This window comes from Berghia stephanieae, chromosome 1, assembly GCF_034508935.2.
Source record: "Berghia stephanieae isolate SIO BIC M18660-M18661 chromosome 1, UCSD_Bste_1.3, whole genome shotgun sequence".
Lineage (NCBI taxonomy): Eukaryota > Metazoa > Mollusca > Gastropoda > Nudibranchia > Aeolidiidae > Berghia > Berghia stephanieae.
In genome coordinates, this window is record NC_088360.1 from 103,091,980 (window position 1) to 103,164,068 (window position 72,089).

The 72,089-nt window shown below is 35.7% G+C and overlaps 3 protein-coding genes and 3 long non-coding RNA genes across 6 annotated transcripts in view; 4 read left to right on the plus strand and 2 right to left on the minus strand.

Moving 5' to 3' along the window:
* LOC144962603 (N-acetyltaurine hydrolase-like) overlaps nucleotides 1–4,963 on the minus strand; it is an 8,253-nt gene extending 3,290 nt beyond the window's left edge. The window contains exons 1-4 of the mRNA XM_078895691.1: nucleotides 4,841–4,963; nucleotides 1,685–1,847; nucleotides 1,341–1,413; nucleotides 493–613 (exon numbers count right to left, since the gene is read on the minus strand). Of these exons, the coding sequence (XP_078751817.1) occupies nucleotides 493–613; nucleotides 1,341–1,413; nucleotides 1,685–1,847; nucleotides 4,841–4,868 (385 nt within the window). The 5' untranslated portion in view covers nucleotides 4,869–4,963. The remainder of the gene's footprint in view (nucleotides 1–492; nucleotides 614–1,340; nucleotides 1,414–1,684; nucleotides 1,848–4,840) is intronic.
* Nucleotides 4,964–12,392: 7,429 nt separating this feature from the next.
* LOC144962605 (uncharacterized) lies at nucleotides 12,393–15,169 on the plus strand. The gene is made up of 3 exons (XR_013643497.1): nucleotides 12,393–12,533; nucleotides 14,357–14,446; nucleotides 15,039–15,169. It is a non-coding gene; the product is annotated as an uncharacterized LOC144962605 (long non-coding RNA).
* Nucleotides 12,664–13,951, plus strand: LOC144962604 (uncharacterized). Its single transcript, XM_078895692.1, has one exon. The coding sequence runs from the start codon at nucleotides 12,805–12,807 to the stop codon at nucleotides 13,948–13,950; it is 1,146 nt and encodes a 381-aa protein (XP_078751818.1). The 5' UTR covers nucleotides 12,664–12,804; the 3' UTR covers nucleotide 13,951.
* Nucleotides 15,170–21,589: 6,420 nt separating the features above from the next.
* LOC144962606 (uncharacterized) lies at nucleotides 21,590–27,975 on the plus strand. The gene is made up of 3 exons (XR_013643498.1): nucleotides 21,590–24,187; nucleotides 24,265–24,376; nucleotides 24,715–27,975. It is a non-coding gene; the product is annotated as an uncharacterized LOC144962606 (long non-coding RNA).
* An 8,460-nt stretch (nucleotides 27,976–36,435) lies between these two features.
* LOC144962607 (uncharacterized) lies at nucleotides 36,436–57,569 on the plus strand. The gene is made up of 14 exons (XM_078895693.1): nucleotides 36,436–36,527; nucleotides 41,029–43,035; nucleotides 44,286–44,397; nucleotides 44,946–45,051; nucleotides 45,616–45,791; nucleotides 47,243–47,294; nucleotides 47,830–47,914; nucleotides 49,142–49,210; nucleotides 49,555–49,611; nucleotides 50,023–50,070; nucleotides 50,871–50,990; nucleotides 51,542–51,643; nucleotides 52,965–53,059; nucleotides 54,796–57,569. The coding sequence occupies exons 2-14, from the start codon at nucleotides 41,047–41,049 to the stop codon at nucleotides 54,989–54,991; spliced, it is 3,207 nt and encodes a 1,068-aa protein (XP_078751819.1). The 5' UTR covers nucleotides 36,436–36,527; nucleotides 41,029–41,046; the 3' UTR covers nucleotides 54,992–57,569.
* A 4,084-nt stretch (nucleotides 57,570–61,653) lies between these two features.
* LOC144962609 (uncharacterized) overlaps nucleotides 61,654–72,089 on the minus strand; it is a 12,534-nt gene continuing 2,098 nt past the window's right edge. Inside the window, exons 1-3 of the long non-coding RNA XR_013643499.1 lie at nucleotides 71,300–72,089; nucleotides 62,552–66,179; nucleotides 61,654–62,408 (exon numbers count right to left, since the gene is read on the minus strand). The exon at nucleotides 71,300–72,089 is cut by the window's right edge and continues 2,098 nt beyond it. This is a non-coding gene — a long non-coding RNA (uncharacterized LOC144962609). The remainder of the gene's footprint in view (nucleotides 62,409–62,551; nucleotides 66,180–71,299) is intronic.

A 72,089-nucleotide genomic window follows, 5' to 3' on the forward strand; every position in this document is an offset into this window, starting at 1 on the left:
AAGATGATGCTTAAAAACGAACTGAAGCTCGGAGTTATACTGCCACTCTGGATAAAAATAAAATTATGACAATATAGATAATGAGAAAAACTACGTTTTGGAAGAATTACAGTCTTCTGTTGAAAAGTTTATGCTGACAATGTCAATACACAGGCTAATCATAGCAATGGTACAAAATACCAACAATATCAAGAAAGCCATTTTAATTCTTATTTTTCCAACTGTGATCTGTTATTATTTTTTTCAATGTCCAACTAACTGAATGTCTTTATAGAATATCAATTATTTGTAAAATCCAACCCCTCCTCTTTCTAAAAATGTCTTGCGTTGCAATATAAATTCAAGTTGAACAGTAAAAACAGCGCCATTCTTTGGAAGAAACAATTGTGCATAAGAAAAGTATAAAATATTACCAATATCTAACCTCAGTATATAAGCATGTCAAAAAGTATCAGTTGTTTTCCTAAGGTAATAAATTGTTCTCAAACTTGCCTGTTCCAGTAATAATATTGATTCCTGTTCTCTCTGACAACGACTTTAGGAATTTTGCAAATGATGCATCTCTTCCAATCCCATAGGTTGTGTTCTCAACTATACTCTGGCCACCATTGATCTAAAGAAGAAAAAATAAAAGGTTGACCTCTAATAGAAAGAGTTATTTTACTTTATTCAAAACAGCAACTCAATACAAGTCAGATAAATGAATGTATTGTCATAACAATTCAGAAACATCAGAACAGTTTTTCGTGCTCTTTTGGAGATGGTAACGCATTGAACATTTACTGACTGCTCAATCCCTCATCTTTGCATATCAACTGTATGTTAATAAAATATAATAACTATTTATCATCTACAGCAACACTTTGCTTTACTGAAAAACAACCCTGCTTACTACCAACTAAATGACGAACACAGACTGAAATTAAATTAACAAGAAAAAAGTTTGTCATATCATAAACTTGCTTTATTGACAAAATGTTGCAATATTTTTGCGAATATGCATTAAATACTACATCTTTGAAAATGAGTTGGATTATGTCCATAATGTACCCAGAGGTTAATTTTGCAGTTGTTCTTGTTTAGTGACAAAATCTTTCAAAGCCATCATTTTTTTTAAATAAGTAAATTAGTATTTTCTCGCCCTAGGAGAAATGTCATAGTAATGTAATGTGAAAAAAACGGGTCTTATTGTCTTCACTTTGGGTAATCCAGATAATCAGCACTTGCTTAACATTCACATTTTGTAACAATATAATGGAGGGTTGTTTATTGGCACCCAAATTAATCATTCAATGTTAATTCTTATGTTTACACAAAAAATGATAATCACAATTTCTTACTTTATACAATTGTAGCTCTTCTTCTATTGCTTTATTTTCCTCATAGAGAAGTAAATTTGGCCTGTGACTATTTCTGGAGATTAAAAAAAAATGAGCAGACAATCAAAACAAAATAAAAATGTCAAAATATCTTTAACGTGCAAACAACTGTATATTTTTTTAATTTCTTATAAGTGATCATAATACGTTTAGCCACTTAATGATGTGAAAATCATTTGACAGTAAACACAAACATTCAAGATTATTCAACCTACTTGAACAAAATTCATTTTCCTAAAAATTAATTCCTTGAGATATTAAGCTGGTCTGTCTAAAAATAAGAAACAGTTAAGGAATAAACATACGGAAATTGGCGTATCCAACCCAAATTTTTCATTTCAAAGTCAACATCACACATCTTTGAATCTTCAGTTCGTCTTGGTGGCACATAGAACTGTTTGACATCACAAGATAAATGTTCATGTGTTAAAGTAACACCAAGGGCCTTAGGAGAAATGTTTCCCTCAACTGAAAATGGTTAAGGAAAGAAATTTTTGTAGTTTTAATAGACATCATCAAGAAATAGTGATAAAATTGACAGAGTAAGTCAACAATAACAAAATAACAATAATAATATTAATAATAATGATAATGATATTAATAATAATAATAATAATAATAATAATAATAATAATAATAATAATAATAATATAATAATAATAATAATAATAATAATAATAATAATAATAATAATAATAACAATAATAATGATAATAATAATAACTATGATAAAGAAGATAAAAAGGAGGTACCCAAAGCAATTGAGTACAACAAGGTTATGATTTTTAATTTGTTTTACTAAGTTAATGTAGTCTAACTGTGACATGAGATTTTAATTTATCTCTTATACTCATCAGATGCATATTCTACTAACAAAGACAATAATACGATGCATTAATTTTCAGCACTTATTTACGTGGTTCATTACTTTCTCTTGGATGAGAATTAGAACAGGCTTAATCAAAAGTACTGGTAATAATGAAAAAAAATAAATTCTTTTTGAATTTTTACTTTTTGAAAAGGTCTAACTTCTAATATTATGGTGCATCAATAGATAATGTAGCAATAAGCTACTGTATACCAACTGTTAATATCTGACTATAACCCTGGACTCGGACTGGTACCGTAAGCATATACAGTGCAACCTCTGGATAACGACACCCCTGAATAATGACAACCCCTGGATAGCGACATTGTCTTCTAGTCCCGACTTTTTTTTTTCTCTATATGTTAATAGTCATAAAAAACTCAAAACAGCGACACACATATGTAAAACCCCTGTTTAGCGACATCGTTATAACAATAATCGGCAGTTGATACCAATGCTTGATACCAGACCATTGTCGTCTCGTACTCTAATCCAATAAAAAACGCGGTTTTTTCTTCTTCCCAATGAAATCGCTTTGTTACTGAACAATCAGAACACTTGTTAACTACAGTGCGTGGAATCAGTAGTTCACATGTCTGAAGTTTCACTTTATGATTGTCATTTGAAAAATCATTTGTTTTTCTAAACGACAGTCTAAATTTTATTTGTGGTGAGTAACCAGGTTTTGTTTGTTTTATGAGGTTTTTAATTGTTTGTTTGTTTTTTAATATCACAAGATGTGGATCTACTAACTCAATGTGCTTGTAAATTTTTGAGCTCTTAAATAAAAACTTCAATATTCAAAACTCATCAACAGTATCACATGGATTTTAATAAAAATCAAAACAAGATGTGTTCATCAGTGTTCTTGTGTGTATCATATCATTGGCACTTGAATTTCTTGATTTATTCTTAGTTTTGTAAAATGGCATTCGAGCACAGTTTACAATCAAAGCAATGATAATAAACATTGGACAGTGAACGCGTAACTGGTATAGCCTTTGTAAATAGGAGAAATACACATTCTAACATTGTTGGGACATGTCTTCTCTCAGGCACTGGTCTGCGAATTTCACTGTTATCTATTCACGGGTCTCACAACGCCCCCTTTTCCTGTCATCTTGAAAACCTGGGAACAACTACACCCCTGGAAAATGACATAATTTTCCGGTCCCATACAATGTCATTATCAAGGAGTTGCACTGTATTTGGACTTTGAAAAAAAACTGTTAAAAGTCATCAGAGTAAAACAGTTGATGTAGCTACATCCCAAAAATTCCAGTATGTTTGTATCTTGACTTCACTGAGGACCATTACTTTTTTATTTGAGAGTGAGGCGAGTGCTCTACTAACTGAGCTATCAGAACCACCTAAGTAAAGTTTATTATGAAAAAGCAAAATCTCATGCATGTTATGCTGGCGTGGATAAAATATAACATTTTTGATTCTACCGATGTTTATCATGCCGAAGAGTGTTTATGGGAGAATAAAAAACAAAGACTATTCTTTTGTGATTAAAAACAAACATAAAGAGCTTATAAATTTAGTTAAATTATTTTATGTGACATACATGGCTCAGCTGTGTGCTATCCTGTTTGTTGCGAAAAAAAAAAAATTATGGTTGCTCTAGTATTGTGACAAAATATTGCATAAATGCGTTGTAAAATGTTATACCCCCCCCCCCCTTCTCTCTCTCTCTCTCTCTTCGAACAATGAGATGGATATCATGTTACACAGTAAGTCTGTATAAATGCACCATATAAATGTTCTCATTCATTTATTCATATTACTCTATTATCTATCTATCGATTGACCAAATGTGTCTATCTAGATGTCCTCTTTTTTAAGGGGGGGGGGGGGGGGGGGGGGGGGGATGATTGTTTTCTGGTTCATAACCTTTGCTTGTGAGCATTCGGGCAATCGCATTAAGCTGCGAGTTGTGCCTTTGGATGCAGGGATATGTGCGCCTGTACTGGGATTGATGACAGCCTTCAGATGATGATAATGGGTTGGTTGATTGTTGTAGACATTGATTTTGATATGGATGTATGACCTAGACTCTTACTCTTAATTAAAGAAGCATTCTAGTTCAATATGTGGTAAAATACATAAAATTATGTAAAAGTCTCTCTGGCCCCCTCCCTTTCTTTTTTTTTTTTTTTTTTTTTTTTTGTAAACAGGGGAGGGAGGGGGTCAATAATACTATAGCCGTCTAAAATTTTTTAATGACATCTCTCTACTCCCACTCCCTCCTCCCTCCCTCCCCCTGTCTTATGCTTGATTTATATAGTTTCGATATTGGTTTACATTTCATCTCATTGTCGCTCTCTCTCTCTCTCCGCCCCCGCCCCCTTCATTTAAACGCACGCGCGCACACACACACACACACACGCGCGCGCGCGCACGTGCATTAAAAAAACAACCTATAACTATGCTTAAACTATAATTCCGATGTAATATAACATATTTCCGTTTCTAGTTTACCCGAAGAAAGCCAAAGGCCGAAATGTAGATATCTTTTACTTTTATTATTCGGGTCAATTTTACTCCCTATAGATTTTGCTTTTATTAAATAGTTCAATAAATGACAAACCTGTTACTATTTTCCCTTTACTGTCCATATTTTTCAGGATTTAATGCATGAAAATGATTCAATGACAGATCATGAAACAAATCTAACACTTGTGTTGGGTTATTTAATCGCTTTTACCCGATCGACGATCGAGTCAGCGTCAGCGAGTCAGCGTCCGATCTCAATGCCGGAAGAGCGAGTCAGTAAAACGATCGAGTTACTAAAACGATCAGGCGGGTTGTGAGTTTGAGACGAGCTTGAGACGATCTTTATACGTGAGACGAGCTTGAGACGATCAGGATCCGAGCGAGCGGAGGGGTAACGAGTGTTTCGAATCATTTCAAATTCAAACGATCACAGTTTGCCATCCGATACCAATCGCCAACGTTTGCACACGGTAGTCTGTGGTTCTTTCACAGCCCTCACTCCTTGTCAGATGTTAGTGTGTCTGGGTGGCAGGGAAATTCGTATAGGTGTATCACGCGTGTGTGACAAGTCTTCATTAAACCTACTCAAGTTTGACTATCACACACACACACACACACACACACACACACACACACACACACACACACACACACACACTAAGGCTATTTCTATGACAGACACGCATCCATCTATCAATGAACACTCCTACAGTAGTGCGGCTATGTGGTCTAGTCATGACGTACCTATAGTACTCTTGTCGGCCATGGGTCTAGTGCATGGCGTACTAAAAGAGTATTATAGTAGGGCTATGGTCTAGTGCATTATAATGGTCTAGTGGTATGACACCCGCGTTCGGATCGGAAAGTCCTGGGTTCGAGCCTCGCACTCGGTGCATAGTTGAGTCTTTGGACAAGGCTCTTTACTCACATTCTCTCACCGTACTCAGGTGTAAAATGAGTACCTGGCCGTTAACAGCGTTGTCTTTGTCTGAAAAATTGTAATATCGCCTAACAGGCGGCATGTCCCGTCCTACATATTAAATGTTGCTGTTGACCAGGGACCCCTTTACAAAGCGCTTTGATCACATTTAGTGGATATTGTAAAGCTCAATTTTTTAAAGTAAAACATTAGCTTTGAATATGGAATGTTTCAATTTTAGATGCCTGTGTATTCTTTGTTAGTTCCCATCATCATCATCATCATCATCATCATCATCATCATCATCATCATCATCATCATCAGGGGCAGCGGTACGGTCTTTGGTTGGCACCCGAAAGGTACCGAGTTCGATCACCCGCCGCTGAGTGGTCTTGAGCAAGTCACCTTGCCCTAACTAAATTTGCGGCGCTGCACTGCGGCTGTCGCTTGGGTTATTCCAGTCTTCCCTTAGAATAGACCCGAAAGACGAATCTCCCCTATGGGATGAATAAAGGGAATTAGATATGTTTAATTTATTTATCATCACCATCATATCAGCGGGATCATCATCATCACCACCACCACCACCACCACCCTAATAATAATGAATAAAATAAATATCAACACATTTCAATGTAATAATCAATCTAAAATCAATCAGTGCTCCTAAAAGACCCCTTTGACTTTGATTTCTTTGTCTAATTCGTTCCATACTTTTGGAGTCCCGACAAAGAAAGATTTTCAGCTAACAATAGTTTATATATGGGAACATTAATCAGTCGTTTATATTGGAATCGGAGTTGTCTAGCAGGTGTATTAGTTCAAAGCGCATTTCCAAGGATTTACCATGCTCAATGAATTTCACAATATTTAATTTAATTTATTCCTCCGGCACGCCATATCGACCATACATCCATTTCGTACAGTAGGTACCGATCGCTGTTTGGAGTCTTTTTGTATTAAAGCTCTTTACAATACCCGCCATTGCTTATAAGATAAGAATACATTCACACCTGAGTCAAGTGCCTTTCACACGGACTTAACGTCTGGATCACAATTTTCAACAATCACTGTCACTCATTCGGTCATTGACAAGGCTTGATTTTGTGACAAGAGACACCGTACCACTGAGCGACCGAACAAATAATCACCATCTGCGCCATCGTCATCATCATCATCATCATCATCATCATCATCATCATTATCATCATCCTCATCACAGCCGTAAAGCCCCCCATAGACGCCGACATCCGCTGATAGCGGGACGGATGACCTATCGCTGTGACCCGATCCCTGCGTTTATCGCAGATGATTTTTGCCCACATACGGGGAGATATTTTTTGAGGCGATCGGCGATCGGGGGCGTGGCAGTATAAAAAAGTGGACAATTTTTTTCGGATTTTCGCTGTTTTCACGTCGGATTCGTGATCAGCGTCAAATTTACAATAGGTTTGATACTAAGAACTGTGTGTTTACTCCAAAAATTGGTGAAATTAGAAATAAATTTTAATTAATAGTGAGGCTACGATCCCAGTTATTGTCTGTTATTCTATCTTTCGTCTTGCGCACAATAGTGATTACTTCTCACTAAATTATATCAATTAGACTGTTGAAGGAACGAAATTGACATCATTCCACTCTTTGTTATTATATTAAGGCAGTCATTTTGGTAATTAGTTCTCACTAAATTATATCAATCAGACTTTTAACGTTCAAGGTTACTTGCAGTTTTGTGTGACGGTACGTTATTTCCGACTGGTGGATGTTGTGAGCATTTTACCTAAACTCATAGCATCAATAACCGTCCAAGATATTCCCATCATATGTAGCAATAGCTATAAGAGAGAGAGAGAGAGAGAGAGAGAGAGAGAGAGAGAGAGAGAGAGAGAGAGAGAGAGAGAGAGAGAAAGAGAAAGAGAGAAAAATTTACGTGCGATATATATACCGCTATATTCAATAAAGGTGCACAAATCACTTTATAAGGGTCTTTGGCCAACATAAAAACATGTTAGACGAGACATGACTGTTAAGCGATATTGCAATTGTTTCCCGACACAGACGACGCTGTAAACAGCGAGGTACTCATTTTAACAGTGAACAAGGTGAGAGAATGCGAGTAAAGAGCCTTTTCCAAGGACTCAATTATGCGCCACTCAGAGCGGGACTCGAATCCAGTACCGTCCGATCCAAAGGCGAGTGTCATTTCACAAGATCACATGCATAGCCGCACAAAAAAAGTGATGAGAGAATAGATTCATATGTATTGAAGGAGGAGAGAGCGGATGGAGTGAGTAAAGTTCTTGGATATTTATAGAAGGAACCAAATTGACGTCACTCATCTCATTGTTATTGTTTTTAGACACCCATTTTTATGATTAGTTCTCATTAAAATATATCAGACTATAACGTTCAAGATTCCATGTAGATCTTTGGGCTGGAGTGATATTTCTGGCTGGCGGACTTTGTGAGTATTTTAATTTAACACAGAGCATCTATAGAAGGAATGAATTGGACGTTAGTCAACCCGTTGTTATTGCTTTTAGACAGCATTTTATAATTAACTTATCACTAAGTTATATCAATCAGACAATGAACGTTCGCGTTTGCAGTTTTGTGTGTTAATATGTTATACCCCGATGGAGATGTCGTGAGTATTTTTCCAATACGCATAACATCCATACATTTGCAATCCGATTTAAGTTTAAAAGCAACGTAGACCACGGAAATTTTTCAATTTTGTGGACAATAAAGATTTGTTATTTATCGTCATTATTATTATTATTATTATTATTATTATTATTATTATTATTATTATTATTATTATTATTATTATTATTATTATTATTATTATTATTTATTATTATCATCATCATCATCATCATCATCATCATTATTATTATTATTATTAATTATTATTATTATTATTATTATTATTATTATTATTATTATTATTATTATTATTATTATTATTATTATTATTATTTATAAAACAAATCGACAGTGTTCCCGTGGCAGGTGAAACGGGTACTCCTCGGGACTACTCGCATTCGCACCCCCCCCCCCCCCCCCCCAACCACCACCGCCACCACACACAGCTCTTTTTTTTTATATTTTTTTTTGGGGGCGGTGCGTTGTTTGTAGAGTATAATTCAGGGTTACAATGCCCACCCCTGTCATCACGTAGTCAAGGCTTTTTGGCATCTGCCAATCCCAAATGTCTGTGTCAAGGTCGACCGTCATGTCGCGTCAACGGGTGAGGAGGAAAAAAAAAAAAGAACTGGCATATTATTATATCATTACATTGAAAATTATGAAAACTATTTTTTATTTTGTATGAAATCCTTTATAAATTTTACGATGATCAAGAACGAAACTTTTGCCATCTACCTCTTCCTGGCGCAACATTTATAAAAATATTATTTAAAAAAAATAATAACACAGCATTTATTTGGCGCAATATCCACGTGCTCAAAGCGCTTTACAAGGGGTCCCAAGGCAACAGCAATATTAAACTTGAAAGACGAGACATGACGCCTGTCAGGCGATGTGACATTTTTTCCTAACAAATTCAACGAACGGCCATGTACTCATTTTACACCTGAGTACGGTGAGAAAATGTGAGTAAAGAGCATTTTCCAAGGACTCAACTCTGCGCAACGCAGAGCGGGTCTCGAAACCTGAACCTTCCGATCTGGAAGCGAGAGTCATACCACAAAACAGGTAGGAGCACTGTTCTGTCGGCCACATAACCTCAATATTAATTAAATTTTATTTCTAATTTCATCAATTTTTGGAGTAAAAACATAGTTCTTGGTATCAAACCTATTGTAAATTCGACGCTAATAGTGCTGGGTCGAGTTTGAAACGATCAAATCGAGCGGGTTTTCGATCGAGTCCTCTAAAATCGAGTCGGTTTCGGGCGGGTTTCGAGTCAGTGACGTCATCGAGCAGTGATTCGTTTGAAAAAAAAAAAACGAGCAACTCGTTTGCCACAGGAAACTTCACATACCCCTCCCTCTCTTATGTCTGTGGCTGGCTTGACTGCAGCTGGTTATGATGGGGGCTGCCAGATGGCCAAGTTCAAAATTGGTTACTAAGAAACGCTTTTCTATTATGATTCATTTAAAAAAAAAAATCTTTTATTTAAAAAAAATGAAAAGATAAGTTTATCCAACTGTAGTCGATTGTTTTGTTAATCAAAACAAATGAGTTTTTCAAGGGAGTCAGAATGCTTGTGGTGTTGGGCTATTTGGGGTCTATTTGACTACTTGGGCAAGAAGAAATCTGGCTGTCTGGCAGCCTTGATTATGATCGTTCGTCGCATCACACACACATACACACACACACACACACACACACACACACACACACACACACGCCATCAAACAGTTGTTGATGGTGAAGGGTTGAGACCCCCCCCCCCCCCCCCTCCCACCACCATCATCCCGCTGTCACCTTAACATTTCATATTTATGTCGCGCCAAAAGTTGTAGGCCGCCCCCACCTCCCATAATTTGTCACTGGTCGTCATCGCCTCTTGTGTGTGCGGGAAAGGTCGTGCCTTTCATTTCATTATTTGAAAAATAAATGAACAAGAATGGTGTGTTTTTATTAGGTAGGTAGATAATAATAATATTTAGCAGGTTCCACACCCAGACACACACGGATTGCCCGGACACGATGATAACGATGCCGACGACAATGGATGACGATGATGATGATGATGATGATTATCGTGTTTCTGTTTAAAAAATGAAATACTTTAGCAGGTTCCACCCCCACCCCCCACACGGATAGACCGGACCCGAAGATGATGATTGTGGTTTTGCTGGCTGTTACGGCTGTGATGAGGATGATGATAATGATGATGATGATGATGATGACGATGGCGCAGATGGTGATTATTTGTTCGGTCGCTCAGGGTACGGTGTCTCTTGTCACAAAATCAAGCCTTGTCAATGGCCGGATGAGTGACAGTGATTGTTGAAAATTGTGATCCAGACGTTAAGTCCGTGTGTCAGGCACTTGACTCAGGTGTGAATGTATTCTTATCTTATAAGCAATGACGGGTATTGTAAAGAGCTTTAATACAAAAAGACTCCAAACAGCGATCGGTACCTACTGTACGAAATGGATGTATGGTCGATATGGCGTGCCGGAGGAATAAATTAAATAAAATATTGTGAAGTTCATTGAGCATGGTAAATCCTTGGAAATGCGCTTTGAACTAATACACCTGCTAGAGAACTCCGATTCCAATATAAACGACTGATTAATATTCCCATATATAAACTATAGTTAGCTGAAAATCTTTCTTTGTCGGGACTCCAAAAGTATGGAACGAATTAGACAAAGAAATCAAAGGGTCTTTTAGGAGCACTGATTGATTTTAGATTGATTATTACATTGAAATGTGTTGATATTTATTTTATCCATTATTATTAGGGTGGTGGTGGTGGTGGTGATGATGATGATCCCGCTGATATGATGGTGATGATAAATAAATTAAACATAATTCCCTTTATTCATCCCATAGGGGAGATTCGTCTTTCGGGTCTATTCTAAGGGAAGACTGGAATAACCCAAGCGATAGCCGCAGTGCAGCGCCGCAAATTTAGTTAGGGCAAGGTGACTTGCTCAAGACCACTCAGCGGCGGGTGATCGAACTCGGTACCTTTCGGGTGCCAACCAAAGACCGTACCGCTGCCCCTGATGATGATGATGATGATGATGATGATGATGATGATGATGATGATGATGATGATGATGATGGGAACTAACAAAGAATACACAGGCATCTAAAATTGAAACATTCCATATTCAAAGCTAATGTTTTACTTTAAAAAATTGAGCTTTACAATATCCACTAAATGTGATCAAAGCGCTTTGTAAAGGGGTCCCCGGTCAACAGCAACATTTAATATGTAGGACGGGACATGCCGCCTGTTAGGCGATATTACAATTTTTCAGACAAAGACAACGCTGTTAACGGCCAGGTACTCATTTTACACCTGAGTACGGTGAGAGAATGTGAGTAAAGAGCCTTGTCCAAAGACTCAACTATGCACCGAGCGCGAGGCTCGAACCCAGGACTTTCCGATCCCAAAGCGGGTGTCATACCACTAGACCATTATAATGCACGAGAGCCATGGTCGACTAGAGTACTACCTATAGTTACGTCATGACTAGACCACATAGCCGCACTACTGTAGGAGTGTTCATTGATAGAGGGATGCGTGTGTGTCATAGAAATAGCCTTAGTGTGTGTGTGTGTGTATGTGTGTGTGTGTGTGTGTGTGATAGTCAAACTTTAGTAGGTTTAATGAAGTCTTGTCACACACGCGTGATACACCTATACGAATTTCCCTGCCACTGCCACCCAGACACACTAACATCTGACAAGGAGTGAGGGCTGTGGAAGAACCACAGACTACCGTGTGCAAACATTGGCGATTGGTATCGGATGGCAAACTGTGATCGTTTGAATTTGAAATGATTCGAAACACTCGTTACCCCTCCGCTCGCTCGAATCCTGATCGTCTCAAGCTCGTCTCACGTGTCAAGATCGTCTCAAGCTCACAACCCGCTTGATCGTTTTACGATCGAGTGATCGTTTTACTAACTCGCTCTTCCGGCATTGAGATCGAGCACTGACTCGTGGCTTGGCGCTCGGTCGTCGATCGAGTAAAAGCGATCAAATAACCCAACACTATTGTGAGTTGAGAGATGAAGTTGACGAACGGCCATTTCTATGAACGCAAGGCAATCGTTTCTTCGTATTCACACTGATTTCCCCAGTTTTCATTCCCATCATAAACTTAAAAAAGAGAGAAACAGATTGTCCCGAGCACGGCCTTTATTTTATCTGGTAAGAGCCTCGCTGACAATTTTGATCAGTCGTCATTATTTGCGGTTATATGTAGAATAAAAAGTGGAGTCGGTATTTTAGCAGACAACGAGGGCAGGGGGAGCATGGCATATAATTCCTGAAAATCTGGATTCCCACCAAAAGCAAATTGCCTTGTTGTCAATACAGTAACGAAAAGTCTTGTTGCATGAATTGCTCTGTCTGAAACAAATGTACACGAAAAAGAACAATTTGAAAGTCATTTCCTGGTAGATTGGTATATTTTCTAGAAATGGATAGCTTGTATTCACCCGAATCTGTTGATAGTGTTTTGGAGTTTTCAAATTTCCAAAATGATTATGAGTATGAGCATACCCTTTTTGATGATGTTGGATTGGGTGCGGACTTTTCTAGCCACGAGAGCCTCACTTCTCACGAGGAACTGTTTGATCCAGAAATAACAAAGGATTTTAGGAATGACGGCAACATTAAAAAGGTCAATGACTGCCTCATTGACACGAGGCCAGTCCCACCTGTTACTGTTACTGCTGATACTTCATTTTCTAATCATATAAGCTTAGGCGGAGAATCACACAGATTTGATAATCTAGCTTCTGATTGCTCATTAGAAATGAGAAATATAAGGCCATTAAGTTTTAAGACTTATATTTGTCGAGAAGAAGAAAACAGAAAACGTTATCCCGTAGGTGATAGCAATTCAAAAAATGCTATAGCTGCTAGGGACAATAGATTAAAGAAAAAGAAGTATGTTGCAGAACTGGAAGAAACTGTGAGAATCCTAAGACATGACAATGAATCTTTGTCAAAAGAAGTAGTTGAAAGCAGGGACCGTTTAAGTGCTCTTGAATCTGAAGTTCATTATTTAAGAAGTGTCATTGCCAATCAAACAACATTGTCAGCAATTTTGAAAAATGTGGCCAAAACCCCAGGAATTTCTCTTGCCACTTCATTTTGTGACAATAACAATAAGTTCACTGGCAAAACAAAGAACAATTCAATTGTAAATTCTAAACATTCTTCAAAGATTACAACTGTATCAAGCTTGAAATCAAATGAAAGGCAATTACGGTCTCGGGCTAATTTAAAGCCTAAAGTAACAATTGATAAAAATGTGCATAATATGACGGCAAAGGAAATAGTGCAGTGTTGTAAAGAAAAAAAGCGAAAACTAGATATTCCTGTCTCTAATGGTTCCGAAACTGACTCAGATATGGAAGAGATTGACGTGGATGACTCGTCACCAAAGGCCAAGAACTGTTTCCAGCCACAAGAGGATCATGGAGGAGTCTGCCTTCATGTCTCGGGCACCAAAGTCTCTCTTGAATTTTGTGCAGCATGCAATATGAAATCTTGTACAACTGATGTTTCTATGGATCATTCTTATTCTTCATCATCATATATCAATATTTCAAAGTAAATTTTAAAACTTCTCATTTACCCAAAATTTTTTTTTGATTGTAGAAATTTTACAAGAAATAAGTTAAGTTTCTGTTTTGATGTTATGCAATAATCATCAGCTCTATTTTATTTCATTTATAATTTATTTGTAAGGAAAGTTTTATCAATGAAATTTTGCTTTTTATGGTTAACTGTGGATGTTCTAAGTTGTTGAAAAAAACAATCACTGCTGCTTATTGATCTATGGTTATTGTATAATTTATTTTATAACGAGATGAATATTTTTATTTAGTTTTAGATTCATTATTGAGCTCCATTTGAGCCAATAATCAATCTAAGACCAACATCCACAAATGAAATATTTAATGTATTGCTTATTGATTTTATATGTGCATCATATTATGCAAGATCTGTTTATCTTTCAGCCTCCATGGAAACCCAACTAAAATGTGGACAAGTGGTTGTGTGGTTTTCTTCAATCTCTCATCATTGCCTTGCTCATTCAAAATTTAATGGTCCGTTGAGTAGATGTTTAAATGTTTGTCATTTGTTTATGTGTGTTTTTGTGTCATTGTAATGTTGTATGCTTGCAATTTGGTACAGCTTTTATAATACTGTTATATTTATTGCTTACTCAATGATAAATTCCCGGAGTACGGTTCAATCTAATCATCAGAAATATTAAAACGTACTTTTTTTTAACAACTTGTTTGTGGAATATAAGCTGTTGTTACGGCGCTTTTTGTTTCTTTGCCTTTTTTGTGTAGATGAATTAACAGCAGTACCATATTTTTGCAGTAAAAAGGCAGTATTATATGGGGTAATTTTTTTTTTCTATCAGTAACTCTCTTGAGGTTTCCAAAATGATATGCCAGATGCTATTAAAAGTAGAGAACCCAACTTCCCACCCAATTTTTAAAATTACTTGTAAATCCTCATTTCGCCTTATTTGTAAACACTTTGCTAGTTTTCTTAAATTATAAAAAAAAGTGCGTCTTCGATCTGTTTATAGATATTGAAATTGAATACTGTTGTCAAGGCAAGGTGAAGTTTGCCTTGCAAATATTGCTTACGAGGTTGTAAAAGACCTTTTGTCTTCTCTTTCAGGTGATGTCACGCCAGGATGCTCTAAAATTGATTCTGAGTTGGTTGAGAAGCGATGAGTTTGCTGAGACTGCAAACATATTGGTGTGGTGTAATTGTGTTTATATTATAATAGTCTTCTTTTCTGTTGAGAGAGAGAGTATGAAATATTCACAGATAACTTGCTTTTTTGGAATAATGTTCTCAAATATGTGACCCACCGTCTCAAAGCGGTATTATGTCGGGATCCACTCGGTTAGAGAAATTGAATTTATAGCCATCAATATCAAACTTGGGTTTAATTTCTCTACGTCATGCTGGAGTAGAAATACTATTTTTTGCTTTACAAAAACTTCTAAGGTCCAATTTCTCATCATTCTACCTCTAAATTCACTTTCTGGGGTCTGAATCATCCCGACATAATACCGTTTTGAGGCGGAGGGTCACATATATCTTAAAATAAACAAAGATTTTTTTAATGGGTTTATGATTAACCAGTGCTGGTGGTTTTCCCCAGTTCCACTGAAATCCGCATTTTTGGGGTCAAAGGACGAACTTTCTCCTTTAAAAAAAAATAATTTAAAAATCAATGTATTGGCAGTTATAAATCTGTTATGTTGTGGAATATATAGGTGCGGATTCCATGCTCTTCAGATGTTGGCTAGAATATCAATGATGATTTATCATCTCAATTGCTCTAAAGGTGGAGATTAATGCAATAAAAATGGGGCTTATAGACAATTGTTCAAAACTTTCCTCCTTATCCACTTTTTTTAAACATCAGCACTGATTGATTAACAGTTTTGGATTTCAATGTCTCTCTCTCTCGGCATCAGAGAAGGTACAGAGCATCTCCCTTACTTCTGAAATTTGTCAGTTAAAATATATAGGCTTCAGACAGGAGCTGGACCTCCAGTCACTGTGCTTCTTTTTTGGTCTGTGGAGTCAGAATTTTGATGACTTCTCCATAATTAACTGTATTAGCAAGATACAGTGACATAAGATATATAAGCTCTTTAATTTGTTTAATTTATTCTAGTAAATTTAAGCATTTGGAATTGAAGTTGTGTGTTTGGATATTTAAGAGTCTGATATTGTAATTGGCAAAACGACATTGGTGGATTGTTATATTAGTTGTTTGGGTATTTGTTTTTGGTTTTTGTTTTTAATAGAGATAACGATCAGTTCTACTCATTTTTCTTTTCAGAGCTAGAAAAAAAAAACAACCCTGAGAATTTCTTGCAGTAGAGATTGTTTATATTTACAAGGTACTGCTTTCCAACTCAGCTATTTTATCTTGTCCCTTTGACTGATCTTTCTTCATCTTCATCAGTCATGGGGGTTTTATTTTATGTGGTGGTTTGAAATATGTAGACAGGCTTTTTCTCTGTGATTATCCAAGTCTTTTTAGTTAGTGCTGTCTCTTTTCTTTCATCGTTCAATGTTGCTGCTTGATTGACTCGTCATCATTCTAGTTGTTAGACTTTACTTGTTCCTCTTGATGACAGCAGCTCAAAGTAAGCAATTTTCCTAGTTTATTTACTTTGCATTCATCTGTAGGAAAACAGCAGTGAGTGATTCTTAGAGTTTTAAATGTAGAATGGGAGAAAAGAAATGCATCGCACATTTTTATTCTTTTAGTTAGGGCTTATCATGGATGGTAATTTATTTTTCTTTTGATCGGACCTGAACATTATAATAATAGTTCATTGTGGATTTTAAAAAAATAACATTTCTTGATAAAATGGGAGCAGTGCAAAGCACAAACACAGTGGTGCTTTAAATTTAACAGCATTAGAAATAATAAGAGATAGAGAAAGATGAGACTTTTACTACCATTCCCGGTTTTCCCTATTATTTTTCTTTTGTAAATAGACCTGTTTTCATGATAATGAGGGGGTCCCGATTGCTCAGTGGGTAAAGGAGCACTCGCTTCACAATCCAAGCGACCGAGCTCGATCCTGGTTCAATCGAGATATTTTTCTGACCCCCTTGTCCAGCACCAGCAGTGATTGGGTAGCTGGGTCTATTAGTGCTGGCAGGAAGTACCTTGCGATAAACTAGCGTCCTATCCAAAGGATAGCAAGCAATTGCTATTGTCTGTTTCATGTTATAGATAAATTATGGCTCTGAATGGCTACTTCATGATAATGAGCGATCCAGAGACTGGGAATACTAGGAACTCGGTTTAAAATAAATTGAAATTTTAAAGTAAAACATCAACTACAAACACCACAATACACACACAATCAATCAAAGCCAGAAGCATTGGGGTGGAAGGACTCTTCATGCGGACGGTGCCAATTTAAACTCTGAAATTCATATATATTTGCCAAAATTCCTGTATCATTTTCCAAGCCTGATTGAAAATGATGATTTAAGACAAATGGGCAATTTCTTCGTTTCCCTTGAAAATCAATTATAATGACAGCTCAGGAATAATATTTTATGCTAGGTATGGGGTTCCTTGTTATCCGAGCTCCACTGTAAACGGGGGAAAAAAATCAGGACATCGTTTGTATTTCTTTGTAGTATTTATTAATCATTTAAATTACACATTTGAATTTTTTAAACAAATTTTTCATTTTTCATTTTCGACCCAAATTTCACAAAGTCAATGTATTGACTTGTGTGTAAATTGATTATATCCTGTCTGAAAGTGAAAAGCATAGAAGATTTACTGTATTGATATTGGGTCTTGGAAGAGGTAACTTATATGATTTATAAAAATATTAGATGTACAGTGGAACCTCCCGATAACGACATGCCACGGGGCTGAGTTTTTATGTTGTTATCCGGAGGTGTCGTTATTTAGAGGTTTCCAAGATGGCGGACAAAGTGGGCGTGGTAAGGCCCGCGGGACCAGTTTTTATAAACATTGACAAAACATTGTAGTGTATTCCTCTTAGAGGGTTTTTGTGCGTGTGTCTGGATGAGACTTTTAGGTGATCTGAACTGAGTACACTGCTAGTGATAATGTGCTACTGGAATCTACATCTGTTCACTATTTAAACCATTCCCCTTTGTCTTACTTTTCTTATGTCATTTCAATTGTAAATCTAGAATGTTTTTACTATCCAATATTCTTCCTTTTTACTGGCGCTGATATGACATAGATGTGTCACAAGCCCTGTAAAACCCTTTAAAACAAACATAAACAGGTAATTCGGACGCTGCGAGTTAGGTAAAATTCCTCCTCCTCCTCCTCCCACAAAAACACTACTACTACTACTACTACTACTACTACTACTACTACTACTACTACTACTACTACTACTTCTATCACCACATAATATCACATTTTCCAAGATTTTGTGTTTACTTTGGTTTTTATTAATGCATATCAGCCAAGATTCGTCAAAAAAAAGCTGCGTTCTCATTGGTTTCAAAAGCTGCGTTATTATTGGTTCAAGCAGGAATCGTTTTTATAAACTTTGAGTACTCATACTCGGTATTTTTAGTATCAGATATCTACGAAAATTGCCAAAATGATGTCGTTATTCGGAGGTTTTATCAAAAAGTGCGTCGTTATTTGGAGGTTTTTTTTTACTGATCTGAAATAGAAAAAAAATCGGGACCACGGGTCAATGTCGTTATCAGGAGGTTGTCGCTATTCGGAGGTGTCGTAATCAGGAGGTTCCACTGTAGTTGCAAGCAGAGGAATTTCAATTTACCACACTTTGTAAGAATTTTCATTATTGTCAACTCTGATAAGCTATTTTTTCATAAAGGAAACAGTCAAGGTCTTTGATGATGCTTTAAACAATTTCTCTTTTAATGTTCACAAACTTTGGCAAATGCTTTTAAAAAAAGATTATGATTTATTATTGTCGCTTTTCGATCCATTGGTTAAGCGTGCAGCAACACTTTACAAAGCAAGCACACACTCACACACATCCCCCCTCTCTCTCTCTCTCTCTCTCTCTCTCTCTCTCTCTCTCTCCTCTCTCTCTCCTCTCTCTCTCTCTCTCTCTCCTCCTCTCCTCTCTCTCTCTCTCCTCTCTCTCTCTCTCCTTCCTCTCTCTCTCCTCCTCTCTCTCTCTCTCCTCTCCTCTCTCTCTCTTCTCTCTCTCTCTCTCCCCCTCTCTCCATCTCTCTCTCTCTCTCTCTCTTCTCCTCTCCTCTCTCTCTCTCTCTCTCTCTCTCTCTCTCTCTCCCTCTCTCTCTCTCTCTCTCTCTCTCTCTCTCTCTCTCTCTCTCTCTCTCTCTCTCTCTTCCTCTCTCTCTCTCTCTCTCTCTCTCTCTCTCCTCTCTCTCTCTCTCTCTCTCTCTCTCTCCTCTCTCCTCTCTCTCTCTCTCTCTCTCTCTCTCTCTCTCTCTCTCTCTCTCTCTCCTTCCTTCCTTCCTTTCTTTTTTTTTTTTTTAAACCTTGGAACAAAACAAGTGTTGACTATCTCCTTGATAAATATTTAAAATTTTACAGTTAATATTAACATTGTTTTTTTCAAACTGATGGAAACATTAAATACTGAGACTTTTTTTTTTACTAAGTGCAAATATTCTTGGCTGAGCATAAATATGCACACTTTATTTCATGAATTTGTGTAAGACATATGCAGGACTGCTAACTCACTTTTTAAAATGTCGGATGCTCTAAAAACAAACATTACAGGAATTTTTGAATTCCGCATTTTGCACAAATTTGTTTTACTTGATTGTTACTTTGGTGAAAACACTTTATATGTCCCATTCTTATTGTCTTTTGATAAAAGAAAGTTTAAGCAAGAGTCACTTTTTGAAGTCATATTCTGTTTTTTTTTTCTGGAATTAGGAATTGGAATGTCAGCCCACATCCTAGTAAAGTTAGTCTTTTATGCTAGAAACGATTTGAATTAACATTTTAAAATTCTCTATGGTCGCAAAATGCATTAGAACACCTTTTTATGCTCTGTTTTGTTATTCCCACCATTTCTCAGGCTAACAATTGTAGGCAAAATTGTATATGTTGGTCTTCAAGCTTATATTTCAGTAATTCTGTAAATGGGATTTTAAACAGCAGAGTCCAATAAGTTTATGGTTTTTGTTGACTGTATACTGTATCTTAGATTCATAAATAGATGAAACATATAACTGGAACAATTTCAGATGTGTGACTTGAGGTATCCATAGCAATGTTCCTTGGACTTTGTGCTTTTAAATGTTTCATCCATTTTTGTCTACATAGCTTTTATCTTGTGCATGTGTTGGGCAGTAGATAGCTAGTTTTGTTGACCGATTTAAAAAGATTAATTGGGGTGTGACTTAGAGGTTGGAGACTGCAAATGAGTTGACCCAAATCTTGTATTTTTGTATTGGTATTAAGCAACATACATTGTATTAAGGCACATTGATTTCAGTCCATAACAATAACAATGTTTGTGAGAGTTTCTGATTGGCATGTCTTGTGATCAGTAGAGAAGCGAATAATGCTGAGGTCAAATTAAGCTTCTCCGGTCTTTAAACCTTAGCTTTTCCCTTCAACTTCATTTTAACTGCTTTTCATTTCTTTCAGTAGTATCAGTTGAAATGAAACATTTTGGTTTTAAAATTGAAGGTAAGTAACATAGTTTTAAGGGAGATGCTCAAAGTCATTTTAAAATTAAAATGCCTAGTTTAGATAATAATAAAGATTTATCGTTGCACACTATGTACCATATGTCATGTAAGCGTCTTATGGATGGCTAATTATTGAACAGAGGGGAAATTTGTTGCTATGAACATGTACATACAGATTTGTTTAGTCTATAACAGATATTGCCCTTCTGTAATCAGCCATTCATGTGATACTTACCTGATATAGTGATAGTCATTAGTTGTGCATGGTATGCAAATATGTTACTATTATTGCAGAACCTGTTTTAATTCTGAAGCTGACCTTGCACCTTGTGTTTGTACTTTTATGTCCAACAAATTTGTGTTGTAAATAGAATAATTTGTGTTTCAGGATTTTATTTTCAATAGTATACAATACGTCACTTAGCCTTTTATTTTTTGCCATCGCGTTGTGAGTTCACTACTGTATTACACTATAAAGTTCATTACACAATTGTGTGTTGCCGTATACTCGGATGGCAATGTTGTGAACTCCTTGGCCAAGCGCATTCTATCTATAGTCAAGTAAGGCTATTTTAAAGGCAATAGATTTCTTTATGAAAAATTGTAAGTTGAAAGGGGTGCAAATTGTTTTGTTTCAATGTTGCTTTGACTTCTCTCCAATGCATCCTACTGTGATACAGGCCACTTCTCCCAGTAATGGAGCTTATGATATGCAAGCATTCACCACGTTTGGTCAACAAGCTTTTTTAGTGTATTACAATTTCTACCATCTAAACGTAAACCCAATTGGGCCAAATGGTCTGTATTTCAAGTATGTCTTGGCATCATCATTTGCCCATCTGTTTTGAGTGAACTTATGTTGATACACTTTTCTTCAGTTGCTTTTTTTCTTTTTTCATAATCGAAATTTATTTCATTTTTCGATGAGATGAGCATTAGCATCTCCTGGACCACAGAGGCCATTTAAAATCACTACCAGATCTGTGTGATCTTATCTGTAGTTAGAAATAAAGGATAACGGTCAATTGGCTAAATGAAGAGGTGGGCTGATTGAAAAGATTGTGCTGATATGTAAATTTTTATGGATGCTTTTGATATAATTTGATTGGGGGTAAAAAATTTAGCACATGGCCTGTGATGAAAGACAATGAAATCTAAATTATTCTGATCAAAATAATGAGTATTTCCATATCACTTATTCTTAACAAAGTTATGCTCCTTGCACAAATTGTGTGCAAACCGTCAAACGATCAATACACTTTTCTGTCAGCACATCCACAACCATTTTCCTAAAGTTGAGAAAATGCCTTAGCCTTGGACTTGCTTGTTGAGAAAGAAATGTATAAGGAAACACGAGTCATAAGGTGCCTTCCAAAATGAGTCATCATGTCGCTTTTATGAGTTTCGAGAACATAAAGGATTGTTGTAATAGAATAACACCTAAATTTGCACTTATTTTTAGTTTAAATTGAGTTGGGGGTTATTTTTTTCCAAATTTTGGATTTCTGGTCCAGGAAGGGAGAATGTGAATTGAAAATGAAAATCTTATGGATTATAATGTATATTGGAAGGATGGAAAATTTGGGTTAGTTAAACAATTTTGAGAAGAAAATTCAGAGTTTGTACTTGTGTCAAATCTGCATGCTTAATTTTGATAATGGTTTTATTCAAAGTTTTCGGGAAATCCTAATGAGATCCGATTTTTCATTTAAAAAGTTAATTTTAGCGACCTCTATTTTCTTCATCTGAAAGCGATGAAGTTTTAAAATTTCAAGTTGACAGGTCTGTACTGTGTTTGATCAAAGGCACAGTTCATGTGATTGATTTTAACAATGTAATTTCACCTTTTCAAACTTGATGTGATAGTTCTTGAATCTGAATACTTTATAGTGATAAGGAAACAACACACTGGTGGCTTTGGTCAAAATGCATTCAATTCAAATAAAACCTAACAATGCAGATTTAAATCACTACCAACGGTTCAAGGGACATGAACGGATTTGCAACATGTCAAAGCATTTTTCATGGATTGTTTCCTGAATATGTATGAGCATGATGCAGAGAGTTCCTTTTTTTAGGTGGATACTGGATTCTAGAATTTTCCATTTATCAAGAAATTTCAGATCTTTTACAGACGAAAATTCACCTACAAAGTATTTTTGGCCAAATAAATGAAGTGGAAGAGGATCTAGTATAAAAACATTGTCATGGTTTTAAAAAGGTGGGGGAAAATAAAGTGTGATTGAAAGTGGAAAGCTATCTTGGTATGAACAATTCTTCAACTAAAACAAAACTAGGCTGATGACAAAAGGAAAGATCTTGTCAAGAAAGGGAGGAAGAGATCCTGGAGTAAAAGGTGAAAGGGTGAAGCAAACTTACCATCCCAATGTGATATACCTCTAGTCTTCATTTTATTGGTTGATATTTTAAATTTTAGTAGGCCTACCTAGCTAATATTCCCTTTTGTACTTGTACATTATTATACTAACATGATTGCAGGGGTGCGTACAGGGATGAAAATATTTCAGGCTTTTTTGCAACAGCTGAAAGGCATCCCTTGTGATGCATCATGGGGTGAAGGTTGTTTTTTTACCTACAATTAGAAAATGGAACTGGAGCAGTTTGCGATCCAAGGTCATACACTTCTTTATTTTACAAAATATTTTTTTTCCCTTGACCTTGGTATAATCCAAATCAAGAATTAACTTATTATTTTGAGTTCGTAATTTACCATACTTCCTGTTTTACTCTTGCTTTTTGTTTGTTTGGTTTTGTCTTGCTTTGTTTTTTGTGTGTTTTTTATTTCTTTATTTCTCTTTGTACTAAAAGATCACCATATCCACTATAGCAGTATTAATGGTTCATTTATGTCCAATTTCTGTTGATTTGAAGTTGGATACATAACCCTTTTGATTTCGAAACAATGGATAACCTCAAAGTAGTAGTATTAAGTTGTGGTGAACTGGTTGCCAAAAGCCGATTTTAACGTTAAAATGTTAGAAATGTAAAATGCTAGTTTTTGTCACTATGAGTATGAGAACTTAAATTCATCCTTCTCAAAACAATCATTCTCCTAAGCCTCATATTGTTGGCTATGCATTTAATTTTAGCATCAAAATCACCCCAACATGGTACGCTATTGAGGTGTTAGATCACTTCCCATGGCTTTATGTAAGAAATGTAAACGATTTTTTCACCACTGCTGGTGTTATGACCAAGTACATATGTACAAACTTGTGATAAGTTACTACCATACATTCCTTCTCTGCCAATGTTCCAATCAATTCAAATGTATTCTTGAATTTCTTACTCCATGTGCTGAAATTTTCGTATCTAGGATTCCACAAAGTTGACATGTTTGGTTGGAAAGTTACTCTTTCTGTCTTCTATCTCTTTCTCCCCCTCCACCATTTTTTCTTTTCCGGGCTCTCTATCTCTGTCTTTGTCCTGGAATGAGATAACTAGTCTGGATAACTGGATTCTAGCACACTTTGCAATACAGAACACTGACCAGATTGTATTTATATAATTATGATAAATCATTTCTTCCCATGAGCATCATATATATAGCACAATTTGTAGTTTCTCCTGAGAGTGTGAAAGAATCCAGCGAGTACTGTACTTGTTTTGTCCTGGCAGTGGCCAGAGTCCTTGGCTGATATAGCTGAGAGTGTGAAAGAATCCAGCGAGTACTGTACTTGTTTTGTCCTGGCAGTGGCCAGAGTCCTTGGCTGATATAGAAACAGTCGAATGTTATTGTTTTTGGGAGATATGTATTTATTTTTTATTTTTCCTTGTAAATCACCTCTCCATTGTATACTGTTGTAGCTACATCAGTGGGTGGTTGGATGGGAGCATCACCCTTGAATCATATACCTATGATGTTCGCATGGGTGTACGATCCGATAGTGATGTCGTTTCTTCTTCTCTTTACTGCCTATCCTGCTTCTTTGGTTTGTGATTGTATTTTTGACAGGGGATATTTTTTTTTCTGTAAATCTTCTGCCTGTTTGTTCTTGGTTATTTATAATTTAGCTTATATCTTTAGGTTATGATTTTGATTTACATTTGTACTATTTTTGTTAGATTTCTTGTTTTTTTTGTTTCAGCGGTCTCTCATATAACCTCATTTGTGTTGGAAGAGACCTAAAGCAATAAACTGTAGCTACATCAGTTAGACATCTCATTGACAGGAAAATAAGAGTTTTTAATTGGCTAAGAGGATGAGAGGGCGTTGGTCGGAAACGTTAGGCTAGATTATTTTGCATCGAGTGTCTGTGTCAACTGCCGATTATTGCTATATCAATGTCGCTAAACAAAGATTTTACTAAAATGTATGTCACTATTGACGATTTATATCACTTATAGCCAAAAAAGAAAAATGGGACCAGGGGTCAATGTCGCTATCCAAGGGTTGCACTGTACTTGGTTTTGTCAGGGCCTTGGCTATGAGGAAAACAGTCAACTGTTGTGGTTTTGGCAGGTAATATTTTTTTCCTTTTAAATGATTTCTCTGTAATACAATTATATTTGTTGTTTTGAATATATGATTTGTAAGCATTTTGACTGGGTGGGGTTCCTACCTCCCATATCGGGCAGGGAGGTACTTTCTGTGTCTTCTATCCCCTCTTACTCTTACCTGTTTTCCAATTGCTTTCTGTCTTTGTCTTGGAATGAGATTGCTTGGTTTTGTCCCGACTTTGGTCGGAGTCCTTGGCTGAGAGGGAAACAGTCGAATGTATAGTTATAGTTTTGGGAGATGATATTTTTTTCCTTGTAAATCATCTCTCTGTTATGTACTGTTACTGTTTTCATTTTTAACATATGATGTGTAAACATTTGAGTGTGTTCCTCTTAGTGGGATCTGTGCTTGTGTCTGGATGAGACTTGTAGGTGATCTCAAACTAAGTACTTGGATAGTGTGCTCTTGGAATGGACATCTGTTTCCTATTTGAACCAATTCCCTTTTGTCTTACTTTTTCTAGGGTGCTTTAATTGTAATTCTAGAACTTATTACTATCCCATTTTCTTCCTTTTTACTGGTGCTTTTGTGTTGCGAGCACTGTAAAACCTTTAAAAACAAACAAACAAACAAGCATTTTGAGTGTATTCCTTTTAGTGGGATCCTCTGCTTGTGTCTGAATGAAATTTAGGTAATGGGTGGGGTCCTTTGACATCTATGGTCGGCATAAGGTCACTTACTGACTTACTGTGTCTTCGATCCCTTTACAGCTTTTTCCGAGTTGCCTTTTTGTCTTGCCCCTGAATGGGATTGTTTGGTTTTGTCCTGGCCCTTGCTGGAGCCCTTAGCTGAGAGGGAAATAGTCAAATGTTGAGTATTAGTTTTGGGAGATGATTTTTGTTCCCCTTGTAAATCATCTCTGTTATGTTATGTTTTGTTATGTTTTCTGTTTTTGTATATATTCTGTAAACATTGAGTGTATTCCTCTCAGTGGGATCCTGTGCTGGTGTCTGGATGAGACATTTAGTAGGTGATCTCAAACTAAGTGTTATACTGATAGTGTGCTCTTGGAATCCACACCTGTTCCATATATTTGAACCAGTCCTCCTGGGTGGGGTTTATGACCTCCTATAGTGTGCAGGAAGGTAGCCTACTTACGGTGTCTTCAATCCCCCTATAACTATATCCGTTTTCCAACTTGCTTTCTGTCTTTGTCTTTGAATGAGATTACTTAGTTTGGTCCTGGCCATGGCCGGATACCCTGGCTGAGAGGAAGACAGTCAAATGTGTTGTTAGTTTTGGGACATGATATTTTTTTTTTTGACTTCATATATCTACATGTACCTTTTTTACTCTATCATCTTCCTTTTTACTGGTGCTGAAATTACAGCAAGTGCTGTTAAATCCCTAAAAACAACCTTATAGTGTTGCAAACACCGTAAAATGCCTAAAGACATAAACGATAATGCTACCAATGTTACATTTTATTGAAATTGAAGGACTGTATGTTTAATGTTATGATTTATATTATTTTTTAAACATAACGTGATCTTGATGATACATATATACTCGTGTTCAAAAATGGGTATACACATTTAAAATCGTCCGTCTGGGTGGGGTCCGACCTCCCATAGTGGGCAGGGAGGTACTTGCTGTGTCTTTTATCCCCTGTTTTTCAATTGCTTTCTGTCTTTATTTTGGAATGAGATTACTTGGTTTTGTCCTGACCCTGGCCGGAGTCCTTGGCTGGGAGGGAAACAGTCGAATTTATAGTTATAGTTTTGGGAGATGATATTTTTTTTCCTTGTAAATCATCTCCCTGTTATGTATTGCATTTAAGTGTATTCCTCTTAGTGGGATCCTGTGCTTGTGTCTGGGTGAAACTTTTAGGTGACCTCAAGCTAAGTACTTTGATAGTGTGCTCTTGGAATCTACATCTGTTTCCTATTTGAACCAATTCCCCTTTGTCTTACCTTTTCTTGTGTGCTTTAATTATAATTCTAGAACTTTTTACAATCCCATTTTCTTCCTTTTTACTGCCGCTGATATGACCTTAATGTGTTTAAGCGCCTTAAAAACAAACAAAAACATAAAATCGTCCGTTTATTTTTAAGGAAGGAGTCAAGATAAAAAGCATATGTAAGATTTTTGCCCAACTTGCTTCTTGTAAACAATCGGGGGGGAACGTTGCATATGCATGTCGTGAGGGGGGAAGTTTAAATTTTTTTTTAAAACCTTGATGATAATGACACAGTTCATATAAAAAACCTACGCAGCCAAACAGTTTTATGCTACCTCCCATAGTGGGCAGGGCAACTAGGGAGGTTCTTACTTTTTCTATCCCCCTATATCTATTTTCCAACTTGCTTTCTGTCTTTGTCTTGGAATGAGATTTTTTGGTTGTGTCCAGGCCTGGCCAGATGCCCTTACTGAGAGGGAAACAGTCAAATGTATAGTCGTTTTGGAGATGATATTTTATAGTTCGTTTTGGAGATATTTTTTTTCCTTGTAAATCATCTCTCTGTTCTGCACTATATTATATTTTGTTTACATATTATGTGTTTCATTAACATTTGAGTGTATTCCTCTTAGAAGGGGCCTGTGCTTGTGTCTGGGTGAGACTTTTAGGTGATCCCAAACTAAGTAATTGATGGTGTGCTTGCTCTTGGACTGTTTCCTATTTGAACCCAATTCCCCTTTTGTCTTACCTTTTCTTGGGTGCTTTAATTGTAATTCTAGAGCTTTTTACTATCCCATTTTCTTCTTTTTTACTGGCGCTGATATGACCTAAATTACTTTAAAACAAAGTTTGATGCTACGTTTCCAAAAAAAGCATGATTTTAAATGTCTTTCCTTATTTTTGATCATACATATATGTCTAATGTTGATGTTCATGATTAAAACATTGTTGGTTTGTAATTGAATTGTAAATTTGTAAATAAATGATACATGAATTTGAAAATATATAATTGTAAATTGCAATTGCTTGTGTTTAATTTTAATCAAGTTATTTAATTTTCTTCTCATTATTCATGTTTGCTTATTCCTAGCTATTAAGGAGGTCCGACTGGGTGGGGTTCCTGACCTCCCATAGTGGGCGGGGGGGGGGGGGGGGGGGGGGGGGGGGGTTACATACTGTGTCTTCTACCCACCTATATGTTTTCCAACATGCTTTCTGTCTTTGTCTTGGAATGAGATTACTTGGTTTTGTCCTGGCCCTGGCCGGAGTCCAGGGTGGGAGAGAAACAGTCAAATGCATATTTATTGTTTTGGGAGATGATAATTTTTTCCTTTTAAATCATCTCTCTGTTATGTATTATTATATGTTATTTTGAATCTATAATTAATGTAAGCATTTGAGTGTATTCCTCTTTGTTGGATTTTGTGCTTGTGTCCGGATGAGACTTATAAGTGGTCTCAAACTAAGTACATACTTTGATAGTAGGCTCTTGGAATCTTCATCGATTCCTGTTTGTTCCCAGTTCCCCTATGTCTTACTTTTTCTTGGGGGATTTTTTTTTGTAATTCTTGAACTTTTTACTATCCCATTTTCTTTCTTTTTACTGGTGCTGATATAACCTAAATGTGTTGGAAGCGCCGTAAAACCCTTAAAAACAAACATTATATATATGTAATTTGTAAAAATTTGGGTGTGTTCCTCTTAGTGACGAATTATGCTTGTGTCAAGATAAAACATAAATTTAGTAGATCTCAAACTAAGTACACTAATAGTGTGCTCCTGGAGTCTCTTCTCTATTTGAGCTAAACTTGTCTTCCTTTTCTTGGGTACTTTAATTATAATTGTTGGTCCCAAATTTTATATTTTTATGATTATCTGTCTTCCATTGATTAGTCAACCAATCTTTCTGCCCGGCGGTGTTGGATCAGGATTCCACTCTATACACAACAAAAAGATGATAGGTCTTTCTTCTCAGTAAAAAATGAGCTTTTATATAGAGCAATATCCACTAAATGTGCTCAAAGCGCTTTACAAGGTCCTTGGTCAACAGCAACATTTAACATTAACATATTGGACGGGACATGACGCCTGTTTGGTGATATTACAATTTTTCGGACAGAGACAACACTGTTAACTGGGTGGGGTTCCTGACCTCGCATAGTGGGCACGGAGGTACTTACTGTTTCTTCTATCCCCCATTATCTATTTTCCAACTTGCTTTCTGTCTTTGTCTTGGAATGAGATTTCTTGGTTTTGTCCTGGCCCTGGCTTAGAGGGAAACAGTCAAATGTATAGTTAGTTTTGGGAGATGATATTTTTTTCCTTGTAAATCATCTCCCTGTTATGGACTGTATTATGTTTTCTTTCTATTATACAGTGTATATATGATTTGTAAAACATTTGAGTGTATTCCTCTAAGTGGGGACCTGTGCTTGTTTCTGGAATAGACTTTTAGTGATCTCAAACTATGTACTTGATAGTGTGCTCTTGGAATCTACACCTGTTTCTTATTTGAACCAATTCCGCTTTATCTTACATTTTCATGGGTGCTTTAATTGTAATTATAGAACTTTTTTCTATTCCATTTTCTTCCTTTTTACTGATATGACCTACTTAATGTGTTACAAGCGCCGTAAAACCCTTAAAAACAACACTGTTAACGGCGAGGTACTCATTTTACACCTGAGTACGGTGAGAGAATGAGTAAAGAGCCTTTTACAAGGATTCAATTATGCACCGAGCGAGGCTCGAACCCAGGACCTTCCGATCCGAAAGCGAGTGTCATACCACAAGACCACAGCCGCAAGTCAAGCTCCGCATACTCTGCAATACCATGCCTAACCGGTAGTCGGATAATTAATGACAAATAATAGAAGACAAGCAATTTAAATTATGATTACAGAATCTTCATTAGGGGACGAGAGGACCCAGTGTTAAGGCTCCTCACTTGAACCCTGGAGACCTGGATTGAGCCTTTCGTAAGCATCTGTATCTCTGTCATAGCTGAACCCTTTGCTTGTGTCTGGATGGGACTTTAGGTACATTGGAATCCGCATAAAGCCCCAAATTTATTTCCTATTCCTGTTCATTAAATATAGTCAATTGATAATGGATAAAGTCAACCAATCTTTGTGGTCCGGCGTGTTGTCTTTTTCCTTATTCCACTGTAATTAATGTCAAAATATACACATTAAATGGAATCTTCTTTTTCATATCAGTATCAGTCCCTTTTGTCTAACTTTTTCTTTGATGCTTTTACCTTCAGGCCTACCTACAACTTTCCCCCAACCATTTCCCTTTTACTAGCGCTGATATGATCCAAAAATTGTTGCAAGCGCTGTTTAAATCATTAAAAACAACAAACATGTCCCTGATTTGCCCATATTCTTGAATTATTTTGTTTGTTTCTCTTCTGACCTACCTGTCTGGTTATGGTCTTCTTTCCCTTGATTTATGGCTTAAAAAAAAACCCAACCTAAATGAGGTGAGGCTGGGGACCTCTATATTAGGGAAACAGTCGGATGCAAGTGTGTTCTCTGGGGGATATTTTCCTCTCCGTAAATCATGTTGGTGATTGTGTAATGGTATTAAGAACTCTATGAGTCTGAGTATTTCTATTTTGGTAGCAGTTTTTAATGTGCTCACACCACTATGTTATGACGATCGATCCAGGATGCAAATTCCGTTCCGCACTCGCGCATGGTCGCAAACCCGCTTCGTCACAACGCATCGTTCAACCAGATGATGCTCTGCGGTTTCGGGCTCGTTACCACAACGGATTGGACAGTGGCAAGTCCCCACTGGTGTGGTGAGCATGCTGTTACTATAAAGCAGGTTCTTGACCGAAGCCGAATGGATGCCACCAGGGCACACATTCGTCCAAACCGACTTCCATCTCGTATATATGCAGCTCTGCCCGAAGTCAGGGAAGCTGCGCACCAAAGGTTGCCGGGGGGAGCTTGAGTCATATCGGTGGCAAAGTAGTAATTCCGGTTGACCGTCACGAGACCATTCCGGATGACGGGCCAAACGGGGGCGCCTTGATTGGCCCACCCTGATAAATAAATGACCAATGGAGATCAAGCCGGTGCCTGAATGGCCTAGGCCGTCCCGGGCTCCACACTACTGTGTTCTCTTTTGGCGAGGATCCCATGCGTTGTCTCGATGAGACTGGGTGGCCTTCAGAATGGAGATGTTTGTTGAATGGGATCGACCATTCCCCGTTGTCTTCCATTCTCTTAGTCTTTGGCACGCATGACTTGAGAGTGTGACAGGTTCTTAACTTTAAATCTCTCACCCTTTTGTGTTTAGTACCATCTATCTTTTCTGAGAGCCCTGTAAAAATCAAACAGTATCACAAGTGCCATTTCACTACTCATAACAAACTCAAACTAAAATGCCTAACCATTGAGACTTGTAGTTGGTGTAACGAAGTTACTATATTTAATTTGTGTATTCCTTTGTGTGAGAATATAGAGCAGTAAAGTTAGGTGCCCAAAACGTAAACAAAGGTCGAGAAGCACGTGGCAAACCACATGTTCCTGTCTTGACAGCTCACGTTCCAATGTAAATAATAGAAAAAAATAACCTTTAAAATTTGGCTGTTAGGTGGCAAAAGAAACACATATTCATAAATACTCGATCATGCATCAAATAATGTCTAGATATGGATATTTTATGGAACAAAAGGTAAAATTTTCTAAAATTTATCAAAAGTTACAGTCTATCTATTTTTAGACCAGAGCAAATTATTGCGCTGGTGTGAACAAAACGAGAATTATTCGGAGCCTGATTTTCATAATAATTTAGCCTTATATTATTATTTCTGCAACTGTTAGATTTTATGTAAACATATTTTCAATACTGAAAGTGTATTGCCTACAACTCAAACTACAAAATTGGGAGACCTACATTGTGCGTAAATTGTTCCGGTCGCTAACGGAAATCACTAACAACTTGTTATTGTTTACGTTAGGGGCACCTAACTTTACTGCTCTATAGAGCAATAATTTGCTCTGGTCTAAAAATAGATAGACTGTATTTTTGATAAATTTTAGAAAATTTTACCTTTTGTTCCTTAAAATATCCATATCTAGACATTATTTGATGCATGATCGAGTATTTATGAATATGTGTTTCTTTTGCCACCTAACAGCCAAATTTTAAAGGTTATTTTTTTCTATTATTTACATTGGAACGTGAGCTGTCAAGACAGGAACATGTGGTTTGCCACGTGCTTCTCGACCTTTGTTTACGTTTGGGGCATTTAACTTTACTGCTCTATTGTTGTTGACGTAATCGATATCATCGTCATTGTTGCTGTCGTTGTTGTAATCGTCTCGTCGTTATTTATATTTGTTAAATTTAGAAAATATTTACATACTTTTGCGTGATTCTGATACCCTCTTGGCGAGGATTCTGTGGCCGTATCAGTATGAGTGCCGGACTATTGTTTCAGACGAGACCTCTCTCTCTCTCTCTCTCTCTCTCTCTCTCTCTCTCTCTCTCTCTCTCTCTCTCTCTCTCTCTCTATCTATCTATCTATCTATCTATCTATCTATCTATCTCTCATGCATGAGTTCGATAACGCTCCTGATAAGGGTCATAGGCCACCGCATTCTTCCTTGAATGTCACCTAAAACCATTCAGGAAATGTTTATCCAAAGCTTATCTGGATCTTTCTCTTACGATGTTTGTCTGGTTATCCTCTCCTACTTCTCCTCCTCCATCAACACCGCCACCATCATCACTACTACTACTACTACTACTACTACTACTACTACTACTACTACTACTACTACTACTACTACTACTACTACTGCTGCTGCTGCTGCTGCTGCTGCGACTAAACAATAACTTTTATATAGCGCAATATCCACTAAACGTGCTCAATGCGCTTTACAAAGGGTCCCTGACCTATAGCAATACGCAACACGTAGAACGAGACATGACGCCTGTTATGTGGTATTAATTTGTGTTTTGTTTTTTTTTTTTTGGACAGAGACAACGGCTAGGAACTCATTTCACACCTGAGTACGGTGGCAGAATGTGAGTAAAGAGCCCTTTCCAAGGACTCGACTATGCGCCGAGCGAGGCTCGGACCCACTACTACTACTACTACTACTACTACTACTACTACTACTACTACTACTACTACTACTACTACTACTACTACTACTACAGTGCACCTCGGATACAGAATCTTAAGTCCAGTGGGATCTTCTTGGGAACGGAAGAATCCACGATCAATCCACCGATGTGCTTATTCTGACATTACCTAAAAACTGTCATCCAGGTACAAGCAAAGGATCCCGCTATGAAGTACGTATACACTCAAGTTTACGAACTACAAAATATAATATAATATACAATATTCAAAACTAATAATTATAATTGAACATAACAGTACAGAGATGTGTTTGACAAGGTAAAAAAAAATACCATCTCTAAAAAAATATCCCTACTATACATTTGACTGTCTCCCTCTCAGCTAAGGATCCCTGCCAAGACCAGAAAATTCCAGAACAATCTCAATTCAGAACAAAGACAGAGTGCAACACGGAAAAGGAAAATAGGTTTGGGGGACAGAAGACACAGTTAAGTGACCTTCCGCCCACCATTGATAATAATAATATGTAATACTACTACTACTACTACTACTACTACTACTACTACTACTACTACTACTACTACTACTACTACTACTACTACTAATAATAATAATAATAATAATAAATAGTAGTAGTAGTAGTAGTAGTAGTAGTAGTAGTAGTAGTAGTAGTAGTGTAGTAGTAGTAGTAGTAGTACTAGGAGTAGTAGTATGGGCTAATTGGTAGACCTACAAAGTGGCGTAGACGTCAGACAAGAAGGTTTACGAAAGCAGCAGTATTTCACAGCGTACAACAACTTAATTCGTCGATGGAGGCGCAGTTCGCTATCATGTATACTAAATACAAACCACCAATATTGAAATGAACGGCGTTACCGGTCGTTAGCCAATCTGAAATCTGTGTGAGAGACTAATAATAAAATGTTATTATGTCGTTGATGCGAAAAATTACACATAACATAGTGAAAAATATGAAAAGTGGGTTAAACTGATGTGTCTTATGGAGGGGAGTTAAAAAAGAGAATGAACCAAAAATTTAATATATTTATTCTGATTAAAAAAAAGTGAAATTCATTTTATTTGGCATTCGGTCAAGGCTAACAACTGTGTGAGTGTCCTGCATCCAACCCGACATACAGTAACAAACAAAAAAAAAAAAAAAAAAAATACGTCCGTGGTCTGATGATTTCTAACAGACACCGGTAACTCATTCCAGATTTTGGAGACAAAAGAAGAAAGGCTGTGCTCGCTGACTTTTTATTTATTTTAAAATTTTATTTATTGATGCTTTAGTTGCCGCTTGAACGCAGACTCCTCTTCGGTTGGGAGAGTGAAATTAATTCCATGAGGTACTTCTTTTGGTGGGTTGTCATGTTTAAAGATAGTTCTCACGGCTTTTTATTTAACACGGTGGTCAATGTAACTCAGCAAGCTTCATGGATGTGTTTTTTCCTAGCTCAAGACTAATGCTCATCATCTACGAGTGGGCAGATTCCTATTGTAATTGAATGCCAGAACAATTTTGTGGCTTGATGTGCTTTCAGTAAATCTAAATAATCAACAAAGGAAGAAAGAAGAACAAAAATTAAAATAGAATGAAAGGTGGATGAACAATGATGTGATAAAATTGTGGCTAACTGACGTGACCCCAATGTTTACAACGTAAAATAATAACTTGTCACAGTGCACCACCTCCCCTCGACCATATCAGACCTCCTACATTTGTGAAAAATTCGTAGAATTACGAAATATTCCCCCAAATTCAGAACGTCATAAGCAACCCTAAGTCATTACAACTTAATGAAAATGAAAGTGAATGCCAGACTTCATAATTTTGAGGATTTTGAAGTGTTATTTAACAAATGTAGGTAAGGGTAAATTGTTAATTTCGAACTGTAGCGACAACAATTAGGTATTACCTCCATAAAAATTACGAATTTTTAGATTTTCAAGTAGGCAGGTCTCGACTAGATAATAAGCCCCTGCACAGCCCATGCAATGTTTAGCGATTATAATGCAGATCAATTAGAGATTATTACAAAGGTTGTCTAATAGGAGGGACGCAGTAAAACGTTTAGTTGTTTTGTTTTTAAAAAAAAATTATTAAATACTCAACGGGTCAAAAATAGGTCCTAAAATAAAACCCACTTGAGGAAAACACGTCATGGGGTCAAATCAACATTGGATTGTAAAATTAGAATTGAACTAGATAATTCGTAAGAATGTGATAACATTGACGCCGCTGGGGTTTATTATATTTTCATGTTTTGTTCGATGGTCTAACGGAAGCAACTAATTGATGAGGCGAGATTCTAGCTCACAAATTTCACTACGAAACTGTACAATGCCTAGAAGTAGGAGGAACATTGAATTCTCTACCAGCATTATCGGAATCCAGATTTGATATATACGTCGGGCGAAGCAAATAGGAGAAGAATTAAAAAAAATTTTATTCTCTATTGTCTTCTGGCACTTTTCTACTCACTTCATATCTTGTTGTTACCAACATAAGTGCCTGCTCCACTCACTTTTCTGAATTAAAAATTCACCCCATACACCGGAGCATACTCAATGTCTCAATCGTTTCTATGTTATATGTTTGTGATGAGAATATTGGCTATTAAGCTTAACTGCTGGTCAAAATTACTTCGCGATGGTGGTGAACGAATCGGCGATCTCAAGAAGTGGGTGAGAGGGGGATCTAGAAATGACTTTGGGTTTGAAACGAATATTTTTTGTGTTCGTGGATAGCTCACACGGTAGAGCCACGCTCTCACCTGCCAGGCGGAGTTGTCGTACCAATAAGGTCGCAGGTTCAAACCCCACCACCGCCGCGAAAAATTTTTATTCTCTATTGTCTTCTGGCACTTTTCTACTCACTTCATATCTTGTTGTTACCAACATAAGTGCCTGCTCCACTCACTTTTCTGAATTAAAAATTCACCCCATACACCGGAGCATACTCAATGTCTCAATCGTTTCTATGTTATATGTTTGTGATGAGAATATTGGCTATTAAGCTTAACTGCTGGTCAAAATTACTTCGCGATGGTGGTGAACGAATCGGCGATCTCAAGAAGTGGGTGAGAGGGGGATCTAGAAATGACTTTGGGTTTGAAACGAATATTTTTTGTGTTCGTGGATAGCTCACACGGTAGAGCCACGCTCTCACCTGCCAGGCGGAGTTGTCGTACCAATAAGGTCGCAGGTTCAAACCCCACCACCGCCGCGAAAAATTTTTATTCTCTATTGTCTTCTGGCACTTTTCTACTCACTTCATATCTAGGAGAAGAATTACTAATGTGAATGCACTGCGTGGCCACTTGAATTGCTATCACTGTTCTCGATTATCACCGCAGAAACGAGAACGTTTCGAGACTTTCGAGTTCACAACTACCGAGAAAAACATGAAACAACACAGGCCGAAGGAAAAGGCGATTTGTTGTGGTAATGTCAATTAACGTTTTGATTTCATGTCTTAATTAATGTAATTCGTGAGAGCTCCCATCGATTTAAAATTCCAAGTGCTCTTCCCTCAATATTATGGGCTGTATTGCAAATTATTGCAATTCCATACATGATCCTTTCACTGTGTGTACAGATAGGCAGTCAGGAACTAAAAATAAACGAAAATACACAAAAAATACAGAAAGCAAAATGAAATTAAAATTGAAACTACAGAATCGCACTTCAGTCAGTTTCCATTTTGGCTAACACCACTTGACAAGAGGTGGATTTAATTTTCTGGGACATACATACAGATAATAATGTTTAGCTAGTTTAGAGTAAGTTGTAGGAGTAGGAGGTGTATTTCCTCTCTCTGTGACAGTGACCTATGACTACTATGATGATGAGTGAGTATGACGACCCATGGCACTTCGAATTCGATTTTTCAAAGTCAACGCTAAAAGCTCCCCCCCCCCCTCCCATCACTTAAAGCCAGATTACCCTGAGATCAATTTTGAGTAAAATTCCACAATATAAATTTATAAAATTATAACTTACTTACTTACTTAATCCTCTTCGGGCCTTGAGGCACATAGGGCATCCACCAGACATCTCCATTTTTTGCGATCGGCTGCTTTTGCGGTGGCTGTATTCCAGGACAGGCCTGCTTCCTTTAATTCTTTCTCCATGGTCCTTCGCCAGGTTTCTTTAGGTCTTCCCCGCTTTCTCTTCCCATCTGCTGTCCAGTACAAGGCTGTCTTGGGTAGTGACCCTTTTTCCATTCTGGCCACATGACCCAGCCAACGCCATCTTCTTCTTTTTATTTGGCTATCAATGCTAGTGCAGTCAGCTTTCTTTAATAGATCCACTGTTCTTATTTTTGTAGGCCAAAATAAATTAAAAATTCTTTTTAAACACTTGTTCTGAAAGGCTTCTAGTTTCTGTATTAAGGAGGATGTCATTTTCCAGCTTTCACTTCCATAAAGCAGTACACTTAAAACATTGCTCTTGTATATTTTCAGCTTTGTCTTTCTCATTATTTGCTTTGATTTCCAAAAGTTTTTCAGCATGCCGAAAGCCTGGTTTGCCTTTTGAATTCTGTGCTTGATATCATGTTCTGCATTTCCGTCGTCTGTTATTTTGGATCCGAGGTAGGAGAACTCTGTTACCTCTTCAATTATATGTTCATCTATCCTAATTTCACTGTCACAAAACTTGTCTTCACTTCTTTATGACACCTCCCCCTCCCCAATTCTATAGAATAAATCGCATCAGAAATAACTTGATGCAAAAATGAGCTGAGCAAATTGATTGACCTGATCTGGATCATGACTGTCATACAGTATAGGGAATCCTGCCTGTAATAAGTTAATAAGCCAAGCCAGTTATTAAATTTAAATTATAATAATTCTGATTCTAATAGCTTTAATTATTAATAGTCATTAAATATAATATATAATTCATATTCATATTCATATACTATGATATACCGATATGTCAGGGATTGAGGCCCGCTCTGACGTTGCATAGTTGAATCCTTGGAAACGATTTTACTCACATTCTCTGGTTGTACTCAGGTGTAAAATAGTACCTGGCCATTAACAGCGTTGTTTTTGTCAGAAAGCAAATGTAATATCACCTTACGGGTGTAATGTCTCTTTCTACATGTGTTGTTGGATAGGGACACTTTGTTATGCGCTTTGGGCACATTCATTAAGTGGATATTAGTAAACTAATCATGAATCTATGGTGTACTCTGGTGCACTCGCCAACCCAAATTCTTGTTGTCTTGTCTTATTCCTATTTTTTATGTGCATCACGTCAGCTCTTCCTGTTTACGCTGTCCTCTAGAATAAAGTGTTGACTTCTAACACATAACTTTCTTAAACTTAAATATAATTTATTTGTTTGTCCCGTGCTACAAATCATAGGAATATCACCACCAGTAAATATCTGCCTCAAGAACAATTTCTACCAAGAATATGATATCTGAACAGGGATGGAGATGACCCAGTACCAACACCTGAACTCGTTTCAGGCCAAACAAACTTGCAATCCTAAAGCTTGGTTGATGGGTTTTCTTCTTTCCCTTCAAATAAACTGACAAAGGCTTACTGTCCGCACACATATTGTATCACGTTACTTGTGTTAAACATTTTTTTTGGGAACAATTATCTTATATGATTATTATTATCCACCATCGCAGTAATCACTAAATTAAAACGGATAATTTTTTTGTAAAATTGAGAAGTTATTGAAGTGGAAAAATGCCTTCAATATAATATATAATAATAATTGTCACGTTACTGTAGAACGAGCTAAAGTCTCAATGGAATATTAGCTTTAGGCGACCATGAGTTGTTATTTTTCAAACCTGTTGCTATGCTGTCTTGTGTTGACAATGCCTCTCAGTCGTCATATGAATACTACTCACCATGGTTATATAAACCTATGGCAGGCCGCAAAACGTCACTTGCTATTATTCGCACAATGCAGGGTTGAAAAACTCTGAAAAAAAAAATGTGTGAAAAACGTTTGGGGCCGGAAAATAGCAAGGCATAGTGCAGGTTACTGTACTGTGTAAGTCTGTAAATGGGTGACCAAAAACTTTGCATAACGAAGGCAAATTTATGCAATATCAGTTTGATAAAAAAAAAAGGATCAATAAAATCATAGTACAGAGAAGGCAAATCTGTTACTAGATGTCCCAATAAAGTATAACACAGAGAAGGCCGAAACTGTGTTATACAGGCCGGTTCAGAATAAACCAAATATAACACAGGAGACCAAACACTGTGTTATAAAATATTAAAAGCTAGTCGGTTCGGTGACGAATTAAAAAGCGACATATGTCGTAATATCACATCTCCATAAAAGAGTGTGATAATAAAAAGGTGCCCGTTAAAAATTGAGTCGGTCAAATCTCTATCCAGATCCCAAAAGGATAGTGCTAAGTCTTGTAAGGAAAACAAATTTGAGAAGCACGGTTGTTCTCAATATTTGTTGGCCGTGATCTTTTCAGAGTGAAGAAATACCCACACTACACATCTTCCCGAAAAATCAGAGCAACGTTGTTTCAAGATTACAGAGGAGCAAACCCAAGATGATATATATAAACAAACATAAAAACAAACAAACATCGATCATAAATAATTCAGTCTTAAGAAGCTTCTTAAATGTTAGAACACTAGGAGCAGGTTTTGTTCTAATACTGAGAAAGTTCCACAGATGTGGAACTGCACAGTTAAAAGCTTTTTGGTGAAAATTATTAATGCAGCATATTTCTTTAATTAAAATTAAGAGATTCTGATGATCTTAAGACACGACGAGGTGTATAGACTTCAAAATGGTCTTGTAAGTAAAAAGGGTCTACATTATCGATAGAATACTTGGGGCAACGAGACAAAAGAGTGTTACAATAATCTATTCTACTAAGTGTAAGAGAAGATACTCATAATTTCATTTTATTCATGTCCAGCATGGATCTTTCACTGGAGATTCTCCTTTTAAATAAAAATTATTATTTTGAATGATTTTAGAAATTTGAGTTTGCATAGTAATTTTACTGTCAAAATAAACTCCAAGATTTCGGACACTGTTTCTAGATATGCTTATTATACAATCTACAATATTAATATGGGTAGACGATATTACATTTTTGGAACAGCTGTTTTCTCACAATTATATTTCAGTTTGGTCATTGTTTAATTTTAATTTGTTAATTGTCATCCAGTCTTTAACGGCAATGATATATGACTCCAACCTTTGAATAGCTTTGTGCCCATCACACGGGTCAATAGGAAAGTAAACGTGTGTAGCATCAGCGTAAGAATGAAAGCCAGCAGAAAAAGAGCTAATGACACCATTCAGAGGTGTGGTGTTCATTGTGAATAAAAGCCCAATCCTTGTGGAATGCCAAAAGATAAAGGAACAGTATCAGAGACATGTTTGTGATTTATGCTAACAAACTACGCCCTACACTCAGAGTAAAAGAGTATAAGAGTAAAACCAATTTAAAACTGCCCCATCAATCCCATATACACTTTTTAATCTGGTGAGAGGAATATGTTGATCAATATCTGAGGCTGCACTGAGGTCGAGAACTACAAGAATAACATTTTTCTTAACCAAGTAATTAACAATGTTATTATGTACACGCACAAATGAACTTTCAGTGCTATGACCTGGTCTGTAGGCAGATTGGAAACTAGAATATAATTTATTATTAACTTGTAGATGTTCATGAATATGTGCAACCACTTTTTTTTGGGATAAATTTTGACAAAACAGTAAGATTTGACACATGTCTATGGTTCTTAAGTTGGTTTTGTTGAGGTTTGATTTATATATGTAAACCAGTTTAGATATTATCTCTTTTGGTTAGTGAGGTTATTATAATTCTGTATTCATTTGGATTATGTTCCTCAGTTCCCTCCAGAGCTGGAGAAAACTCAACTTTATAAAATTTTATTTATTTATTTTGTTTTGTATTTTATTGCAGGATGCCTTGTGGCTGACAATGTGTGACGAAAGTGACAAAAATCAGCAACTTTTAGAAAAGTTATCAAGGCAAATCTCTGAATTAACAGCATCAGGCAGTACCCACATAAACGAAATCCCTCCTCCCAGCATTGGGAGCCAGTGGGTACAATCCAGTGGTCTGCCCTCTGAGGATCTTTCACATCCACCCCACCCACCACCTTTTTCTCCTCTTTACACTTGGGATCCATCATTCTTGCAGCCACCATCATCACCTTCAGATTCTAACCCCCAGCTGTCCAATCCAGGTTACAATATACATGAACCAGCTTCAGCCCCATCTGCATTTTCATTCCCTCCACCTGCAAATTACAATCATATAGGACATACTAGTAGTCTCAGCCCTGATCCTGTTTTCCCATCTCGTGAATTTCAAGTATTAGGTGATTTGAGCGGTAGGTTTTCTAATATCCCAAGATCCCCTACAGCTACACAAGAATACAATCCTATCAGACCGCCTCATCACAATTATCATCACAGTCATACCCCTATAGTTGGGCGCAGCTTTGTCCCAACAGTTCCCGTAAAAGAGGATCTATTTCCTAACCTGTCATCTGTTTTAGGAGGTGACTCATCACCATTGAACTCTCGTCATAATTTTGATTTACTGCGAAGTCCACCTGTTCAAAATCAGCAATTTCAGAGTAATGGTATAGAAAATATCCATGATAACAATTCGTCTGATATCTTCAAACCACCTCCATCATTTGATCCCCGTACACCCCCTCCGGCTTTTCCACTACAGAGACAACTCTCTGACTCGACTGGTCAGACCTCTGTCCCTCCTCCATCCCCTCCTGAGTTTTTAGATTTTCTAAGACATCAAACTAACCCTGCAATCAGTTTAGATTTGGGTGCAACAAATACTGGGGATAATAATATATGGCAAACATTTCCTGTTGAGAACCAAAGTGTCTCCACCAGTGAAGAAGGAAAGCAGTTGTATACTGAAGCTCTTAACAAGTGGAGTTCCTTTGATTTTGTTGGCATTGACGATCCCCAAAACGCCACTGATAATTTCACTCCTGCACAAATCGATAAAGAGTTATCCCTTCCTGAATCGACTGCACAAATTCAAGATCCAAGTAAACCATCATATTCGGATATTGCCAAAACACCCAAAGTAGCGGTGTCTTCAACAAAAGTTGAGCAGACCATTTCTGATACCACTTCAAAATCTCGGTTTGTGTCCAAAGATGGAAAGCCTTATCGGCCTTTGATTCAGAGAACAATTTCCGCTTCAAAGTATTGGCCAAAGGGAAGTTCTGAGAGAGTTATAGATCAGCCTAAGGTATCACCTACCTCTCGTTATGGTCTTGATAGTTTTGAGGATAGTCCATTGAGTCTGAGTAAAACAACTGATAGTTTAGGAAGCACAACCAAGACTAAAAGAAGCAGTAGTAGTGCTGCTGTACTTGATGACTTGTCATTGAATATAATGGACAAAAATGTTATCAACTGTATTGATGACAATGTTCCTACAAAAAACCTTAAATCTAAAGCAGACCAAAAGTCGAAATGTAATGTGATGGATACACAATCAAAGGTCAATTCGTATTCATCATCATCTGTTAAAATGCCAAATGTATCTTCTTCAGCCTCTGAACCAGAGGATAATCTATTTTTTGACCCCAAAAGGATCTTTCAACCAAAGAACACTTATAAATCTAGAGCTCAGTCTCCCACGCAGAAACTGTCTGGTAAGTCAAACATTCAAGAGAAGAATCAGTCTGGTGATACAGTCCTAAACAATGGTAAACCCATGTCATCTTCATTCAAGCTTCCAACTGCTGCCAGACAGCACGACTACATTAACAATGATCTTAGAGACACCAACAAAGTGACCAATAAAACAGCTGCAGAGGGTGCCCATTCTACCACATCTAATAATGGCAATAATGATGAGGCGCATGCTAAGCAGAGGGAAACTTCAAGATCATCTTCTGGGAAACGCACTGGTACTGGAAGGGTAAGTCAGTTGACATATGTTTTTGCTTATTGTTGTTGTTATTATTATTATTATTATTATTATTATTATTATTATTATTATTATTATTATTATTATTATTATTATTATATTATTATTATTATTATTATTATTATTATTATTATTATTATTTATTTTTATTTTTTATTTATTATTTATTTATTTATTTATTTATTTTTATTATTATTTTATTATTATTATTATTATTATTATTATTATTATTATTATTATTATTATTATTATTATTATTATTATCATTATCATTATTATTATTATTATTATTATTATTATTATTATTATTATTATTATTATTATTATTATTACTATTGTTGTTGTCATTGTCATTGTCGTTAATTATTATTATTATTCGAGTGCGGTCCTTGATCTACCTCCACAAGTGAGAAGAAAGGTCACCATTGCTGTATCTTCTATCCCCTTATATCTGTTTTCTCTTTCCATGTTGCTCTCATATTTGTTCTTGATTGCACATTTTTTTCTCTTTCTCCTGACCCTGAAAAGGATCCTTAGCAGAGAGGGAGGCAGTGAAATGTATTATTCCTTTAAAAAAAAAAAAAAATTATTGAGAGATTGTTTTTTTCCTTGTAGATAATCTCTTTGTTTTATATTTAAATTTTTAGTTTTTAATATTTTGTACTTTGTAAAGATTTAAGTGTATCCTTCATGTCAGGATCCATTCCTTGTATCTGGATTGGTAAAAAGGCATGATGATAGATTGCTTGTAGAGTCTTCTGTTCCCTTGTCTTACTTTTTCTACAGTGCTTTAAATATCAAATGTCCCCTATTCACCTCTCTTTTTTGCTGGCACTGAAATGACCTAAAAATGTTGCAAGTGCCATAAAGCCCCTTGAAAAAAATTGTCATTATTATATGGAGTTATGATTATGTCATTGTGCTACAGTAATAGTTGTATTTGTGCCTTATTTTTGTGTCAGCGAAGCAACTGGGCGGGGTTCCTGACCTCCCATATGGACAGGAAGGCACTTACTGAGTCTTCTATCCCTATATTATATATATTTGTATTCCAACTTGCTTTCTGTCTTTGTTTTAGAGTGAGATAACTTGTTTTTATCCTGGGCCTGGCTGGGAGGGAAGCAGTCAAATGTATAGTTAAGAGTTTTGGGAGATGATATTTTTTGTCTTGTAAATCATCTCTCTGTTATGCACTGTGTTAAGTTGTCTATTTCAATCATTTATTAAACTGTGATTTTCAGGTTAATGGGTCTTATCACAAGGATAAGAGGAAGATGACTGATGATGATAAATACACAGACGGACAAAATGGTCACAGATTCTTGCCAGCCCATATTGATAGGGACAAACTTGGTAAGTACACGTAACGAAAACATAACAAAATCCAAGTTGGTCAGAAGGTTAGACAGTGGTTAGTGTAACCACTTCCCGACTTTGGATTCTTTGTTGGTCCAGATAATATTTAGGCATCTTTTGTCTCTTTAGTATGACACTCGACCTATGACATGGAGTTTTGAGTGCAAAGTTGATTTATTAGAAAAGGCTGGTTACTCATATTCTCTCACCATATTCAGCTCTTACCATAAATTCAGTTGTAAAATGATTACCTGGCTGTGTTTTGTCATTTATTCATTCATTCAGCATACATGTCATATAATTTTCCATCTTTCTCCCTCCCCCCCCCCCTCCTCTCTCTCTTTCTATCTGTCTCTCTCTCTCTCTCTCTCTCTCTCTCTCTCTCTCTCTCTTTCTCTCTCTCTCTCTCTCTCTCTCTCTCTCTCTCTCTCTCTCTCTCTCTCTCTCTCTCTTTCCCCCCTCCCTTCTCTTTAGATTTAATTTTTAAGAAAAGATCTTTTTACTCAATCATCAATTTTTTCAAATTTTTTCTTTGTGGTCAACAGAGAAATGGCTTGGTGTGGCACGAGAAAAGCTATTAACCTGGGGCTGTCTCCTTTTGGTGCAAGCAAAAACTCTTTTGATTTATGTATTGAGAATAGTCCTTTTCCTGTAAGTATCGCTTAGTTTAAATTATAGCAAGTAATAATAGGTTGTTATGTACACATTTATATAGTGCGTTTGCTTGATTTCACCATACTTAGTGCACTTCAGTATGCTACAGTTGTTCTGCCTGCAAGCCATATGAAACATTTTTTTGGGAGTTTGGTACACTACGATATTTTCCATTTAACTTTTACCAAGAGGATATCAAATCTAATTCCTCCTGCAAGTCTTTGAACATCTAGCTAATTTGTGACATTACACTGCGGCTGATGCCTAGGTTATTCCAATTTGCCTTGGGAATAGACCCTTAAGAAATATTCATTTTTAATAAAAAAAATTTCCCAATTCATGCAAGCTATTTTCTTTTTCTGTTAACTCGATACTTATTCACTCCTGAGTTGAGTTAAATGAAATATCAACAATTAATTGAATTGGTTCTCAGTCATTTCATCTTTTATTTATCACTGGTAGAGTAAATTTTGTCTCTTATAACTATAAAAGTTATAATTATTTTTAATATCTGTTTGTCTTCTCACATCTGATCCACGTTTTTATTGTTTATTTTATTAGAACCTATGGTGCTTTCTGTTTGACTTGGTATGCTCTGTCCAAATCCTGGGGAGTAATAAAGACAAAAGTGTATGCTAAACTCGGCAAGAAAACAGATGACAGCAATACTTGGAAGTCAAAAGATTCGTCGCGACGAAGGATTGGATTAGAAGAAAAAATAACTTTACCATCTACAGGTACAAATTGCACACTTATCATTCAGAAAAGTGAGTGGAGCAGGCACTTATGTTGGTAACAACAAGATATGAAGTGAATAGAAAAGTGCCAGAAGACAATAGAGAATAAAAATTTTTTCGCGGCGGTGGTGGGGTTTGAACCTGCGACCTTATTGGTACGACAACTCCGCCTGGCAGGTGAGAGCGTGGCTCTACCGTGTGAGCTATCCACGAACACAAAAATATTCGTTTCAAACTCAAAGTCATTACTAGATCCCTCTCTCACCCACTTCTTGAGACCGCCGATTCGTTCGTACACCACCATCGCGAATAATTTTGACCAGCAGTTAAGCTTAATAGCCAATATTCTCAACACAAACATATAACATAGAAACGATTGAGACATTGAGTATGCTCCGGTGTATGGGGTGAATTTTTAATTCAGAAAAGTGAGTGGAGCAGGCACTTATGTTGGTAACAACAAGATATGAAGTGAATAGAAAAGTGCCAGAAGACAATAGAGAATAAAAATTTTTTCGCGGCGGTGGTGGGGTTTGAACCTGCGACCTTATTGGTACGACAACTCCGCCTGGCAGGTGAGAGCGTGGCTCTACCGTGTGAGCTATCCACGAACACAAAAATATTCGTTTCAAACTCAAAGTCATTACTAGATCCCTCTCTCACCCACTTCTTGAGACCGCCGATTCGTTCGTACACCACCATCGCGAATAATTTTGACCAGCAGTTAAGCTTAATAGCCAATATTCTCAACACAAACATATAACATAGAAACGATTGAGACATTGAGTATGCTCCGGTGTATGGGGTGAATTTTTAATTCAGAAAAGTGAGTGGAGCAGGCACTTATGTTGGTAACAACAAGATATGAAGTGAATAGAAAAGTGCCAGAAGACAATAGAGAATAAAAATTTTTTCGCGGCGGTGGTGGGGTTTGAACCTGCGACCTTATTGGTACGACAACTCCGCCTGGCAGGTGAGAGCGTGGCTCTACCGTGTGAGCTATCCACGAACACAAAAATATTCGTTTCAAACTCAAAGTCATTACTAGATCCCTCTCTCACCCACTTCTTGAGACCGCCGATTCGTTCGTACACCACCATCGCGAATAATTTTGACCAGCAGTTAAGCTTAATAGCCAATATTCTCAACACAAAATATAACATAGAAACGATTGAGACATTGAGTATGCTCCGGTGTATGGGGTGAATTTTTGTGGTCTTGTTGTCACACTTATCATTCGTAGTGTTCTCTTACTACTAGTTTAATATTTTTTATAAAGCATTCTGATGTATAATTTCCTGCTTCCTTATAACATAATTATCAAGGAGAAAAGAGAAAAAATAATAAAAACAAACCAAAAACAACCCACCTAGCGTATGTTGTAGAAATTACTTGTATTACAAGATATCACAATGTTTGTTATTAATTATTTTCCTCTTTTTTTGATATAGGGGATGAAGCAATGAAAAGATTATTGGCCTGCAAGGGAAAAGATCCATACAGGTAAATGTATTTTAGGATAGTTATCAATGAGAAATTTACAAACTATGGTAATGCCAATATCTGATCAAAATCAGATCTCAAATGATAAAAACGAAATGGCTTATAGAAGAACTTGCTATTGAGTGAGTGAATCCATTTGTTACCTGATTCAGTCCCTTGATCAGTGACAGAGTCATAATTACAAGGATCCACTCATATGGGTGTGGCATCAACTTTTCGAGTCTCCGGTGGAACCTGGTCTGGTCCAGCAGGTTTTCCACTTTTCATTTTTTAATGGCACCCATAATCTCTGCTATCGATGATGGATCACAGCTAATTGGTAATTCGTGCAGACAAAATTCCAGGATGGTTTTGTCTGGTGATGGTCTGTTCAGAAGGCAGTTGAAATGTTCCCTCCACCACTTAGATTTAGTCAGATGATTAAGACATGAATGATGTGCTTTTAAAAAAATCATTAAAGCAATTTTCAGTTTTAATTAAAAAATGTATTCAAATTGAAAAAGTGTGTTTCATTTCTTTCCCCTTTGGTCCCCAGTATACTTGGTGTGAGGCAGGATTCTAGTGATGAAGATATTAAAAAGTATTATAAGAAGCAAGCTGTTTTAGTTCATCCTGACAAGGTAAGAAATACGAATAACCCTCATTTGCACGACCTTTGCCTTATGACTGTAGTTGATTTTCTTTTATCTTTTCTTTCATTGCTCCTCAACTAGCCTAATATTTTCAACATCTCACTTTTTTTTTTTCTGACATTAAATTTATGGTAGTATTAGATTGTACAGTCCACAATGTTTTTGCTCTTTGTAAATCACTAAGAGCTGATGTTTCTAAATATCTTGATTCCCAGTTTGTTGACATTTTTACAGGGATGTTTGCATTTGCAGTTGCTTTTAGCAATTCTTTTGTGTATTTAAGGACTTGTTCAATTTGTATTATAATGTTACTACAGTGACAGCCAGGTAGACAAAGTAAACTGCAATGCTTTCTGTTTTCAATATGGAACATTGCTGGATGGACAAGTTCTAAGAAAACTCACGACGTTGAATATTGTATAAGAAAGAAAAAGAATTTGTAAGTTACTGAGATATCAGTCAATGCAAATCTCAACCAAATTAACTTGCAGATATAGACGAAGAGACCTGCCATATATACTGAATTGATTAATATAAGTCTTGAAATGTAAAATAAAAAGTCCTGAAGAGAGGATTCAGATATTACTTAGCTCTTCGTTTACAAGGGTAAGACATTTCTATTTAATCTATCAATGTTAGATAAACATTGGAAATGAGGTATTTAATAAACGATAATTGAAATGAGGAAAATATGAGTAAGCAGAACCAGATGATGGGGGAGAGGTTCAATAGATCACTTGCTTAACTCACAAAGGGACTGAGATCAATCCTAGGTGAAGTCGAGGTTTTTTTTCGGACCCCCCCCACCTGTTCATTCTGCAATGAATGGGTAGCTGGGTATATTAGATCTGATGGAAAGAATTTTGTGATAAGTTAGCATCCTATCCAAAGGGTAGCAAGCAATTGCTATTGTCCATTTCATGCAATAGGATAAACTCCAGCTCTTTGGGCTTTAATTGTAAAATACTACAATTAGAACTTGGGGAATAATTTTTAGACACTTTAAGAGATTACACCACAGTATCTTATTACAGATTAGATTGGGTTTTTTGGGGGTTTTTTTTTTTATTTCTCAGAAATTTACTCCATATTATATCAGCTTTTTATTATTATTTTTTTTTTTCAAGCATGAAATATTGAAGCATTTTTTTTTTGTTTATACATCTTCAATGTTTTTTAGTTAAACAATGTGTCCACATTTTTTTCCCCCTTCAGAATCAAGAACCTGGTGCTGAGGAAGCATTTAAAATTTTAGGTCATGCTTTTGAAAAGATTGGTGAACCGGTTAGTCCATTTCTTTGTTGAAAATGTTCTTCTTTTAAAAAGATATAAAGGAACTTGAAAACAATAACAGTAAATGAACGCTTTGAAATCTTTTGAAGTGATGAAATTTTACATTAATGATAATAAATGGATTAAATATTTTTTTCTTCCCCCAGAGCATTCCAGGCTAACTTTGATTAATTGCTGAAAGAAGGGTTGGGGATGGGTTGTGCTTTAATATAAGCTATAAGATAATAAGAGTCGGATACCCTCTTATATCACAGCCAATAAAAATAAATGGTAGAATATATGTGTATTGAAAAGATGCTTGTACAAAATGACAAATTTCATATTGTAATTTACAGAGCAAGCGAAAGGAATATGATACCCAAGCCTTGGTGGAAAGTGAATCGGAGCTGCGGGTAAGATGACTGTATATTAATTGGTAGCGATAAGAATTGAGCAACTGAGATAAATAAGTACATAGCTGGCAATTGTCCTGATTTGGCAATCTGGAGAAAAGAAAAAAAACAACAACCCAAAAACATTGGACTGTTATATGAATGGAAATTACCCTTACAGATCCCAGATTATGAATTTTTGACTAGCACATTAAAGCGAGGAACAGAAAAGGCTCTTAATCTAGATTAAATTATATAATAGTCCAAACACACAGCTGTTTTTGGGAATTGACAGCACAGTGCATTAGGGTGTCCCGTTTTCACTCTGAAAAGTTGGCCGCTATGTAAATATATTTCTGTGAAATTATATCATTTTATGCCAACAAAATCCCTTATTATAATACATTATTTTTAATCATTTCATCTTTGCAGAAGGAGTTTGCAGATCTTATTTCAAAATTACAGACAAAGATTCAAGAGGTAAACGTTTTGCTATTTCAACTAATGTCTTTGTTTGATTCTTTTCATTTTGATATCGACTCAATCAAATAAACTCTTTAACAAAACAATTTTATGTTTATAAGCTGCTGATATATTCATAAATGAAATAGATATCAATTTGAATGACTGTATATTGTTTTCTTCAGTATTATACAGTTGAATAGTTATCATTGGTTACTATTTTATTGTGGTTTTGCTTCTTACTTCTTTTTCTTTTTGTTTAATGAAACGGCTTTCTAGCCATTAACATATTTTTTATTTCATTAACTAAAATCCTAGAGATAGTGTAATGAGTCTCAAGGAAAAATGTTTAAAATGTTGAATAATACGACTTATGCTTGAGAGAACTGACATTGATACAAGCAAATATGAAGTGACTGACTGTTTTCCTACGAAAATCTTCACCGACCTTCATATATATATATATTGAATCGTGTTGGATACAAATATGGTACGAATAGTGCTCAACGAATAGTGCTCGACATGTAACAATGGAGTGAATTATTATTGCAATATTTACCAACAACAACACACAACAAACCAAACCCATGTAACACACAGTCCTGACGATGGCGGGAAGGCCTGAAACATTGATGTAGACTGACTCCAACATCGTGGTAAATATTTCAATAATATATATATAGTAATTCTATGTTCATAACAAGGATCAAGGATAGTCAAATAAAACCGTTTAATTCCCTGACTTCTTTCAACCATCTCAGATTCTTTTCCAACTGATACAGGTAGTAAGCATTGCTTTGTTGCATATTTCATTTTAGGCTGCCAATTTGATGCCCTGTGATAATTGTGGGGGCAAGCATCGTCGTGTCCCTGTCGATAGGCCTTTGTACAGTGCTAGGTTTTGTCAGAGGTGTAACATCAGACACAATGCTAAGGAGGTGAGAGAAAATTTGGTTTTTGAAACAAGCAAGTTTCAGTTCTGTCTCTGAGAGTTTTTTTTTTTTTTCTTCTTTGTTTTTAATGATCATGTCCCTGTCCCATAATTCACTGCAAGAGGGGCTTTGGTATTTTTTTTGGTCATTTTTCTTGAGGGGGGGAGGTCCGGCTTCTTTTTCTGGTTTTAACAAAAAGTTTTTTGAAACTGATTCTACCATTGAAGGCATGAAATCATAAAACTCCTGACTCAGAATTTCAAGAAAGATAATATAAATTTACACGGTATTTTCTCGTGATAATAATAATAATAATGATGAAATTTGGTAAAGTCTCCTGTGTTTTAACGATTTATGGTTAGGTTTGAATGCAAATTAATCCAAATTTTTTCTTCTTCTTTAAAAAAGAAAACAAACCCAAAAAAGTATTTATTTATTTTTCAAAAATACTTTAATATTATTTATCATCTTTGCAGTTGTAAGCATTTGAAGAATAGACTGGCAACAGGTTATATTAGAAAATATCTCCTCTCTCATGAAATATTTTTTTCCCCCAGGGTGATGTGTGGGCCGAGTCCACAATGCTGGGTTTTTATTGGAATTACTACGCGGTGATGGAGGGACGTGTTTATGATATTACAGAGTGGATGAAATGTCATGTGAGTAGTAGCAAACCAATTTCTCTCTCTCTCTCTCTCTCTCTCTCTCTCTCTCTCTCTCTCTCTCTCTCTCTCTCTCTCTCTCTCTCTCTCTCTCTCTTTCTTTCTTTCTCTCTCTCTCTCTCTCTATTTTTTTTTCTTTCTCTCTCTCTCTCTTCCCCCCCCCCCCCCCCCCTCCCTCTCTCTCTCACCCCTTCTGGGTGGGGTTCCTGGCCTTCCATAGTGGGCTCTTAATGTTCTTCTATCTCCTTATATCTGTTTCCCAACTTGGTTTCTTTCTTTGTCTTGGAATGAGATTACTAAGTTTTGCTTTGGTCCTGGCTTTTGTGCTTGGCTGGGAGGGAAACATTCAGATGCATAGTTATTTTTTTGGGAGATGATATTTTTTCCCTTGTAAATCATCTCTCTGTTATTTGTTGTTATATTTGTTATTTTTAATATATAATGTAAGCATTTGAGTGTATTCCTCATAGTGGGGGCTTTTGCTGGTGTCTGGATGAGACTTTTAGGTGATCTTAAACTAAGTACACTGATAGTGTGCTCTTGGAATCTACATCTGTTTCCTATTTGAACCAATTCCCCGTTGTCTTACCTTTTCTTGGATGCTTTAATTGTAATTCTATAACTTTTTACGATCCCATTTTCTTCCTTTTTACTGGCGCTGATATGACCTAGATTTAAATGTGTTACAAGTGCCGTAAAACCCTTAAAAACATAAAACAAAACATCTCTCACCCCTCTCTCTCTATATATATCTTTCTCTCTCTCTCACCAGTTCGAAGCGATGAGTCACATTTTGATAAGATTTATAAGGGGCTGGGAGTGAAGTGGCCCATTTGTTAACTTAAGGCATTAACTTAAGTTTAACTGTGACCCAGAATGTCATGGGTTCGATCCCCGCTTCCAGCTATTTTTTTTTCCCTTGGGCAAGATTATTAGCCCCCAATTTGACATTTTGGACAACATGGGTGATTCCTGTTGACATCAGACGTTTCTTTGGTGGAATATATATATATTTCTTTTCGGAATGTCTAGGCTACGACATCTTAATATGCAACGTGGAAGGGTGTGATTTTTTAAATATTAAATATTTTTAATAAGGGATGGATTACCTGAAGCCTGAGGAATTATTTCATTCATCAAGGAGATGCAACTGTTGCTTGCTGCATGAAATTCTGTGTATATTTTGTTTATCTGCTTTTACCCAAGTTTTGATTAATGTTTTGCTGATGAAGTATATTGTTTAATTCCCAAGCCTGCCATTTTCACCTTTTGATGCATTTTAATGGTGTTACTCTCTGTGTCTCCTCCACGTTTACAGCAAGAATTTTATAAGCGGATGCGTGCCAATGAACATACAGTATTAATTCGCATTGCCACGGATGGTAACAAGAAGGCGAAACATCATCACAATAGGTAAGAAAAATGTTTTGGGCCAATAATGATGGTTTGGATGTAGGAGAGTGATACGAATGCAGGTTTTAAATGATAAAAAGGCCTGTTTGTGATATTATTTTTTTGTCATTTTTATGACCAGCATTTTCCTTGTCTGCCATTAGTATTCTAGTGTTCTTACCATTTTCAAGGTGTAATTCAAATTTCATAGTCATTAGCTCCACCTTGAATATTGTCATCATCATGATCATGATTGTTGTCATTGTCATGATCATGATTGTTGTCATTATCATCATGATTGTTGTCATTATCATCATGATTGTTGTCATTATTATCATCATGATTGTTGTCATTATCATCATGATGATTGTTATCATTATCAATGTTATTATCATCCATCATTAATAGTCTATGGGTATATAAAGGCGAAGTAGTATTACTGGCATTTCATTGAAGGGGTTTGTAATTACTGATCCAAATTGGAATTTTGAGATTTTCTTGGGGGGGTCCATTTGTCCTTAAGAGAGATCTTTGGGGGGAACTTAAAATTTTTTTTTAGAAGAGATTGTGATCATTAGAAAGAATTAGAATACAACACAGCCTCGCCTTAGTGAATGAGATACTGACAATTAAATTTAGAGTGAAAACAATGACTACAATTTCAAAGATTACATAACATCCAATTACTCAATAATTGCGCATAAGCGCAGATCTACATATTATCTTTTAACTTTTCTTTGCCTTTTAAAAAAAACTGGTGCTGAATTGATTGTATAATGTCGCAAATGCCTTAAAACCCTTTAAAGCAAAATGATTATACCACGAATAAATCACTTTTAATGCTCAATTATACCCTCTTCTCCTTACAGTCTTCTTCTTCTTCTTCTTCTTCTTCTTCTTCTTCTTCTTCTTCTTCTTCTTCTTCTTCTTCTTCTTCTTCTTCTTCTTCTTCTTCTTCTTCTTCTTCTTCTTCTTCTTCTTCTTTTCTTCTTCTTCTTCTTCTTCTTCTTCTTCTTCTTCTTCTTCTTCTTCTTCTTCTTCTTCTTCTTCTTCTTTTCTTCTTCTTCTTCTTCTTCTTCTTCTTCTTTTCTTCTTCTTCTTCTTCTTCTTTCTTCTTCTTCTTCTTCTTCTTCTTCTTCTTCCTTCTTCTTCTTCTTCTTCTTCTTCTTCTTCTCCTTCTTCGTCTTATTATTATTATTATTATTATTATTATTATTATTATTATTATTATTATTATTATTATTATTATTATTATTATTATTATTATTATTATTATTATTATTATTATTATTATTATTATTATTATCATTATTATTATCATTATTATTTTTATTTATTAATTATATTTTTGACCATGAATAAATCACTTTTACTGGGTGGGGTTCCTAACCTCCCATATTGGGCAGGGACTGTGTCTTGTATCCCCCTAAATCTGTTTTCCAACATGCTTTCTGTCTTTGTCTTGGGATGAGATTACTTGGTTTTGTCCTGGCCATGGCCGGATACCCTAGCTGGGAGGGAAACAGTCAATTGTATAGTTATTGTTTTGGGAGATGATATTTTTTTCCTTGTAAATCATCTCTCTGTTATGTATTATTATATTTGTTATTTTGAATGTATAAGGTAAGCATTTGAGTGTATTCCACTTTGTTGGATTTTGTGCTTGTGTCCGGATGATATTTTCTTGTCCTGTAAATCATCTCTCTGTTATGACCCTGATCATAAACTTTTTTTTTTGATATGCCTCTTTTCTACAGAGATAACAATCTGGAGGACATTATAAACCGTTTTTTCCCAACCATGCCTGGCCACGCTGGTGGTGCTTCCAGACAAACTAATGGGGCACAGTCACCGCCTGGTTCTGAGCCAGGATGGGGTCAAGCCTCGGCATCTGCTGCTTCTTCCTCTGCCAAGAAAACTGGCGGAGGGAAGCGTAAGAAAAAACGCCATTGATAAAGGCTTTAACAGATTGAAATAGGAAGTGTATTATAGGATTTCTAGTTCTAGGAAATTTTTCATGTACTCTATTTACCCGTTTGTTACTATCGTTGATTTGAATAAGCTTTATTTTCATGTGATTTAAGTTATATTTTCCAATTTGTAAGAATTTTATGATGAAGGGAAGAATTTCTTTTCTTTTTCTTTTATTATGTTTTTTTTTTTTTTTTGGTCTGCTCTTGTTTTGTGATATTTTTTCCCCTATTTAGTTTGGTTGATTTTATATTCTTTGTAAAATGGAGATTGAATTTGGTAGATGAATTATAACGCTTTAATGATAACATGGTTTATTTGGGAGAATTTCTCACATGTCTTATAATTATAATTTTGTTATAGTGTGTTCTTTTGTTTTTGTAATTTGGGAGGATCAGGATAAGAAGTGATTGTTATTATGATTTAATTTAATGTAATTAAGGCTGTTATGTGAAGCAGTGTATCAGAAAAACTCCTTTCTTGATTTCTATTCACTGATAAGAGATGAATGTGTTGGGTGCAGCTTGTGTCTATTTTATTCAATATTTACATATTAGAAGGTAATGCAACCTAATTTTGATCATTTGATTCATTAATGTAAACGTTTGATGACTTGATTTCATGTATTATCCCTCAATATCACGTTCCTTGTTTTACAATTTCGTAAAATGAAGCATTTTCTGTCCTAATCGCATTTCTAATGCCCTCATATAATTAGCTGAATATAAAGACCAATATAAAAATTGTGTATATACCTTTTGAATTTTTAATTAATTTTTTTTTTTTGTAGATGTTTTGGGGTTGTAAGTAAGTAACTAGAAACATTGGCATTTGGTATATAATATATTATTCTCAAAATAATTTTCTCCGCTATCTTGCATTTGTAGATATTTTTAAAAAGTCACCTCTGGAGGGATTAAATCACTTTTTTTCAAATAAACAGGGATACCATATCATTTTCTCACTGAATTATTTTTAAGCGCTTCGAAGCTTCGGCATAAGCGCTATATAAATGTACATTTATTACATTTATTATAATAGCAAAAAGACAATAGCATGTCTTTTACATGGCCCACACCTTTCATCTTAGACTTCAGCAGTTGTTATTGACTCATTAACAAGTTCCCTAGAAATCATCCAGCCTTGGTCGCTGTCTGTCTTTAATTGGCCATTGACAAGTTCACTGATACTAACATCTTGTTCTCTCCCTCTCATAGAGAAACAGGTTGTAATGCCACATCCTTTTTGTTTGCTTTTACTGGACACAGCCGTTTAAATAGGGCCCAAACTTTCACTTTAGTTACTTCTTCCCTCACTGGCTACCGTCGAGTAATGTAAACAACCCACCGTCAGCACCAGTGATAACAGCTGTCAAGACGGGGTGCATTGGCAATAAATTATGTCAGCAGGTAAATCTCATCGCTTTGAATTTCTCTCAGGCAGAGAGTAGTAGAAATTTCATCAAAATACTCAATTTTCTCAGCCCGTTGTGGACGCAGCATCTTTTTCATAATTTTCAAACATATATGGATACAAAGGCCAATTTTTCCTCTACAAGACGCAATTATTTTTATTTACATCATTAAATGATAAGTTTGTGTTTTGCTCTTTTGAATAATCAGAGTTTTTTATGAAATAAATATTTAAATTATAAGTTTAAGAAATATTTAAAAATTCAAAATATCAAGCCAACACTTTTTACCATCAAGTGTGAGGGATCAGAGAAAAGTAGATAAAATTATCTTTCATATGATATATACTTTATTATGTAGATTCAGGGATTTAAGAATAGACGGTGTGGAAAGGAATCTCAATAATTATTTTTGTTACCAACAAAGAGGAGAATATTTCATGATATTTTAGAAACCCAATAATAAAACTAGATAGTGATGATAAGAGACATTTATTTGATTTGATTTCATTGAATTTAACCGGAAATTTTAGATATTTCTTAAATTTACTTATTTAAGTTCTGTTCAGGTTATGGAGAGACACACTGAAGACGGTCATCACACCAGTACAAATGAAATATTTCGAATTTGTTGTGAAAGAGTACAGAGCCATGCTGAGAGATTAAAAGACTCTAGACGTTATCAACAGTTGACTATAAATATAAATGTGAAATTCTGACATATTTAAATATTTCAATTTGCAAGAAATGTGTTTCACTGATAGATAATTTAAAGAAATGCGATGCAGGTATTGATACCTTTGGTTCAATGAGAAAACTCTGAACAAGAAACAATACTTTATGAGGTGAATATGATCCTAATCTTTCACCAGTGATGTGCTATATATGCAGTCTATATGGCACACAAATTAAAAGAGGTGCAAGTCAAGTACATGAAAAAAAGTAATGGGCATGGGTATCTCAAAAATAAGGTTATGAAACTTATAAGAACTCTTTAAGATTTTCTTAGTGGTTTTGATTGTCTTTAAATGAATGTCCTTATATAACAATTTTTACTGGAATTCTTAGAATTCGTTGATTCTGGGATAGATATAAGTGAATCACATTTGACTATGTTTCTGGTTTATTAAAACATTTCTATTAAGACAATGCTGTGATTGGATTTCAATTTCACTTTACTCAAAATTATTACTTTTACGTACAGGTGAACTGATATCTCAAAAATGCCTCAATCTACTGGAATAAAATTTATAGATAGAATGCGCTTGGCCAAGGAGTTCACAACATTGCCATCCGGAAGTATAACGGACCAACACACAAAACTCTGTGTAACCATGAACTTTTATAGTCTGGTTAATACAGTTTAGTGAGAACAACTCACAAACGCGGATGGCAAAAACAATAACAAAGGCCTGAGTGACGTCATCTGCATACTATCTATATGTCTACATTATACAGATATTCAACATCATTTCCATTACTTTTGTTTAAAAATCTTAAGTGTTAAACATGCTAAAATATTCTCTTAAAAATTTTAATTCACTTAAATTTATGGATCAATTTCATGGGTTATCCCTCTTGCTTTTTAACGCCATCATAATTATGATTAAATAATCAATGAAAACTCTGTTAATAAACTCTTTGGTAGTATAAAAATATTTTTGCTACACTTAATAACGGCAATACTACATTAGTTTGAAATTCAGAAAAAAATCGATCAAAACGGCGAAAAAATTGTCTCCCTCTCTTAGTGTAAAGCTATGACTCATCATCACTAGACTGGCTAGATTTACCTGGCGAACTAAACTGAAAGCAATAAACGCCTGTGTGGAAGTTGTATGAAATTGTATCTTTAGAATGCCATTTAAAGTTTCATGGCCATAGAAAGTGGTCTGATCACTGGCTTGTATGTTGTACAAAACATCCATAAGTTTCATTACCACAGTTAATAGGCTTCAACAGTCGTGACGTCACTTCCCACGTAATGACGCATAGTAACTTAGTAACTGGTTCTAAACTATTGGAATACAATGGCGGATGCCCTTATGAAATACTTCTCCGACGAGCATAAAAGTGTATCCAGAGGAGAAAAACATTGTAAATCTGATCATGTTTTGACTTTTATACATTCTGATCACATGACACGTGAAAAAGTTCTAGCCAGCATGAAGAATAAAAAGTACCGATTTTCTTTGTTTAGAACCAAGCTACTCATTACTGGGCGGACATGACATCAGACTATTGAATCCTATTGTGACCTGGATTTTAAAAAATAAATAAAAAAGTGTTTTTTTTATCCAGAAGGTTCACCAGTCTGTTACTCTAAATGTTCAAAAGAAGCACATCTGGTTGTGTTACTTGAAGAAAAAAACATAAATAAAAGAATAACTCTATGATAAAAACAGCATGTAATTAAAATTTAGCAAGAAAACTCGTCCTTCAAATATTGACCTGTTAAAATGACCCATCTCAATCGATTGATGTTTGAAGATATCGAGTTTTCTGGCCAAAATTTTAAATATATGTTTTCTCAGAGTATAGTAGAACTGTCCATTTGTTTTTAATTTTGGCTACTATTATTCCTAATGGACACATACAACTTTTTAGGGCCTAATTAATTAGAAATTGTTTTAGTACTGTTTATTAGTGTCAAAGAATAAAATATATGACAAGGCTATTGTTTTAAGTCATGAATATTTTAGGTATTTCTTGGTATTTTGCATTGATTTACCTTTTCTGTGAATTTGTTTTATTTTTTAAAGCTGTCAAAAGAATTAATTTCCAATGGAAATATAAAAGTAAAGGGATTCTAAAACTGAAAATATGCAACAATGATAAAATGGAATGGTAGATGATGTAAGCGTTTCAGGTTTCCAAAACTCGATGAATGAAATAATAAAAGACTGTTGAGAGATCAGAGGATGGTGTTGTAAAGGCCAATTTGCCAACACCCATCACTCTCGCTCATCTTTAGTGTTTCATTCATCATACTTTGTTGAAATATGGTAGACCTGTAATGTACACATCATTTGTTTTTGTAAATTAAATTAATTAAAGCATCCATTCCATGTTCAGAGATGCCCTTTTTCTGGCTAAAGCTGACCTTTTTCGGCATTGGTAAATTGATTTTTGAAAAAGATGAAAGCATTGGTTGTTGAAAGTAACCGTTAAGCGGAAACTAGATGGATATATATCTTTTTCTATAATTTAAAGGTGATACCATTCAATGAAGATCTGACAAAGTGTGATTGAAACATTGCCATACAAAACAACAAAGAAAAAAAAGAAAAACTATCCCAAAAAATCAGTCTTCCTCCACTGAAGATCGAACCTCAGACCTCCTGATTACCTGTCATACACACTTTTTCAGATCTTTATCTTACACCAGTGCCTGCTCCTAATTTGTCCCATTCGATGAAGAGAAGCTTTGCAGGAAATATTTTCATATATATGCACTTTACGAGAAAATTTTTCAGATTTTAAAAATATTAACATAGGGAGATTCCCTGAATTTTATTTTTGTTATTTCTTTCTTCGAGCTTCAAGCAGCAACATTTGCATCACTAAAAATGAAAATAACTATTTTGTCACACATCAGCAAAATATGTTTGACATTACTGATGAGGAATGCGGTGGTTGGATGGGACATCACCCTTGAATCATTACCTATGATGTTCGCATGGTGTACGATCCGATAGTGATGTCGTTTCTTCTTCTCTTTACTAGCCTATCCTGCTTCTTTGGTTTGTGATTGTATTTTTGACAGGGATATTTTTTTTCCTGTAAATCCTCTGCCTGTTTGTTCTTGTTATTTATAATTTAGCTTATGATATCTTTAGGTTATGATTTTGATTGACATTTGTACTATTTTTGTTAGATTGCTTGTTTTTTGTTTCAGCGTCTCTCATATAACCTCAATTGTGTTGGAAGAACCTAAAGCAACAAACAAACAAACAAACAAACTGATGAGGAATCCTGTTGCCGAATCCAAAATAATCCATCAATTGATTTAAAGTTCAATGAAGAAAATTGTTTTCTATTCATGAAAAAACTTTCACAATTTTGTTTTCATGTTCAAAATAATCAGTCCTTCAGTAATGGAGATATTTGATTTGATTGTTAAATAAAACTTGGATTTGTAACAGATATTTTGAGATTCCACAATTGGTGCTGATCATAATATGAAAGAAAGGAAGAGTAGCATTCTATTTATTCAATATCATGGCGCCTTTTAGTTTCCTTCTAGGCTGGAGAGGTCATTAGCTGTATCCTTTGTATCCTTTGTCTTAACATCATATGCCTGTACAATGTTGGTGGAATCATCCACTAAGGCAACCAATTGGGCGGGGTGCTTTGACCTCCCATGGTTGGCAGGAGGCCACACTGTGTCTTCTGTCCCCTTGTATCTGTTTTCCAAGTTGCTTTTTGTCTTTATCTTGAAATGGGATTACTTTGTTTTTTCACAGCCCTGGCTGGAGTCCTTGACTGGGAGGGAAACAGTCAAATATATAGTTATAGTTTTGGGAGATGATTTTTCATTGTTAATTATCTCTCTGTTTTGTATTGTTAGTTATGTATTCTTTAAACATTTGGGTATGTTCTTATTATTGGGATCCTGCGTTGATGTCTGGGTGAGACTTTAAGGTGCGGGTGGTTGGATGGGAGCATCACCCTTGAATCATATACCTATGATGTTCGCGGTGTACGATCCGATAGTGATGTCGTTTCTTCTTCTCTTTACTAGCCTATCCTGCTTCTTTGGTTTGTGATTGTATTTTTGACAGGGGATATTTTTTTTTCTGTAAATCTTCTGCCTGTTTGTTCTTGGTTATTTATAATTTAGCTTATGATGTCTTTAGGTTATGATTTTGATTTACATTTGTACTATTTTTGTTAGATTGCTTGTTTTTTTTGTTTCAGCGGTTTCTCATATAACCTCACTTGTGTTGGAAGAGACCTAAAGCAACAAACAAACAAAAAAAAAGACTTTAAGGTGATCAGAAACTAAGTACATTGATAGCTTCTCTTGGAATCTACATCTGTTCCCTATTTGTTCCCAGTTCTCCTTTGTCTTACTTTCTCCTGGGTGCTTTGATTGTAAATCTAGAATATTTTGACTATTCCCTTTTCTTCTTTTTTATTGGCGCTGATATGACCTAAATGTGTTGCAAGCGCCATAAAACCCTTGAAAACAAACAAAACAAGGTAACCAACATTTTGCTACTTTTGAACTTATTGGGATGAAACAGAGAATTACCAGGAGGAGAATAATAGACAATAATAAAAATTAAATGTGAAATACTACAGAGGTGTCCATAATATTGCATTGTGTAATTGTAATCATCCCATTACTTATGGATTGTTTCCAGATCACGTCCTTGTAGGTCCTTTTCACCAGACTCTATTTCTTCAGCATCTTTGTGATTTAAGTTTCTTATTCTTCCGGTTTTACAATCTACAGCGCATTTATAATTGTACAAATATTTTGATCAGACCAAAATTTGTCTAGTCTGCTCTTGAAACTATTAAGGGTTTTTGCGTTCACAACAGAATCTGGTAAACTGTTCCATATTTTCGTTGCTCTCACAGTAAAACTGTGTTTTCTCGCATCCGATCTTGGTCTTTGTGTGAGCAGTTTCTTTTTGTTACCTCTGGTATCTTTTCTTATTGTGAAATCGTTCCTCTGTTTAATAAATTCTGTCGTGTCTTGGTCATATTTACCACTTGTCACCCCCTGTATCTTCTGTATTTCAAGGTTGGTAAATTAAGTTTCCTCAGTCTTTTTTCATAATCTAGCAATCCTAGTCCAGGCAACTGTTTTGTGGCCCTCCTTTGCACACGTTCAATTAGTTCGTATTTTTCTATGTAAGCAAACCAAACTGAGCTTGCATAGCACTTTATAGAGGGGCAAAAATGTCTCTTTGTCTAGATATTGGAATGAGCGTCTGATGATGGTAAACATGGCATTGGATTTTTAAAACATTTTCACTGACATGTGTATTATTTTTCTATGTAAGCAAACCAAACTGAGCTTGCATAGCACTTTATAGAGGGGCAAAAATGTCTCTTTGTCTAGATATTGGAATGACGTCGATGATGTAACAGGCATTGGATTTTTAAAACATTTTCACTGACATGTGTATTAAAAGTTAATTTGTCGTCTATAGCAACTCCAATGTCCTTTTCTTCTAAGTTTATGAGTGTTTTTTTGAAATTGTTCCATATCACAACTATGCCATTATAGGCTAGCATTTCCTTCCAACATTGATTATTTAGTTCCGCTGACATAGTAATAATTTTTTTGGGGGGTTCTATTTGGTCTCTTAATAGTCATGTTGCATGTATGTTTAAATTTTAGGACACAGTGGTCGCTCTTTCCCCAATGGACAATTGTACTCTATCTCTTCTAAAGCCTGCTCATCCGATGTAATAATCAAATCGTGTTGAGTATACTCGGATTGTTTGTGCCTCTTCATCTTGTCGGTTTATACACATGCTGTAAAGTATTTAGGAAGTTTTGCTCTTCTTTGTGATTCCCCTCCACCAGTAGATGGTCCCATACTATACATGGATAGTTGAAATCTCCCTTCAAAAGAAAATGGGTGAACTTCATGCTCGCTCCAATGTGAGGTTACGTAATTGCTTATTGTTTTCAGTTGAGTCATTATTTGAGGAACGGTGTACATGTCCAATCAATAAATTTTCATCGACCTTAGTTTTAATATTTACAAAAAGGTTTTCTTTAAACACTGTAGAAAGTTGGATTTCTTGAGCATTAAGGTCTTTGTGTATATATAATAAGAGTCTTCTTCCCACATTTGAGTTGATATTGGAGTGAAAAAGATATCATAATCATTGATCCAATCCATCGAGAATTTAGCAGTGAGTATTCTTTGATTAAATTTTTTTTGGCTTAACTTCTGTAATCCCAATAATATTTGGTTTGATGTCTTCTATTCTCACCTGAAATTCATTGAGCTTATTTCTAAAACAGTCTGCATTTGTATAAAAACTATTAACATTATCAACACTATTTATAATCTTTGATTCTTTTTCCTTTAAAGGTTTTCTTTATTATATTCCTGGCCCAAGGTGGTTCCCTTACTTTGAATTTGCAGCCTGGATGGGTTCTTTGGAGGTTTTTTGCCCCTTCGTACAGTCTTTTCTCCTTTTGTCTTTCAGTTATGGTAAGGTCGTTTGATAGTCGAACATTCTCATAATTTTTGGCTGACTTTAGTTAATTCCCTCCTCTGAATAGCTTTGTCTTTAACTTAGGATCAGTGAAAGTTACTGACAGAGGCGCTTCAAGTTGTGATCATCTTTATTGAATTTCCCAAGTCTCCTTGTTCTTGTAATGTTTTCTTGGGTAATCTCAGGGTACATATGGCTGCAATTCTGATGGTTCCTCAATATCATGCCTTACTCATTCTGACCTTTCTTCTGAAATATCTTCCTCGATGCCATACACCACCATATTGTTTTCTCTCCTCAAATTCAGACATGACTAAAGACACTTCATCCCTTTCTTCATTATCCTTCCCACTTGATGTACACTTTTCCCTTTTCAATTCCTCCTTAACTATATCTCTCACCCTTCCTTCTTCACATTTGTGTTTTAGAGCTTCTTTCAAAGCCTTCAGTCTGTTTTCAAAGTTAGAGGATATCTCTTTAAATCTTTCCTCAATCTCTCTGTCAACCAGTATATTTCTTTCTACCTTCTCTCTACATTCTGTGCAGAACCACATTGTGTCATCACTTTTTGTCATCCATGAATATTCCTCGATGGTTTTGTCAAGACATTTGATGCAGAAGTGGTCTCTGCATCTTTGACATTCCAGTAATTTGTCATTCGGGTAAGAAAATCCCAATGTGCATATTCTGCAATGAAGTACTGTTCTTTCTTTTTTTTCTTGACGTTTGGATTTTGGGAATTGTTTCTCTAGGTCTTGGGGATTGATTTCCCTCCTTTGGTCCTCCGTATGTTATCAATAATGTTTTCTTGTGATAGTAGCTCTTTGCTTGAATCACTATGGTAATAATTAATTAAATATTAGGCTCTATAACCATGGAATGAAAACACTACAGAATGGGGAATGCTCCAAGTAGTCTCTTAACTATTTAATTTAAGAAAATAATTAGACATTGAAAAAACATCTGCGTCAATTTTTAAGTCACCTTCATTTGTTTATGTTATATTTAGTTTATAACTTCGAGATTAAAATTAGTAAGGATTTATTTTTCATAACTTGCTCACAATTAATAAGCACTTTAGAAGGGGTCCAAGGCGACAGCAACACTTAACATGTAGAACGAGATCTTTGCTGAGATCAATAGTAAAAACAGCAGACAAGGTTTTTACAAAAAAATCTTTTTAAAGGCTACTTGAAGGGTGACTTTGTCTTTGGTGCTTTTAACTTCAGATCTTCAACTTTTCCCATATCTTTTTACTAGTGCTGAAATGACCTACAAGTGTCACAAGAGCCTAAAAACAAACAATCAACTTTCCTTTCCTATACTTTGTCTCTATTAGTGATGTGACAAGTGAGACGAGAACCGTTACATTTCTAAAACTGAAAAACATTCAGTTAAGAGAAATAAAGAGAAAAAGTCAATTTCATGTAAGAGAGTTTCTCTTTTTCCTTTTTGCCCTATGAAATTCAAATTTTTATTTCTTTCATTCTTTTTTTTTTTTTTTTTGTCAGTTGAAAGGGTTAGCTCTTTATCATCCCCAAGTCCAGTTTGGTCACCTGTAGATGAAGCCAGTGAGCTAGAAAGTCAAACTGATGAATCAGTTGATATTTCTTCTGCGTCATTAAGAGATACAGAAGTTGTACTAGCTGAGTTACAAGTAAAAAAAAACGAAAGCTTCATATCATTTCAATGCTGTCTCGATTCGAGGCATACAGTAAAGAACTAATCCAGTCAGTTGTAAATTTATACATGTCACATTTGGTTGGTCTGCTTTAAATTTGATTGAAGACTATGGTTTTCTCCTACTAAATCTCAAGCTTTTTTTGATTGGGGTTTAGATTAACTCGGAAGCATCAAGTCGATGTTCTTTTTTGATTGCATTTTTATTCTCATAATCAGTTGGACAGATCATTTTCATATTGCTGTTTTAAAAAAAAATTGTTACACAATGATTAATAAGAAACATTGTAATGCCATGGCTGAAGAGACTTAATCGTTTTAATTACCATTTTGTTTTTTTATGAAAATTAATTTTCGTGTTTTAAAATTTTTGTTGTTGTTGTTGTAATGTTCAATAGTTTTCTCTAGAAAAATATTTGACTATTGCTTGAAAATCATAATAAGCATTATCGAATCAGTTAATTTTATTTTTGTTTTGAATTAAACTTTCCTTATTTTTAATTAGAAAATCAAACCCTTCAGAATAATGATGATGAAACATTCAGACTTATACAAAACATGTTATTGTACTAAACTTTTGTTGTTTTTATTTGGTGGGACTGGGGGGTAGTACATGGGAGATTATAAGCAATGTGAAAGGTATTTTATAACGATCGCGTTGTATCAATTTTGATATTACATGAGATAAAAATAATAATAAGAGTGGTATCACCTAGGAATTACTCGAGATGGTAATATTAATTTTGAAAATAATCCAAATTAAAGGAGGCCCAAACTCAACCCTCAAGATAAGAGCTTTCTATCAAAGTTACACCCGACTGTTATTGTTTAGTTTAACTAAAGCAACAGTGATGATTATAGATATCCAATTTTGTTCGAATTTCATAACTTTTGTTAAGTTTGACATAATTTAGGATGACACAGGATACTTTTGTAACTATGGTTTTTATTCAAACCCAAAGAACAACATATTAACATGGAGACATCGTGAGTGAAATTTCAGTAGGAAGGAATCAACAGTAAAAGTGAAATGTAAACACCCGGTTATTTATCATAATCATAAGAGTGAACGCCCTTAGTTCAAGGGAAATAACCAACAAAGTATTGTAGAGAGACATTATTACACAATTGTTTCTCTTAGACCATTAGAAATTATAAGATCATATACTAATAGTAATAACACAGAAATAATTCAACACCCCCACTTGATCTAATGATTCTAATTGAAATTTAAAACTTTTAACGTACATTAATCCATTATAATATATAAATGTTGGTTTATCCATTGAGTAAATAAAACAAGTTACTTACTGAAGAAATTCTAATTGAGATTCTCACAAATTCTCAAATTCTTATACATGTAGTTATAATGTTACAAGTCAAGTTCATATTAATTTTCAAAAGGAAATTAAAAGTGCAAAACATTCCCTAATAATTTTGTATGTCAGATAGAAACAAAATCATAAGACTCATATTCATGTAACATTATCAAGTTGTTTGATAGAACAATAAAAGTAAAACAAGAATCATAATACATGTATGTGTGCGTCTCATCAACACAAGTATTCACATTATTATGTGTCAAAATAATACATCCAAAACAATTTTCAAGGCTATCACCATATTTTAGCCAAAAATCAAGGATTTGAATTTCTGCAATTGAAATTTAGTTGAAGGCTTTGTCATAATATCTGCCAACATGTCTGCAGTAGGGCAGTACTTTAAAGTAAACTTTCCATTCCTTAGTTCTGTGCGAATAAAATGGAATTTTATGTCTATGTGTTTAGATCTTTGTCTGTTCACTGGATTGTTCGCTAAAGCGATTGTTCCCTGATTGTCTTCAAAAATCAAAACATTGCCTGATTGATATTCTCTGTCAATGTCTTTCAACAACTGGTCTAAGTAAAGGCTTTCTTGTACTGCAAGTGCAAGAGCCATGTACTCTGCCTCACATGAGGACAAAGCAACACTGGGTTGTCTCCTAGATTTCCAAGAAACTAAAGCTCCATTAGATGTCAGACCAAAACAATAACCTGAAGTGCTTCGCCTATCATCAGGACTTGAAGCCCAATCGGCATCACTATACCCTATCAAAGAAAGGTTGTCAATACTTCTTCTGTAAGTTAATTCATAGTCAATGGTTCCCTTCAAATACCTAAATACATGTTTGACTGTCACCCAATGGCATGCCAATGGTCTGGACAAATGTTGAGAAAGTTTTGTAACTATCCAGCAGATGTCAGGCCGAGTGCATATCATAAGATAAATCAAGCTACCAACAGCCTCCCTGTATTTTCTTTCATCTATTGGATCACTATCATTTGACCACTCAAATTTTTGTTCAGAGGGATTTGCTCTTGGTTTGCAATTAGTCATATCTAATCTTTCCAGAATTTTCTGAGTGTATCTTTTCTGGTTCATTTTCACATATCTTTTCCCTTGCTCAAATTGTATACCCAGGAAATAGGATAGATTCCCCAAATCTTTCATCTTAAATCTGTCTTTAAGAACTTTCTTAGTATCATACATGACATTTACATTATTTGCAGCAATAACAAGGTCATCAACCCATGCTATAATAATGACAGTTTCATTTTCAGTGAACTTGGTGTACACACAATGATCAGACTGGCTCTGCACAAACTTATTTTTAAGTAGATGAGTATGCAGCAGGTTGTTCCAATTTCTCCCTGACTGCTTGAGTCCATACAAAGACTTTTGCAATTTATAAACTAGTTTGTTGTCTTTTGAATCTTTGATTTCAAAGCCTTCTGGTTGCTCCATGTATATTTCTGCATCAATTGGGGCATTCAGATATGCGGATTTTACATCCATTTGGTTTAAAATCAAGCCGTACTGACAAGCAAGTTGCATCAATATTCGAATTGATGTAATGTTTGCAGTTGGTGCAAAAGTTTCAGTGTAATCAATACCCTTAATTTGGCTATAACCTTTAGCTACATATCTAGCTTTGTATGACTTTGAGCCTTTTGAGTCTTCTTTCATTGTGTATACCCAACGCCCCCCCCCCACTGCATTTCTGCCTTCTGGAAGCTCTGTTAAAGTAAATGTTTCATTTTCTTTCAAGGCATTAATTTCTTCTGCCATAGCTTCCTTCCAGAAGTCAGAAGCTGGGGATTCAATTGCTTCTTTGTAATTTTTGGGAATACAGTACAACATTTTGTAACAATAATCAACATTTGCATTATCATTATCAACATGTACATCATCATCATAATCAACATTTGTTCTATAACAAGTTTCATAATCATCTAAGTACTTTGGTGGTTTAGTTTCCCGCCTAGGATAATGTGAATTTCCCTTTCTTTTGTCAACAACTACAATTGGGGTGCTTTTTTCATCTAGTTTTATTTCTTCATTTTCTTGTCTAGGTCTAAGTTCTAGTTCATCATCATTTTCATCATTTGGAAAGTGAGTGAAAGATTTCTCTCTTTCATGAGCGCTGTTTTTGGTGGACAGAAATTTCACAATCCTGTGTCTATGCACCTTTCCAGTGTTTGGGAAATAAACTAAATAAGCAGGACTATTCCTGTCGTAGCCCACAAATATTCCCCTTATGCCTCTGGCATCAAGTTTCTGTTTGTTTTGTACATATGTATAACACTCACTACCAAATGGTCTCATATTTGACAAGTTTGGTCTTCTACCAGTAAATGTATGGTAAGGAGTATCCCCAAGACGATTATTGTAACATCTGTTACGGGTGTATGTAGCTGTGTGGATAGCATATGGCCACATTTCTTTACCTAGTTTAGCCTCTAACAAAAGACATCTACCCATTTCAAATATGGTTCTCCAATTCAGTTCAGCGACACCATTCTGGTGTGGAGAATAAGGAGCAGAGGTTTCATGCCTTATTTTATTCTCTTGCATCAACCGCTGAAATTCACCTGACGTGAATTCTGTCCCATTATCTGACCTCATACATTTCACTATTCCATAAGGGCTCGAATCCGCCAAAAATCTCATAGTTGCTGAGACTGTGTCACTTTTTTGTTTAAGAAAGTACACAAAGGACATTCCGGAAAAATCATCGGTAAATGCCAAAGCATATTTGAAACCTTCTCTAGAGGTTGGAGTAATTGGACCAGCCAAATCAGTATGGATCAACTGTAGTGGGACTTCTGAGCGAATGCGTGGAGTTTTATTTTTAACGTTAGTCATTTTCCCCTCAAGACAAATCTCACATTCAGCTTTCTCATTCTCACCATTTGTTTTATTTATATTCATACCATCAACCACTTGTTCAAGTTTCTTAACATCTTCAAAGTTACAGTGGCCAAGAATTTTATGCCAGTCTTGTAAATCTAAAGTGTAATTCACATCATGCACAGTTTGTTTAACATTAACATCAGTTTGTGTATCACTTTCTGAAACTACTATATTGTTACAAACGTGGAGATAATACAGTCTGCCATGCCTATGAATGTCAAATTTTCTGCCACTTTTGTCCATTAATTCTGCAGAATTGTGTCTGAAATGCACACTTGCTCCATTATCAGCAGCTGCTTGAACTGAAAAAATGTTCTGAGGGAATGTAGGAACATAAAGAACATTGCGGAGTTGTCCACTACACTTGTTGCCTTCGTCGTCAACCATTGTTACTTCCACATGTCCTCTTTTAAGAGCTAGGTTATTTGCTCGGTCGCCATTTGCGAGCTCGATAAAATGTTCACTCGGGTTGAAGTTTTGTTCAAATTCGGTAAACTTTGTTAAGTCGTTGAAAATATGTGACGTTGCACCACAATCCACAAGAAGTTTCTCTTTCTTATTCACATTTAATATATCGAAATGTTCATTCACCTTAAATGCAAAATTATGTTCATTTCCATCAGGTTGGAAGGCTGCATGTGCCTGCGTGTTATTGGTTGTTGAGGTTTTCTTTCGCGATCGACACATTTTGTCAGTGTGGTTATCTTTACGACAAAAACTGCACCACAGTCTATTTGCTTTAGTTTTATTGACTGGACAGTCTCTTTTAAAATGTCCATGCTGACCACAGTTGAAACAAAGTATTTCTATCGAAGGATTTTGTTGTTTCATTTTAGATGCATAGTTGGGCCTAGCAGTCGCCTTGTACTTTAAAACTGAATCTTCTGAAGTTGTAGAGATTACTCTTGATTTTTCTGTTTTCTCAAAGCTTCGCAGAGCTACTTTGAAATCACTGAACTTCGGTTTCTTCTCTGATTGGGTGACAACAGCTACAAAAGCTTGGTATGAGTTAGGTAGCCCTTTCAATACCATTGCGACTAGTAAACTATCAGAAACCTGTTCATCTGCATTTCGTAAAGCTGATGCTGCTGTCTCTGCCCTAATTAAGTACTCTGTTACACTTTCAGTAGGACTCTTGGCTAATGATGTCAATTCAGTGTACAAAGAAATCACTCTTGGAGTGCTTGAGCTGGCATAGTACCCCCGCAAAATCCTGAGGGCTTTTCGGCCGTCATCAGCTGCATCTCTCATAACTAAAGACAAGCTTTTGTCGTCCAGGAATTGAATCAACTCAGCATAAGCATCTGCATTCTTTTCAAAGTCTACATCTTCCCCTTCACCCGCAAGGATCACATCTTTCAGTTTCTGTAGCCTGAGATAGCTCAGAAACTTCATCTCCCATTGTTCATACTTCTGCTCATCCCCATCGAAAACTAATCTTGCATACCTGCTGTTGTTGGCACTGGGCCCATAACCTGTTAAGTTTGACATAATTTAGGATGACACAGGATACTTTTGTAACTATGGTTTTTATTCAAACCCAAAGAACAACATATTAACATGGAGACATCGTGAGTGAAATTTCAGTAGGAAGGAATCAACAGTAAAAGTGAAATGTAAACACCCGGTTATTTATCATAAGAGTGAACGTTCTTAGTTCAAGGGAAATAACCAACAAAGTATTGTAGAGAGACATTATTACACAATTGTTTCTCTTAGACCATTAGAAATTATAAGATCATATACTAATAGTAATAACACAGAAATAATTCAACAACTTTGTTTTTATTTTAAAATTACTTAAATTAAATTATTATTTTTTTTTTAAAACGGCATTTTATCAGCTCACCGCTTCTGCAATGTATTTTTCCTCTACTTTATGGATCTGTACCTCATTAACAAAAACATTCTGCTTATTTACAAAACTTATAAACAATCCAGATTTTTTTTTTTTTGTTGGAACGATTAAGCATACAGCACCCCATAGTTATTTATTGTTTGTGTCTGAACACAACTCATAATCGTCAAAAGTCCGTTCTCATTGCAAGCTTTGAAAAGTCATGCTCGACATTAGTGCCTTGTATTTGTAATGATTTCACATGTGGAAATGAACGCATTGATGTATGAATGCATTGTTAATGTATATTCTTCTTCTTCTACTACTACTACCACTACCACTACTACTACTACTACTACTACAACTACTACTACCACTACCACCACCACCATTACTACAACTACTTCTACTACTACTAATACTTCTACTACTACTACTACTTCTACTACTACTACTACAACAACTACTACTACTGATTCATCATGATAATATTTCTTGCCAACTTTTTTTATTTAAAAAAAAAATGCTATTATGATTATGATTAAGAAATTCATCATTTATTGTTACCTATCTTAAAAATCTATTGTTTTCTGTAATGGCCGCCACTCACCTCAGTTAAAAATATGAGTAAAACCATTAAACAGATTGTCGGTAGGTAAGCACATGTTAGCTTAGATGAATGGAGATCCTCTCAAGGCAGAGGAACTTTTGTGGCAGTCAGGATCAGA

Bases quoted from the DNA above. Each gene is read 5' to 3' on its own strand.
- LOC144962604 (XM_078895692.1), top strand. From the start codon at position 12,805: ATGGATAGCTTGTATTCACCCGAATCTGTTGATAGTGTTTTGGAGTTT.
- LOC144962607 (XM_078895693.1), top strand. From the start codon at position 41,047: ATGTGTGACGAAAGTGACAAAAATCAGCAACTTTTAGAAAAGTTATCA. The intron at 43,036-44,285 runs GTAAGTCAGTTG...TGTGATTTTCAG, and splicing joins AACGCACTGGTACTGGAAGG to GTTAATGGGTCTTATCACAA. The intron at 47,915-49,141 runs GTAAGAAATACG...TTCCCCCTTCAG, and splicing joins TTTTAGTTCATCCTGACAAG to AATCAAGAACCTGGTGCTGA.